Raw genomic sequence first — 72,089 nt, forward strand, 5'->3', positions numbered from 1 at the left:
GAATCTGGAATTTTACACGGGCTAAGTTTGGATTTTCGGTCCTTGGGCTGGGCTCGAGCCTAGCCCTTAGGTATTTCGAACCTGGCTTGAACCCGACCTAATTATATATATTTATACATTTGTATGTATATATACAAATGTTAGATACATATTTAGGTATATATACATACATCAATATTTGTATATATATATATATATAATTTTAGAGTAGGTTTATTTACCAATTCGAACCCGACCCGAATGCGTCAAATTACAGATGTACTGGACTCGAGTTGCAAAAATCGGACTTGGCCTCGGGAAAATTTAGGACTGGGCCTGGATTGCCCGACCCGCCCGACTTGCACCCTAAACTTAGGGTTGTGCAGTTGTGCTCCGGAGTCCGGACCAATAACTTGAAAATGGGAAACTAACGGGTTCGAATCGGCGACTCCGCTACCGCTACGAGGAAACAGTAGATGAAAACGAAATTAAAATTAGCCCTTGCAAAACCATAGCTCACTCGCTTCTCCCCTGCTCTCTCTCCGTCTCTTCCTTCTGAAGCGAGCGGCAAAAAAGTTCCCCCCAAAACCTGAAGATAGAAGCCCCTTGTTTTCCCGTTAACTTTGTGTTCGTGTTTATTTGTTTAGTTTGAAGTTTCAGCAGAAACCCCCCTGATTCTCCCTTCGTTCCTGCTTTTGATTCTGGTCGTTTTCGTTGTTAATTTATTAATTTTATTTATATATATATATATATATATATATATTTTTTTGTAGTTTTAGGTTTTAGGAAGAATGAGTAGCTGGCGGACTCTTTTGCTGAGGATCGGCGATAAATGCCCCGAATACGGCGGAAACTCTGATTTCAAAGAACACATTGTTAGTACATCTCTGCATTTTCTTCATTGTAGTTGTTAACGTTTATTCTCCAGTTGATTTTCAGTTTAGTTCTTTTTTGCTCCTGTAAACCCTTGTTCTTTGGAGTTGAACAATCAAAGTACTCTCTCTCTCTCTCTCTCTCTCTCTAATTCCTTCGGCACTGCAGGAAACATGCTACGGCGTACTGTGGCGCGAGTTGGAGAACTCTGGAGACGATATTTTGGACGTAAGTATACTTTTCACCTCTCTTTAGTACTCTAATATTGCACTGACATGCCTTAGAAATTAAGTCATCTGTGTTATGGTGTGAGTTAAAGATGAATGACATGAAATGAGCTCACCAATGAATTGTAATGCAAAGAAATTAACTTATTTCAAGTATATATTAATGCAAAGAAATTAACTTATTTCAAGTATATATTAGCTTTCATTATAGAACAGAAATAATGTCTCCCCAAGATTTCAAGGGACAAACCATTTTACTTATTATTTGTATGTGATTATTGGTCTACACATAGATGTTAAAACATTGTCATAATCTTATTTTTTTTGTTTGAATCCTACAATTTGATTCATAAATCTTATGATTTTTGTTTGAATCCTACAATTGGACTCACAAATCTTACAATTTATACGATTCCAACGATTCAAATAAATTCAATTAAGAATTAGTCCTCTACTTTGACTTTTTTGTTTATATTTATGTTAGGAATCATAATTTGGTTTGATTTAACTCTCTCTACAATTTAGATTGCAATTTTCAAAAAATTACTAAAGGCATCATTTAGGCAACAAAGTACCTTTTGTGGGGTACCTCACCTGAACACCATGACTTGTACCAAAAAGGCGCCCCCCTAGGTGGCAAAATAACAAGGTGGGTGCATCATTGTAATATCATTGATATGGTTGCATTTGATTAGTGTTTGTTCTAATATTTCCTAACTTCCTATGGTATATCCTATATATTACTTATACTTTGGTTTAGGGTTTTACAAATAAAACATGATAAGATTTGAGGGTATCACTACGAGAGAAAGCATATTACTTATACTTTGTTTTAGAAGAGTTTTTTTTTCCTCCAATTACCCTGTCTCTCTCTCATGGACACACACACATAAGTTAAGCAAAAGAGGGGCTTCACTCCCTGTTCTTTTCTTCCTTTCTGTTACTGTCATAAACCTTTTGGTTGCTAACAATATTTTTACTTGCAAGTCTTCTATTAAATACTAATTACATTATGATATTATATTTCGAAGATAATAGATTTAAAATTCTATATTCTATTTTAGATAATGATGATTACCATGTATTGAGATGAAATTCAATTTTGTCCCTCCGCAGACCCTGCATTGGTGGGAGCCTCGTCAAATGGTCTCCCTTTAGTTTTTTCTTTGTCAAACTCTATTGTCTTGGTACTTAATAAAGATTTGTTAAATTCATTAAGTAAATAAGTACCTAGGCACTAAATAAGTTATAATATTGTTTTTTTTTTCTCTGTCAAACTCGTTGCCTACATACTTAACCAAGAAAAAAGAAAAAAAATTCCATTGTATATGTGCTCACCTAGGTGATTAGGCAGTCTATTATTGCCTAGATGCCTTGACAACTGTGGATTGACAAACTTGGTTGTTCAGTTGTAATGAAAAAAATATCACCTCTTGTGATTTCCAAGTACCTTTTAAGTAGATTGTAAATGTAAACAAATAACAGTTGAAGAGCTTGTAGAACTTGATTCCATTTAGTATTATTATATACTAACTGTTGCTAGTAGTTTTTATTCATTGAACCAAAAGTCATAAATCATAATGCATTATACTAGATCCTGTTCCATTGGAACTTGTACATTGTGAAGCAACTTATTTTGTTCATTGCATTCTGCAGTTTCTTCTCCAGTGTGCTGAACAATTGCCTCATAAGATTCCTCTGTATGGGACACTGGTAAAGTAAATCTATATCCTTTATCCTTTTCCTTTTTGGCCCTTTAAACATGTATACATATATTGTCAGTGCTGGTTTCATGACTGTTTGTCTTGAGAAACTCCATACTGATCCTTTAAGGATGAATAGGGGGTGTGTTTAGAGATGTGGAAGGAAAAATCCTAGCTCTGTATTCTGGCCCAATAGGTGTGGAGAACTCGCTTAGAGCTGAAGTTTTGGCTCTCCTCCAGGGGCTCAGATGGGCCAAGCAATTGGGTTACTAACAGTTGGAAGTGGAGGGGGATTCAAAATTAGTAGGATGGCTGCAATCAAACAGTTTGGGAACGTGGTCCCTTAGACAACAGGTAAGGGAATCATTGAGCCTCACAAGGGAGCTGGATGCAAAAGTGTATTGGTCTAGGAGGTCAGCAAATGCTTTATCTGACTACCTAGCAAAGCAGGGGGTGAATTGGGAGTTTTTGTTTTGTGCAGTGTTGTAAGATTTTTGTTGTTCAGGGGTCACCTTTTACTTTGGAAGGTGATAGTTGTTTCTTTTGGTTTTATCTAATGAAAGTTACCGTTTTTTATAAAAAAAAAGTGTATGGGCTTGATTGAACAGTTATTGTAATAGGTGGTCCTTTACATTTTTCTGCTGCTAGTCCATCAATGTGGATTTTTCTCAATTGATTTGAGATTAATTAGAGTTATGACAGCTGTTATATATGTAAATTTATAGAATATATTGCATGCTTAAACATTAATGCTTATTTAATCAGTTATTTTATGCATTCGTATAGATGCAAGAATTTTACTTGGCTGTTGTCTGATTATTACTAAGTTACCTTTTGAAGTTGATCAGCAACTATTAGAAGTTGGTTGAATGGATGATAATGCAATCTATCTCATCCTTGCAGGTTGGTTTGTTGAATCTGGAAAATGAGGACTTTGCTAAAAGAGTAGTGGAGACTACTCATACTAATTTGCAGGTATAGAACTGTGAATGTACTAGTTCTTTCTTTTAACTTGTAAAGTTATCATACCGAAGCTTGGTAATTTGTGTTCCTGAGTTTTATGTTTGTTGAATTATGTTTAATTACTAAAAATCAGTTTGAAGCCTTGAACATTAATTTGAAGCTTATTGCTTCTTTTGAAGCATCTTACTTTATCAGTCCCAAAGAAATTCACTTAATCATGTGGTTTAAATGCTTTTTGGTGTTAGGCCACCATTTGAAATAGGTTTCCTTTCTGTTGAACTTATGGTTGCATGCATATTTTAAAATTTCAGGATGCATTAGATTCTGGAAATTGTGATAGGATTCGTATTTTGATGCGGTTCCTGACAGTACTGGTATGTATGAGCTCTGCTTTACAGCTTGGTTTTTTCAGTACTGGCAAATTCATAAAGGAGTTTTACTAGCTATTGGATCACATTGTAATTTACAATTATGGATACATTCATTGTTTAATCAATAACTGAATTTCATTAAATTAAGAAAAATGATAAAGGTGCACAAGCAAGGGAGAGATGAATTCTCTTAGCTCTCCCTTAAGCAATACAAATTACATCAAAGCCCAAAACAGTTGATTCCTTCCCATCCCTTGTTTAGCCAATGTGTCAGCAAAGTGAGTGGCCTCTCTTTTAACCCACTGAAAAGCGACCTCTATATCTTGTAACAACCACCTGATTCTCCTTCTCTCATGGATGTAATTCTACCAGGACCACCACCCATCATCCTCTTCCTTTTGCTTCCAATTAATATCTAATTTTGAATCCCCTTTCAATTACCAACTTGCATATTTGCATCTCCTTTGCTTTTTTCATCATTCTTGAGAACTCCTCCGATGCCTGAAGGACCCAGATTACCTTCAATGCTGCCATCAAAGTTCAGTTTTGCAGATCCTATCTCAGTAGGGGACCACATAGGCCTGATAACCTCCTTAATAGGAGCCGAGTCATTACTTCTTTCCACTTTCTTACCACATCACCCACTGAAATGTCCTCCAAGAGTTTCAAAGTCTTTACCCAATGACCCCATTCTAATAGATATGAGTCATATGACTTCAAATAAGGCTTCCCTGCTTCTTTCTTTATTTGAGAAGATTCTTTGATTTCTTTCTTTCCAAATTGTCCAGCATACAGCTGCCTTGGTACACCTCTACAGAGTCCTACGGTCCTACCCGTCTTCTTAGGCCAGCCAAAGAAGGTAGAGGTAAATAGGCCTTGTATACTAGGTGGGGGATTCCACCTGCACCCACACAATGAAGTAAACCATTCCCAAATTGAAGAGGAAAGGCAGGGGATTAATAAGTGATAGCAAGATTCACCATTGGCTTACAGAGGTGACACTAGTTGGGGGAAAGGTACCAATTAGGTCTTTTTCTTTGTACAATATCATGGGTGCTGGTTCTTTCTAGAAAAATCTCCTAGTAAAACCCCCAATCCTAGGTGGAATGGGTGAACTCCAAATCTCTTTTATAGGGAAAGGCAAACCAACACTATCTCTGACTGTACTAGAGACAAGGAGGTACATGTAAGGAGGCTAGAGGAGGAGAGGGTCCAGATTTGACTATCCTTTTGGATGGATCAAGAACCACCCTATCAAGACCTTGGAGTAAATGTGAGGTACATTCTATTTCAGATTCACTGAAGCCTCTTCTAAAACCCAAATCTCAATCAAAACCTGGTCTTGAGTTAGAGAAAACCACAAAAGAAGTAATGGCTCCATATGGCTGGAGATGGCATGCCCCAAAGGCAACCCCAGATAATTCATTGACCATTGTTGAAACCACACAACTCAAAATTTCTGCTCCCTCTAGTATTTCCTCCTTATTCAGCCCACAAAACAACTTTTGTCAAAATTAGGGTTGCTCGGTTTGTTACCGAACCATGGCCTATTTTTGAAGCTAGATCAGTATTACCAGTTTCTGGAAAACCAGTAACCGAAACTGAACCGAAGATGATAAGTTAATCGAGTGACCGGTTTGGTTCGGTTTTTATATTTATAGTATATATTATAAAAATATATAAATATATAATAAAAACTAGAAATATATATAAAATATTATATTTTAAATAATAAATAATATATTATATATTTATATATAATATATATTTATTAATTTATAATATAAATATAAAGTATATATAAAAAATATATTTAATATACATATACATATAATATATAGAAATATATGTATACCAGTCAGTTGGTTAACCTTTGGTTTTCTATATTAGTTAACCAAAACCGAATAACCTGGTTGGTTAACTGGAATTTTATGTCCGTTTTTTCGGTTTTTCTTGCTCACCCCTAGTCAAAATTGATTTCGAAATTAGAGATGTGCTCAAAAGTTTGCACCACCAACTTTAGATTGCTCACCCAGTTAGGATTACCTCCTTCACAAAAAAGAATTGTGTCATCAAAAAATTGTAGATGGAAAATTGGCACTTCATGTTTGCTCACTCTCCAATCCCTAATCAAATTCCTAGAGTCTGCTCTTGAAATTAATCTTCCGAGAACATCTGTGATTAAAGGGAAGAGAAAAGGGGAAGGGGGTCCCCTTGTCTAATGCCTCTCAATGCTGGAAAGTGGTCCACTTAGTTCCATTCACCAAATTGAATAATGGCATGCCCTAACACACCCCATAATCCATTTTCACCATTTATCTCCAAACCCAAAATTCTTCATGGCCTCCAGTGAGAAACCCCAATCAACCAAGTCATATGCTTTTACCAGATCCAGCTTGCAAACAAAACCCTTACAAACCGTTTCATCTCTTCAAACACTCTCATTTGCAAAAAATTTGGTCAATGACTTTATAAGACTCTTGATTAAACTGATTGGCTGAAACTCACTAAGGTGCAAAGCATCCTCTTTTTTTGGAATTATAGCAATGAAGGTAGAATTAATCCTTAGATTAACCACCCCCTCTCAAAAAATTCCAGAAACGCCTTTTGAATATCGTTTTTCAAAATCTCCCAATAGTCTTGGTAAAAGGCCATTGTGAAGCCATCATGGCCAGGAAACCTTAGATCTATCCATTGAGAAGATATAATCTTTTATACTTATCAAAAAAGATAACTTCTTTTATTTCTTCTAATAACCCTAGTAAAGGTCTGTAAACTTTTGGTTGTGAAGGGTAACAGTGTGACTATATTGATGATGGATTTGGGTGCTTAACATTTTCCTGTTAAGCCAATAATTATGGGGTGTGATTTAGGTTTCCCTTGGAATTGGAGAAGAGAAGTGAAGATTGAAGCCAAGAGTTTTTGCTTTGAAAAAGGTAGATACAAGGGTAAGGAAACTGTTAAAGATCAGAGATGGAAAAAGGAGCCATCATTTTCATGTTTGAGGAAGTGATTGTATGGCTGAAGGGTTTTTATGGATGGGACGATTCTCTCTGTTAAAAAATTGAGCTGGAAGAGTGAAGTAACTGCAGCTGGGAAGAGCTTTGAAGCTGAGATGAGAAGAAACACGTTACCACTTCATCCTTTCCTTTCCCAGTTAAGGAAGTTTGGTGCTTTCCCATTCCCCCAAAAACCAGTGCTTTCTGTTGGGAAGTGTTTCATGGCTGTATTAATACTTGTGACTTGCTTTAAAGAAAAAGACCAACTTGGTGCTTATCTCCCAGCTGGTGCGTTCTGTGCAAGTTAAGTGGTGAGACTGCCTTTCATCTCCTAATCTCTTGCCCTCTTGTTAGCTTTATTTGGAATTGGTTTTCTTCCCTCTTTAGATGCATTTGGTCTCCTCCTGATAAGGTTGGAAGGATTGATTAGCCCTTCTGTTTTTAGCTTGTACTAAAAGGAGTTGCAGGATCTTGGGTAGATGTACGAGAGTAGCGGTATTATGGACAGTTTGGGAGGAAAGAAATTCAAGAATGTTTGAAGAAAGAGAAAGGAGCAAGGAAGCCTTGGTAGAAATCATAACCTTAAGAGTGGCACAATGGGCAAAAAGTTTGAAACTGTTTTTAGACTTTTAAGGTTGAAGACTTCTTCAAGGCCTGGGCTGTTATTGTTGCTTCATCTTCTAGAAGACAAAAACCTGCTGAGATGTGGTCACCCCCATTATGTGGCTGGAAGAAACTGAATTTTGATGGGAGTTGTTTGGGTAACTTGGCCCCGTCAGGCATAGGGGGTAATTAGGGATGAGGAAGGGAACATTATAGCCTTAATACTGCAGCTGCTGAACAGGGTGATGTGGCAAGACCACAAGAGCAGAACTGTTAGCTGCAGTATATGGGATCAAGAACGCAAAGGAGTTGGGCATTGATAGTTTAGTCGTTGAGGGTGATTTGAGAACTGTTGTGAAATGGCTGCAGAAAGGGGAGGGGTGACATGGCACCTGAGGAATATTTCAGATGATTTAAATGGTGTTATCAAAGGACATGGCAATCAGAGTTAAGTGGGTGAGAAGAACTGCCAACAGCTTGGCAGATGGTCTAGCTAAGAAAGGGGTATGTAGAACTCAATTGTATTGGGCTCATTTGTAATATCTGAGTTGAGTTGGCTTACCTGTGTTTTTCATTTTTCACAATCTCTTGTTGTATTCATGCCTGTTTTCTATTAAGGAAATCAATTCTGTGTTGCTGATAAAAAAAGATGAGAAGTAATGCGAAGGGCTGGTTTGTGGTGATTATAGAAAGCTGTGGTGATAATAGAAAACACATGCTGTGTGTGCCAGAGGGTAGAGAGAGAGAGTAGGATGGAGAATGTTTGTAGAGGCCCTTCAGGACTCTCTGTTGAATATAAATAGAAGGCAAAGCTCATATTTTTGTGGTGGTGCAGAAATCTGTGATAACCAGAGCTACAGAGATAAATCGAAGGAAGAAGAACAAAAATTTAAAGGAGGATGGGAGAGAAATTTGATTCTGACTTCATCCAAAAGAGTCTCAAACTGGGAAAGTATCGCGGGGGCGGTTGTGAAGAGATTCAATATAAAAGGTACTGTAAACTTTAGACCTTTTGATGACTCAAAGGGCCTGCTATTTGGAGCTAGCAAAGAAGTTGTGATTCCAAGTGCTGAGATGATGGAATCTCCTGTTGGAAGGGTAAGGGTAGAGAGCTGGTTTGTGTCTTGTAATCGGAATCATATCTTAGGACGTCTTCTCGAGCTTCAGTTTGTAGGGCTCCCTTCCCTTTCAATTATTGGTATGCGAAAATTCTGGAAAAGTTGATCCAAGCCTGGGTGGAATGTTGACAGCTTTCAATATTCAAGATCTTCATGCCGCAAAAGTAAGAGTCGAGGGTTTGAAACCCGAAGAAGTCCCTAGATGCTTAGAGCTGTTCATTGATGGCCTCTGGCTTAAGGTTTTGGTGCTGCTGGAAGTTGAATTGTCCCCATGGAGGAAATGTTCTAAGGAAGAAGATTATGACATCCTTGAGGGTTGGGTTACACGTGGAGAAGAAAGTCTTAGCCAAAAGTCTTTGGCTAGTGGCTAGGTGGCAAAGGAAGACGAAGAGACTCCATGCGGGTTAGATGGAAAGGCTCTAGATAAAAATGTTATTAGCTTGAATCAATGGAAAAAGGAGAGCGGAGGTTAGGCGAAAAGTCTTATGCAGAGATTATGAGGGGCAGAGCTACTCCAATTAATCTTTTGGGACCACAAGAATTATTAAATCAGGGAAGTTTCAAATTGGGTCAACTTTTTGAGGGTGAACCAGATTCTTTTCTTCGACGAGTTAGTAACTCTAGGTCAGACGATTACCTTAGTAGTCACATGACTCAAAAGAAGAGGCCTTTGATGGGCTTGCTAAGGGGAGATATCTCCCCTTCTTCAACTCAAAGTAGGATCTCCAGTGACTCAAAGGTTGCAGTTGCATTGTTGCAAAAACTTCTCTATAAGGGCTCAAGGGTGGTGATAAGATTTGTGGCGCAAATTTTCCATCAGCTATTGCAGAAAAGGAATTTGGCCTAAAGTTCTTGTCTTGATCAAAAGGAAATGTGTTTAGTACTCAAGATGTTAATGACGATCTGCACAATGATAGGAAGGAATTTCAGTCCAGGAATAGAAAAGAAGACAAGAGGAAGTTTCTAAGGCCTAAAAATCTAGTTTGAAAAGAAATGAAGCGATAAGGAGTGTCTCGTTCAAGATTAGAAAAAGAGAGGAATTGGGTGATCGCTAGGATAATGATACGACAACTTCAGGATAATGATGTTGACAAAGTTTCAGGATAATGATACGACAAAATAGTTGATAGAGAGATCACAATTGGGAAAAACTTGGGCCTATTTTTCTGGGGTGGTGAGGAAATTGTTAGGAGGGCTTTTGAAGAATTTGAAAGAAAAAAAGAGGAAGAGAAAATGAAGAACAAAGCACATTTGAAAGGGAGCAAGGATTGGGACGATGAGTTTTCAAGCCAAGAGGATGTGCTCATAGATGAAGATTAATGTGGGCATTTGGAAGGCTTCTTTCTTTTGTTTAGAGATGGGTCGTGGTCGTTGTTTAAATGGGGGTTTGTATTGGGTCTGTCCTGGGATCTTTTTTTTTCGGAGTTGTTTGGGTATTTTTATGTTTACAAGGTGTGGTGGTCTACGGCCTTTTTGGGTTTCTTGAGGGTGTTTTTTGCTTTTGGTGATTTCTTATCACCTTTTGCTGTATTTTCTCTTTTATTTGATTGAACTTTTCCTTTTGTTCTTAAAAAAAAGCCCTTTCCATCCACCTAGATTCCTAAATAACCTAGACCATTTTGGGCCCTCAAGCCACAATCTATCATTTAAGGGCTTCCTAAAAATGGGTTTAAAATCATCCAAAAAATCTCGAGCGATATCACTTCGTTGATAGATTGTGGTCCCATTCACCTCTAATTTGGACACAAAAATTCTTCCTTCTTCCATTATCCATCACATGAAAGAATTTAATATTCCTATCCATGGTTTTCAAAACTAGACTGGACCGGGCAGCCAGACCGGAAAAACCGGGAACCGGTTAGGTGACCAGTTCTGTTTTTCACCAAAGCCAGATTTTTGCCAAAAAAATGTTGATTTGGTCAACAGATCGCTGACATGGACGGTTGAATTGTACGAACCGTTCAATGGTTTGATCGTTTTTTAATTTTTTAATTTTTTATCAGAGCGGGCTGATTGTTCTGTTCGAACGATTGGACCGTTTGACCTGGGAACCGGACCCCTGATCGGTTTTTAATCTGGGTCGGTTTTAAAAACCTTGTTCCTATCACCCTTCTTTAGCCAAGTGCTCCTAGATTTCTGTCTCCTGCTTATCTCTTCCTTGAGCAATAAATCCTCCAAATTCTTCTTGGGTTTCCATCTTTCTTCCTTCTCCTTCCTTAAAGGACGACACTTCTTTTGAGTCCAATTCCTCGATCTTACTTATTAACTCTTGCTTAATATCTTTCAATCTTCCAAAATTCTGGACATTCCATTCTTTAATCTTTAACTTTAATTCCTTCTACTTCCAATGGAATCTCATCCCCTCCCATTTCACCCTTGGATTGTTCCCTTCCCACCAATCCTTGGCGTTATCAGTAAAGCTATTGGCACAAAGCCATATATTCTCGAATCTGAATGGAGTTGGACCTCTGCCACCCAACTTATCCTTAAGAGAACAAAACCGGCCAATGGTCCAATGCTACTTGTGGAAGGGCTTTAGACACTAGGTTTCCCCAATGTTCTTCTCAGTCCACTGAAAACAAGAATCTGTTCAACCTGGAACAAATTGGGTTGGCTTTTTTTTTTTTTTTTATCATCAAAGGAAACTTTTATTTGAAATTAGATTTAAAAAGTTTTACAACTTTGTGTATGGGACTAGAAGTCCCACACTATTACATGTTTCTGTCCCTTTTACAATGCCAGCCCAAAACAATTGTTGCCTCAAAGACCCTTGTTTAGCAAGATAATCAGCTTGCCCATTTGCACTCCTAACCCTTTTGAATTCTGCCTCTACCTCCCTTGCAACCTTTTCCACTTCCCTTATCACTTGTTTGAAATTCCACGGAGTAGTTCTATTGTTGTTAGCCCAAGGGATGATCACCTTGGAATCCCCTTCAACCTCAATATGCCTCATTCCTAGTTGCTTGGCTATCTTCAATCCTTGTAGAAATGCCATTACCTCAGCTTTTAGAGAGTTGCCCATGCCAATAGGCCCAGAGAGTAATGCTAATATTCTCCTTTCAGAATTTCTGATTACTCCCCTGATACCTGACAATCCCGGATTTCCAAGTGAACTTCCATCAAAATTCAGTTTAATTCTGTTACCATCTGGAGGTTTCCATTCCGTCCTTTCTCTCTCTTTCGCTCTTGAAGATTGTGATACTTCTGTCCAGGATCTTGTAATGTCTGGCTGAGAACTCTTGGAAGATATGCAAAGAGCTTACCCAATGGGCTACATTAACTTTGATTGTGCCAATTACCTCCTCCGTGGTTCTACTCTTTTCTAACTTTGATTGGGTTGGCTTGCAAGTTAGACCAAGTGAAATTACTATATGAGAGAGGTACTCTTTGAGCTTGAAGGCATCAATAAATTGACTGAATCTTCTCATGCTTGTACTGATTCTTTGCGTAGAATTATTAGTCTCTTCCACAAACCTTATAACATTGAAGTCACCCCTTCATGATCTAGTGATTGGTATCACTAGTTTAATTGCTATGTAACAAGTCAGTGTTTGTCTGCAAAATATGTGGCATGAGGTGTCAGAGAACCTGAGTTGGATGTCAGAGTACAGGAGTATTTCTGTGCCTGCAACATTACGTGACAGAGTTTTAACCTGGAAACTCCAAAAAATTGAGATACTTGCTACTTAGTTTGCACTTTTCTTGATTAAAAGAAGGCCATTACTCAATATTGGTTCTAGTTATCTGGGGCCTTGGGAGGGTAGACTGGATACAGGCCTAACCATTGGCATGTTTTGTTTTTTCACAAGGTGGCTGCTGTCAGTTTGGACCTACATTCTCACACTTGTCAGACTGAGATTTTACCATTACACCAAGCAATGTTTCCTTTGTTTTTGATAACAAATAGATAATTTATTGAAACAAAGAAAAAAGAGAAAATACGAACTCTGGTGATAAACAATCACTGAGATCTAACTGAAGTAAAGAAGACCCTCATGCCACATCCCATCAGCACAATAACTTTGACAATAATGATCTAATAATTTTTTCTTTGATTGGTATTGATCTAATAAATTTCCAATAAAAAAAAATCTATGGCACTCCTGCTACACTAAAATTCATTGTACATATTGATCTGATATGACAACTTTATTATTTTTTGAAATGTCACCCCAACTCTGTTTTTTTTTTTTGTAAATTACTTTTACCCCTCTTGGGGTTTGAGTCAAATTATAAGACTTCCTCTTAGGTGCTACCTATTAATTTATATACCCTTTGACCATGAAACTGCAGGGAGTTTGTTAACTGAAGAGATGCACTTATGATAGAAATATGTATTTTATCAAAATGTAGGGCTGCAGCTGCAACCTGGGTAGGTTTAGGTTGAGCATTTGTTAAAATTTAAATAGGTCCAGCCTGATGGCTGGGGCCCAACGCCCAATGCACTGTAAAATCTAAGTTGGATACCCAATTTGCTCCTGTACCCAAATGTCCTTACTTTTAAAGTACATCTTTTTGATAAATGCAACCTTGTTTATAACCAATAAATACAGTTTAACCATCTCAGATTTTTATTTTTCTTGATCCTGCTTTCAGGTTTCAGCATTTAGTTCTCATGTTTATAGTATGGCAGAAAATGCCTCTTCAAGAAATAAATAAGGGTATTTTTGTTCAATGAATTTACAATAAGGTCATAGAAGGGCGAAATAGACTCTTGAAAGGTTTCAAATGTCGTATAAACATTTGAAAGGTTTCAAATGTCGTATGAAGTAATTGGTTTTGTAATTTCAGTTATAGTTCCTTATCTTTTAGGATTAGGTATCAAATGTTGTTTGATGAAGAATGTCTTATAATACTACAAACAATGAGAGAAAAACACAAGCAAAAAGAGGGCAGGCGGTTCTTGGAGCACCAACAAGTGAGTGAGGCATAACCACTTAGCTTAAAAAGGTTATGCAATTGTGCTGATGCACAAAGAGAACCGGGTGCATGGCTAGGCTCACCAGGCGCACACCTTTTTAAAGGGGCTGTGCCTGGGCACAGGCGAAACTCACACCTTGAAGTGCACCTTCGGCACACATTTTTAATCACTCAGTAAACTGAAGGGGAGGTTTTAGTATTTTACCAAAATCTCAGAAGAGGTACAAGTAATTTACCCTCTTTCTTTGCTTTCCATTCTTTTCCTTTTTATTTTACTTTTTTCCATTTTCTGATAGGTAAGGAGTACACAACTCAACTCAGCCTTAATCCCAACGGTTTGGGGTTTGCCAGGTTGGCAAATGACATAAAAACCTTATAATAAAAGCAATATGAATATGTTTCCTTTTTCTGTTAGGTAGAGAGTAATGTATTAATTTCAAAGAAAATGGAAGAATCACATATATAAAATGTACAGTTGCAGCCGTTCAGATGCATATGTCTGAAGCTGTAGAAAAGAGTGAAAGGATGCCGAATTTGATCTTTGAGTACCCTTTCTGTGAGAGCAGCTGGTTCAGTGATTCTGGTTGTTTAGTGTGGAACAAAATGCAAAATACTAAATGTATCTGTTAGCCTGTCTAAGAATTATCTGTTGAGTAACTGATGAAAAAAAGAGTTCTGTTTAGGAGCTTGATGGATGTAAAAGCCTGGATTATCAGGAAAATAAATTTATAAAATTTAGGCTGAACTTGCATAAAATGGTCCCAATAAAAAACTTGCATAAAATAATCGCCTTGTTATTTTTTACCATCTTTATTTTGACCAGTGAAGATTCAATCTGTTATTGCCACGTCCCTTTATTTATTTAGCAATGGTAGGGGTGGCACTGGGTGCCCAATTACTCAGATACCTGACATATCCTTGGATCCAAGCATATTGCCCCCCAACTTGGGTCCATAGATGATAGATTTATGACCCATAACGAATCAGGCCCAATCTTGGAATTGATTGGTGAAAGGCTGATAATCTTGAAATTTATTGGAAGGAAGAGAGCAAATCCAGTCTTTTCCTTTTATTGTTTAACTATAGGCATGTAGTAAAAAGTATATTTTAGTATTTTTATGAAAAGGAAGATTTTAGTATTATTCAATAGGATTTTGTCAATTTCCACATAGGCACATACCTGATTAGTTACTAAAATTTGGTTGGTTTAGGTGTGGAACTAGTTATGGCACACCCAGGCCTCAATCTGACCTGCAATGGAGGAATATAATAGGATCAAAGTCTGCATATACACGAACCAGGCCCAAACCTGACCTGTTGACACCCCTAGGCTTCAATGGTGAAAATTGGGCAGTAGTCTAGTGATTGTTACCTCATTTTTGGTTTTACTATCATGACGATGTGGTTGAAATGAAGTCTCTTAATAACACCCCTCTACCATCCTCCCCTTCCCCAATGAAAAATAGGAAATTGCAACAGTATATCCTTTTCCCAATAGCTAGCTATTTATTCACTTTTCCCTCTCCTTTTATTGATTCCAAAGTATATGTTGAGATGTAATGCTTGCTATATTCTATAGATGTGCAGCAAGGTCCTCCAACCAGGTTCAATAGTGGTGGTCTTTGAAACACTATTATCATCAGCTGCCACAACAATTGATGAAGAGAATGGAAATCCTTCTTGGCAAGCATGTGCTGATTTTTATATAACATGCATTTTATCATGTCTCCCTTGGGGAGGGGCGGAGTTGATTGAGGTACCACTGTTTTGATGCTTTCTTACTTCATTTTAAGCCATATGTTCTTGTTAGTCAATGTGTGATTCCATAAATGGTTGCTATTGTAACGACAATCTGTTTACTTATAAAAAATAAAGGAAGATCTCCTTTTATGTTTTAATATTTATTTTTCCATTGAAAGTTGCTTATATTTGAGGTATTGATCTTTCTTTCTTTTTTATATTGAAAGCAGCATGGCTCTTTTTTTTTAATGATTGAGACTGCATTCTGTCATACCATTTGACGTTAATTATAGTCAGAATGAGGGACATTGTCACAATAGACTTTAAATATTATTGATAACATGTAAGTTAGACTTGGTTTTCCTTAAAGTTTTCTTCTTTTTTATTTTAAATAATAATTAGCAATGTGAGTGCCTAATAGTGATCTCAAACAGTTATTTGAAGCCTCATTTTTCCCCTCCAAAAAAGAGATGATGGATCTTGTGAGGCTGTCTTGGAGCTGCTACTGATTGGTGTGTGTGGGAAGAAAGAAATGCATGCATCTTTAATGGTAAGGAAAATTAGTTAAAGTCAATCATTCATGATATCACCATGAAATTGGCAAATTGGGTCAAAGCTTTGGAGTTATTTGGCTTGTATACAGCTGTACAACTGTTGATGTTAAATTGGAAAGAGGTTGCTGAATTTGCCTCAAGTCAACATTACAAGTGGACTGGTGCACACCAAACACTTTATTTCAAACTGAATTTTGATGGCAGCTACTTGGGCAATCCAGGTGCATCAGGTATTGGAGAAGTGATTAGAAATGATTGTGAACATATTGCTTCTTTACTGTGGTCCTGTTTGTGTTGGGGCTTTGACTAATGTGGAATTGAAGGGGATTTGAAGGTCATAACAAGTTGTTTGCCATGCAATGAAGAGAGATCATGCCACCATGGAAACACAGTACAGAATCAAAGAAGCTAAAAGAGTTATAAATGATTTGGGAGCAACCAAACAGTGGATACCTAAGACTGTTAATGGTCTAGCAGATGGGTTGGCAAAACCGGTGGTTACAAGAAACACAATGCATTGGGGATTTATAGATCGGGGGGGGGGGGTTGTACTTGATGTCTGCTTACTATGGATGGTTAGTTGAGGCTGACCATTCTGACGTTTTTTTGTTTTGATGAATGAAGATAATTTTATTAAACCAGAGAATTAAGGCATTACAGGAAACCCATGGAGAGGCACGGGCTGTTACCTCTTCTCACAAAGTATTACATCAAGTTAAAACAGGAAAAAACAGAATGAAAATTACAGTGCAGTCCAAAATAAATGTTCCCTTGAAGCCCCTTGCGTAGCTAACCCATCTGCTAATGTATTTGCTGATCTTTCCACCCAAAGAGAGGTAATAGTCATGCTTCTTTTTTTTTGATCAATGATAGTCATGCTTCTTGTGAGCCAATTGACTTTCCTCAACAAGTCTTTGTATCGCCACATAGCTGAGCCTGGATCTGTCAGCCATTCCACAATAATTTTGGAGTCTCCTTCAATTGCCAAATTCTGAACTCCTAATTGTTCTGCAATCTGAATACCTTGTACAGCTGCTAAAATATCGGCTCTATTAGAGTCTCCTATCCCCACAGGGCCTGAAACCTAGGCTAAGATGTTGCTATCCTTATGTCTCAGCACCCCTCCTATCCTCGATAGACTTGGATGTCCTTGGCTGCTACCATCAAAATTCAGCTTTACCCAACCTTCAGGCGGAGGCACCCACTCTGCAGATTCCCTGTCCTTATGACTATTAGCCACCCTATCCGGTTTCTCCAAATATCATCAAAAGAAAATGTATGAAAGAAGTCCACAGTTCTCAACCAATGGGTGGCCCTAGTCAAGATACAATCCTCTATAGCCAGAATGCTTCTTTCCTTTTCTTTGAATAACCTTGCATTCCTTTCTTCCTATATTGTCCACAAGGCAAGTGCTCTAATACATCTTTTTTTTTTTTGATCAATAACACATTCATTAGCAACTTCATCAAATCAGGAAAAAGATGAATACAAAGAAGAAGACAAGCACTCTTGTCTTCCACATACAGCTTGAGCACTAAAGAAAAGATAAGGAACTGGAAACAGTAGTTTACAAATTGGCCCAAAGCATTGAGCCCCTTTCTACCCTTGTTTTGCTAATCCGTCAGCCAAGGAATGAGCCGATCTTTGAACCCACTTCATCTTCACTTCCATCTCCCTCACCAGCCACTTAAACTTTTTCCTCTCATTACTGTAATTCCATAGGCTACTGTTATCTTTATTCAGCCACCCTATTACCACCTCCGAATCCCCTTCAATTATGATTGTTTTGATATTCATCTCCTTGGCTTTCTGGATCCCTTCCATAACTGCATAAATCTCAGCTCTTAAGGGAGTCCTCCACTCCAATCAGGCCTGAGTATAATGCAGAAATGACCCCATTCTCATCCCTGAAAACACCTCCAATCCCTGACTGTCCAGGGTTCCCTCAACTACTGCCATCAAAATTCAGTTTTAAGAATCCAGCAGGTGGGGGGGGGGTCCAAGGCACACATTGCTGATTTGCTCTGTGAACAGTTTGCAATTTCTCCCCACTTCCTCAGCATATCATCCACTGTATAATCTGTAAATAGCACTATGGATTTCAGCCACTGTACAACCCTAATATGAATTGTGGCCCTCAGTTCATCAGCCCCCCTCTCGACTTCTAAAAAGATCCTGGAGTTTCTTTCTTCCCTTAGTGACCAACATACTGCAACCCTCAGTCCCCTTCACATAATCTTTCCTCTTTTCACTCTCCGCTTGAAAAAAGAAGGGGAGAATAGACTTTGCATGTTTGATGGGGGATTCCGGCTACGCCCAAAGAGAGAAAATGCCTACTCCCAAACAGACTTTGCAGAGAACACACCAATGAGGAGACAAGCAAGTATTGGGTCTCTTTTTTTGGAGCAAATCACCAGTGTTAATTCTTTCCAGATAGGCTTCCCAACAAAAACTACCAACCCTGGGAGGAATTGGTCTGCACCAAACCTCCTTAACCGGGAAAGGGGGGGGGGTAACAAGATCAGTGGACTGGCTTAAAACTTTAAATAATGAAGCACAAGAAAAGGAGCTAGTTGGGGTAGGGGTCCAAATTCTAGAGTCCTTGTTTGAGGGGTCTAAGAAGACATTATCAAGGAGATCAAGGAGGCTCGAGATATTGTCGAGGTCTAAATCCCTCACAACCCTTCTCAGACCCAGGTTCCACCCAGGCCCAAAATTGGAAGAGGAAGGGGTGATGAAAGAAGAAACTAGCTCATTCTTAAGGTCCGAAAGAGCATACAAAGAAGGAAACTGATCTTTTAAAGGTACATTCCCTACCCAAATCTGTTCCCAAAATTTTATGGAGTTACCTGAATTCAAGTCATACCGATATAAGGGGAGAAAATTGGTAGCAGATCATGAATTTGTAGGCCACACAAAAAAAGGAAGGTTCAAACAACTAATTTAAGTTTGTGGTCAGATTCCACCTACACCCAAACAAAGCAAAAATCCAACTTCAAATGGCAACAGAAAAGGAACAAGATACAAGTAAGTGGGAGCAATCCTCACGATTGGCCCTGCAAAGTACACACCAGTTAGGGGACAAACACATGAAAGGCCTTTTCTTCTGCAAGTAGTTCAAGGTATTGATCTTTCTATAAAACACCTCCCAACAGAAAATAATAATTTTAGGTGGAACAAGTCTAGACCATATCTCCTTGGTCAGAAAACCCAATTGTCTCGGGGAAGAGCAAAGGGCCTTAAAAAGGAAGCACATGTGAAGTAACCTTTTGGATGAGGGGACCATAATCTCACATCCAATCTAAGAGGGTCCAGAAAAACACTGCCAAGAAGAGACAACAGGTGTGAAACACTACTGAGTTCATCATCCCTCAAGCCTCTACGAGAACCAAAGCCCGAACTTAAGGATGAGGGTGAGGCAGGTGTTGGGAGAAAATGAGAGATAACCTTTTCCTTGTAAAGGGAAAGGGAATAGAAAGACGAGAACTGGTCCTTAAGGGCAAGGGTACCCACCCAAGTGTCTTTCCAAAATAAACAGAGTTACCAGAGTTGACATCATACTTGACAAAATTGAGAAATTGAGGGAGGACACTCTAGATTGTTTTCCACGGAGTTGATGTAGCTCGACGCGACACACCAGCATCCCATCCATTTTTCAATCTGCAATGTATACTAGCTATCACTTCATGCCACAACCTCTCCCTTTCAATGCTCACCTCCACAACCATTTTCCTAAGAGGGCTTTATTCTTGAGAACAATCCACCCTAATCTTTACCCTTACAAACTATATCCCAGTTAATTAAACGATCTTTCTTTTCCTGCCTGGCTCCCAAAGAAAATTTCTCATTAATCTCTCCAACTTCTTTGCCCCCCTAATAGGAATCCTAAAGATAGAGGAAAAAATAGACCGGTAGGTTTGATAGGGTGGCTCTCAATAAGGTCACTCTACCCCCTACCCCCTAGAGAGATGTAGTTCTTTTTCCAAGAAGCTAATCTTTTCTCAAACTTTTTCAAAATTGGGGTCCAAAAACTACTTTCCTTTGGGTTAGCCCCTAGAGGGAGACCTAGGTACTGCAAGGGCCTAGAAGAAATGGGACAATCTAAGCAATCCTCCACAGACTCAAGAACCCTCTCATTCATATTAACACCTACCACACAACTCTTATCCAGGTTTATCTTCTGATTGGAGACATTCTCAAAGTGTTGTAGCAGTGCTCTGAGATTCCTCACTTTTTGCCTATCACCCCCTTCACAAAAGAATATGATGTCATTGACAAACTGTAGGTGCGTCACCCGGACATTGTTCCTTCCTACCCTCCAACCTCTCATTGCCTCTTCCTTATCTACCTTGTCTAAGGCCTCTACAAGTTGGGATAAAAATCTTTGACCACCCCATTAACCAAGACTGAGTAATGGCAAGAGCTAATAAGCCCTTGACCCAATTGCACCATCTATCTCCAAATCCACAACACCCAAGGACCTCTAGTAAAAAGCTCCAATCCACAAGATCATATGCCTTTTCTAAATCCAGCTTACAAGCAAAACCTTGATTCCCCGACTTTCTCAGGTCTTCCACATGCTCACTTGCTATTAAGATCTGATCCATTATTTGGCTTCCTTGCATGAAAGCACCTTGTGCTTGACTAATGATGGAAGGTAGCACTACTCAAATTCTCACAGAAAGCACTTTAGCCAGGATTTTATAGATGCATGTCACCAGGCTAATCGACCTAAAATCCTTAGGATCCTTTGCATCTATCTTCTTTGGGATTAGGGCTAAGAAGGTATCATTAACTCCAGGGCTTACCTTATTCTTGTTTGCAAATTCCTGAAACACCCCAACAAGGTCTTCTCTAACCACATCTCAACAGTCCTAATAGAAAGCCATGGTGAAACCATCTGGACCAGGTACTTTGGATCCATCCATTGAAAACATCACCTGTCTGATCTCCTCTTCACTAAAATCTCTTTCTAACCAGTTTACTTGTTCTTCAGACAGCCTAGTCCAAACCAAACCTTCCATTCTGATGCTTTACTGTACTCTTTAATTTATACTAATCAATAGAATTATCACTGTTATTGATAAAAAAGTGGAAAGGAATTGTTAAGAGAATTATCCAAATAAAATTCACAATATATAATGGTTGGAGCCTATTTCATAATTTCACACCCAAGGATTGTGGTAGAAAATTATTGTCTACTAAATCAATCTATTGTATGATTTACTTATCAAAAAGGTCCATTGTGTGATCTTTGATGTTAGGGTTCTTCAATGAATTTTATGATGTTCTCTGAGTCAGAAAGTGAGAATATCCTCCTTTTGACCTCTCCTTTTGATTGCATTAGATTAGACATGTATAATTTATGGTAGGACACAGACTGCCTCCTTCAGTGTTGTATTGACTGAGGCACCGGAGTTGGAATTCAGCACATGTTGAAGGGTCTGACTCCGCAAGATGAGAAAAGATGGTAAAGTATTTTCTATTAAAATAGTTCATACTTTCTGAATTCTAACATATACCTACAGTAAATGGGCCTAAAATGTTGCCATTGTTACTAGGTAAAGTTTTATGGGGGAAATGACACCCATCTTGTAGACTAGCTGCTCATTAATGTCAAATAAGCTAGGAGAAAAGGAAATGTTACACAAAACTGTTGCTCAAGAATCCGTGGAGTTTTCTTGATAAAAACTAAAGAATCATAGAGTTTTGAATTCTAACTCATGTCTGAGATATATATGTGGTCTTCTCCTTTGAAGTTGGTTAAAATTGTTGATCTTATAATAATTCTATGTTTTTTATATTTGTTATATTACATGTGTTTGGATGTCTATTGGATGGTTAATGCAAATAGAAACATTTTGGTACTGCAATGGTGATTCACATGCATTCGTCATTCATAGATAATGGCAAATAACATAAGGCAACTGGATGCTGTTCTGATTAACCAACTTTCTTTTAAATTTTAATTTCAAGGTGAATTCTACTAATCAAATTAACTTACTCTGAGTATGTGGATTGGAATTTAAGGTTTACGACGAGTTTGGTCATATTCAGTATGTAGTGCTATTGCCCTGCTGATTTCTCTAAACTTGTGAATTGCATATCAAATGTCCTTGTGTAATTCTCCTGATTCCTGAAAAAGAGTACTTTGTATGCAGCAAGTTCCTGAGGAGATTGAGAGAGTCATGGTTGGCATAGAAGCTTATTTGAGCATCAGAAAACGCACATGTGATGTTGGGTTCTCAGTTTTTGAGCTTGACAATGAAAATCAGAATGTTCGTGATGAAAAGGTGTGGTTTGTTCCAAGTTTCTAATCTTCTTGTGGATGCCAATTTCAATTGCATGGTTTATCTTCTCAAAGTTTGGAACTTCAAATGGAATTTTACATTGGGACTTTCGGTGATATGGTTTATGCATTAAATTTCTAGTTGAATGATCTTATCAATGGGGTTATAGACATTATTTTTTGGAGATAGACATTTAAGTATATTAATTTTGATATTTCAAATATGCAATATATTAATAGGAATTCAATATTGCAACTAGATTACTTAATAAAAAAGTAACTTGGATAATAAACTAATAAGTTTATACCATTTCTACTTGAATCAGCACTTCTAGTGTAATTTTTATTTAACAATAAGCACCCAATGCTCATCAGCCACTGAATTCAAAGCTTTTTTTATGTGAAAATGTTAAGAAGGGGGAATCCCTATTATAAAAACAAAGGGGTGGAGTCCCTATCTTACTTAACAAGATTGAAGAACAAAGAAAAAAATTTGAAAATAAAATAAAGAGAGCAGAACATAAAACAATTTGTTTTACTTTAAAATATTTGAACAGAAAATAATGTACTGCAAAAAAAAAAAAAGAATGGAAAAGAAAGGTTTTAGTGCAAAAAATATTAGACTCAAAAAAGAAAACCATGGAGGCATGGCTTCCTTGTTTCATTGCAATTAGAAAAATACAGAGTAGAGAAGATGCTTACAGCTAAAATGAACTTTGGTGAAGCTCTGTAGGTAACCCAGGTCCTTCCGGAGTTGGGGTGTTTTTAGAGATGAGGAAGAGTGCTGGTCCTATTCTCGGGCCCAATTGGGGTAGGAGATTTTCTAAGGGCAGAAGTGATGGCTTACTCCAAGGCCTCAGATTAGCTAAACAATTGGTGCTGCAATAGATAGAAGTGAAAGGGGACTCCAAGTTGGTAATGGGATGGCTGCAAACGAGAAGCTTCGGTATTTGGTCATTCAGACAAATGGAATGGCCAATGCTTTAGCAAAACACAGAGTAAATAGGGAGGCTTTGTTTTGGGATTGTTTGTAAGAATGTCTATTGACAGCATAGTTGTCAAGGCGACGCCTAGGCGACAAGGCGCCCTTGGAGGCTTGCCTCGCCCAGTTGCCTAGCAGTTTTGTATACTGTCTTATAAAATACTTTTATATTGTTACTTTTTTGAGACTATAATTATAAAATAGACATTATTAAACAGAAATATTCATTTTTTGTGTTTATAAACTAATTTCTTTTTATTATTTTCTTATTTGTTAGAGTTTAATCAACACAAACATTGCTAACTGCTGTATTGAACCCTCAAGGACTTCAGAATTTGAACCAATAAGTAAGGGAAAAACTTAATGTTTTGTCTAATCAACACATTTCTTCCTCCACATCTTCTTCTTTTCCTTCCTCCACCTTTTCTTTTCTTCTTTTCCTAAAACAAAAATAGGGGTTCAGTCCCCTTATTTTTTGAATTTTCTTTTCTTTCTTCTTTTTCTTCTCATAAATATGTTGATTTTCTAGGCATAAACATGAAGTTTATAATTTTCTTGTGAAAATTATGGATAGCTATTAAGGAAAGATGGTTATGGAACCTAGGGAACTACCTAGGATATGTATTTTTCACTTAAGAAAATCCATCTCCTAGGCGACAAGGTGGCCCCCTGTCACCTAGCCTCGCCTTGGTGCCTTGAAAACTATGATTGACAGTTCACCATCTTTGTTTGGGTGGTAACTGTTGTAATTCTTTAATTAATCTAATCAGTGAATGTTACTGTTTCCTATAAAAAAATGCTTACAGCTAAAAATTAAAGAAAAAAGAAAGGGGCAGAGCTCCTGTTTTACTGCTCTAAAATAAAGAGAAAAGAAAGGGGATAGGCTGACAGGGTCCCTGTTTTAATGCCAAAGCAGCGGCAGCAGCAGCAGAAGAGAAGCAGGCGGAGAACATATGCAAACTCTTTTTTTAATCAGCAAATGGAATCCACCAGGTTAATGATAAAATCCAGTACAATTGTTGGATGATTCCAGCCCAGAGTTTTACAAGTTTGCCCAAAACAAAATTGGTCTGTCAACTCCCTGTTTAGCTAGAGCATCAGCAACCTCATTTGCAGATCTTCTCACCAGCTGAAATTTGAATTTAATTGCTTTGCAATGACATCAATTTCCATAAAATTATGCCTGTATTTCCAAGGTGCTGGTTTGATTTGTTTTGCCCAATGAATCACTAGTTTTGAGTCACCTTCAATTTCCAAGCCTCTGAGACTCAGCTGACATGCTAATCGCAATCCTTGTAACAATGCCAAGGTTTCTGCCTTGACAGCATCTCCTAATCCAATTGGACCTGAATACAGCAGTACCATCGAACCTTGGTGATCTCTAATCACTCCTCCAATGCCTACTCTTCCCGTGTTACCCATAGAGCTACCATCAAAGTTCAGCTTCAGCTTATTAGCAGGCTGGAGCTTCCAACGCACCTGCACTTCTTTTGTGTGTCTGTTTGCATTACTTCAGACCAAGATCTAATAATATCATTGACTGACAACACTCTAAAAATCTTCAATGCTTTTACCCAATGTGCAGCTCTCAATAGAGTAGCTTTCATTAGCTCCTCCTTTGTTCCACTTTTCTCACAGAAAGTTCTATTATTCCATTCTTTCCATATTGTCTAAACCAGTGCTGCTCTAAATGCCCTCTACATGATCGTCCCTCTCTTCTCCTTGAGTCTGAGGAAGTTGGTGTTGAATAAACTTACCACTTCTTGTGGGAGAACCCATCTGCAACTGAAGAGAGAACAGACGTATTCCCAAATTCCAAATACAAATGGACAGGAGATTAATAAGTGAATTATGGAAACTTGCTCAGTCTGTGCCTCTGTGGAGGTGTTTATCAAGGAGTTGTTGTTCTCTTGCTTTGAACCGCAAGCTGTTTTTCTCTTGTTCAATCCCTAATTTCCAATGAAACATAAATAAAAAAGTTGCCAAGAAATAGAAAAACATGTTACGATATTTTATATTGATAATGATATATTGTAGCAGGTGTAACTTAAAAATGCAGGATAAGTAGTAAATAGGGAGGTGTGAGGTGATGGTGTTTGTCAATGCGCGGAGAGGCCTGCTAATGGGGCATCTGGGAACATCATTGTGATGTGGTTGAAGCTCGGGAGGCATTTATTAGTCTGCTGGAGTTTTCTCTTTGTTTGTGAGGGGTTGGAATGGTTGAAGCTTGGGAGGTGTTTATAAGTCTGCTGGTGTAGATGGGCCAGTAGATGGCAGTCTTTGAGGGGCATACATGTAATATCAACAAAACAAGGTTCCCTTCTGGGGGATGTGAATTTTGGCAGAGATGTTATCTTAATGCCTTTTAGTGACTTCATGAACAGAATGAGCTTGATTGATTTGCCCTTGCAGGGTGCTGCTTTCACTTGGAGTAATTTCATCTCTATTCCAGCTGTGTCAAGTCTGGATTGTCTCCTTGTTAATGGTGATTGGGTATAGTCATTTCTAGAAATCGTACAAAGAACCTTGCCTCGTTCAACTTCCGATCACTTGCCGCTGCTTCTGCAATTTGGTGAGGTTACCTGAAAACTAGGCCTGTTCAGATTTGAGGTGATCAAAGCCACTGTATTCTATGAGAAGGTGAAAGATTGGTGTGTAGTTGTAGATGCCTCAGCTAACTTTTGTTCAGAAGTTAAAATTTGTCAAGAACAAAATAAGGAGTGGAGCACTAATGCTTTTGGGAGTCTGTAGTTGCGCAAGGAAAGGATATTCGATACAGTCTCAGAGCTAGATGGGAAGGGAGTTTAAAGTAGTTCAGAGGAGAATCTTTATAGGAGGCTAGTGGCTTGGAATGAGTTCTGCAGGCAATGTTGTATAGAAGTGCCCTTGTGTAAAAAATCTATGGTGTTATGGTTGATATGAGGGGATAAGAACACCATATTTTTCCATCTAAGGGCTAGTGCAAGGAGAAGGTAGAACTTACTTCAATGATCAATCAAGGCCAATGGCAGGTTGTTGGACTCTTGAGAAGAGGTAATAAATGGGATTATCTCTTATTACAAGGATCTATATGCAGAAGGGAAGGTAATCAGACCACAGTTAGGTGGTGTTATTTTTTATCAGCTTGGAGATGTGGGCAGCATTACATGAGCTCAATGGGGACAAAGCCCTAGGCCCTAATGGATTCCCAATAGGGTTCTACACCTAGTGTTGGGATTTTTTTGAAGGCCTATTTGCTATTCACAGTGAAAGATTTTTAGAGAAGTGATGATCTCTAAAAGTGTCTGGAATTGCTGACCTCAAGGAGCAAAATCTAATTTCATCTCCCTAATCCCTAAAATGGCTGGAGTTGCTGACCTCAAAGATTTCTGCCCAATCAGCCTCATAGGAAGTTTTTATAATTTCATCTCTAAGCTGTTGTAAACCCGTTTGAGAACAGTCTTAGGGACCGAGGAAAGCAGCTTGGCACCTTGGAACTATACACATGCTTTGAGGGAAATTGATCTCCTAGCAAAGAGGATTAATCCTAAGTTCAACTGGGTAAGAAGAACTGCAAATGGGATAGCGGCTGTATTAGCAAAACAGGGAGTTGAAAAACCTCTTTTAGTTTGGGCAAGATTTTAATCCGATGTAACTAGGGCTGGTGGGAATTTTCTGACAGTTGTACTAAGTTTGACTTAATTAATTAATGAAATTCTTTTGCTGTTAAAAAGGATTTATATTTTTTGTGTGGCGTAGAACAATTTCTGTTGCCTTTGTGGTGTAGATTCCAAATCTGTTCACTATCTGTTGCTCCATTTCTCATTTACTTTTCGGATTTGGTGCCCCACTTTTTTCAGCTGTTCTAGGTGCATTGGACTTTCTGTGTTACTTTGGCTGAGGTGTTTGCCAGAGAGGGATGTTTCTCTGGAATTGTTTTCCATTTGCAATCTGCTAGGCAGTGTGGAAGGAGTAGAACTGCAGAATTTTTAAATCTAAATGAACTCCAGTTGAAAATGTCATCAGTAAGGTGGAGCGGAACTTGAAGAGATGGGCTAGTGTTTCAAGGCTTTTGGATGGAACTCTAGCCAAGTTTTTTACTGAAAACTGGATTGCTATCATTTTTAGATTCTCTGTATTGTGAGCTGAATGTAAATGTTTCTATGCATATATAAGCACAATTTTTGTATATGTTAAGGGCTTATCACCCTTCTATAGTCATTTTAGTTGTCTAGACTCTAGACAAGTGCTTAAAATATTTTTTTTTGATGAATGGACAAGTGCTTAAAATATTACTACGGTTGATCCTTTTGGGTGCTTCAGCTATTTGTTAAGAGGTGTGCTTCCTAAAAGTTCTTCCTTCCTCTTGGTGATTTCTTATCTCTTTTGTTTGTGCCTCCTGGTTTTAATAAAATTTTCCTTTGCTTTAAAAAAATAATGTTACACTAAACTGTTATACAAGTACTAAACCCGATCTAGGCAATTTAGGACAATCCTGGATTGGAGGAGGTATCAGAAACATGCTGGAGGCACCATTCTGGTTTACTTGGTTTCTATTGGAGAAGGTGATTCTGTGAAGGCTGAGGTAATACTTTTAAATATGGGAGTGCTTACTGTATGTCTGGAATTTGGTCCATTGGGAGTGGAAGGTGATTTACAAGAGGCCATTGTGTCGATGAAAGCAGGAGATGATGGGCCTTGGGTCCTAAAACACCCCACTAGAGAGTCTAGATATTTGATCCAAATAAAAAAATCCATAAAATTATGAAACCAGCATTACAACTTTATGCATTAACTTAGCAGCCTCGGTTGGCTGCTCCATTTAGTACTTAGTAGTATGAAAAAGCAGATTCTTTGGTCTCTAGTTGCTTCCATCGGATCATAATTGTCAAGGCGACCATGGGGCGCCTAGGTGCCGCTATATAATCATATTCATATATATTAATGATAGGTTCGGCTGTTAAAAACTGAAGTGAGAAGTGAGAACAATGACTGAATCAGTGAAGGGAGGAGAGGAGTATAGGGCGGAGCCCGTTTTTTCAAAAAAAAAGCGAAGGACTGAGGAGTATAGGGGCGGGGCCCCTGTTTTTTTGAAAAAAAATGAAAAAATGTCTGAGCTGAGAAGAGAAAACTCTGGACTGATTCGACTGAAATCTGGAAAAGAGAAAGAAGAAAAAGAAGAAATAAGAAGAAGATGACTGAATCAGTGAAGGGAGGAGAGGAGTATAGGGCGGAGCCCCTGTTTTTTCAAAAAAAAAAGCGAAGGATTGAGGAGTATAGGGGCGGAGCCCCTGTTTTTTTATAAGAACAAAAAAGAAAAAATGTCTGAGCTGAGAAGAGAGAACTCTGGACTGATTCGACTGAAATCTGGAAAAGAGAAAGAAGAAGAAGATGAGTGCAGAAAGGGAGGAAAGGAGCCCCCGTTTTTTCGAAAAAAAAAGGAAAAAATGTCTGAGGTGCGATGGAGTTCGGCTGGGGCTTGAATCCTTCGGTTCTCCTCCTCTCCAATCGAACCAAAAAAAACCCTTATGACATAAAGAAAAAAAGGCTGTATACTTGGTCTTAATACTAAAATGATATCACGTAATCAGATTTATTTTAAAAGAATAAAACATCCAATAAAATATCAAAACAATAAATTTAAAAAAATATCAAAACAATAAATTAAAAAAATAGTTTTTTAGATGAATGTAGGCACCTAATATGCAAAACTTGTGGCGTTTGGGCAAGGCGACCATGAAAAACCGCCTAGGTGCCGCCTTGACAACTATGCATCAGATCCTGATGGAATTGTTGGCCTTCTCCACCCACAAAATGAAATGTATGTGATGTGTTTCAGTGTTTATACAAACTGGATAAAGTTAATAGACACCATCATATTTAATTTTGAACTTGCATATGCATATTTCAGTTATGCAAAAAATGAAAGGATAACTTTGGGAATAAGTTGAGTCTAGTGCCTTGTACACCTCTCACTTTTAGTAAGGTTTTTTTAAGCACTCTTGCTGCACGACGTTACTTGGACACTTTGTTGTGCACTTCAGACTTCTCAGAGGCCACACCATAGCTATTCAGACATATGGTTGTGTGAAGCATCAGTTTAATGAAATATTTACCATATTTAAATATGGATAAAACCTTTTCAAAAAGAAAGATTATCCATGGCTATCCAACTGTTGTTAGTAGGAAAGCAATGTCCACTCTTGTTCTGCTTTTGGATTCCTGTTTTAACGAACTTTTTTATCATAACTTGGTCTCTCCACCAACCATTATCCATAAAAAAAAACCTAGTTCTCCATTGCTGACCTGAAATCATTGATTTAAATACACTATATACTTTTATTGTTGCAAATGGTGCATGTATAATGGCTTATCATTATTGTGTCATTCATTAAGGTGAACTGAGAGTTTTTGTCAGACAAATAAGTACCCTTTAAGTTTTTATACAGTTATTTTCTGTCAGATATGTTTTGCAATTAAAATTTGATTTTTTTATTTCTTGCTTAACATTTCATCATTATCATCATCATCTAAGCCTTATCCCAACTATATGGGGTTGACTACATGAATCTTGTTTTGCTATTCCATTAGTGTCATATCCATTGTTAAATTTGAGCACCCAAATCGTTTCTTAATACCTCACCTACGTCTTTTTTGGTCTGCAGCTGGCTTTTCTAGCCCTTCAACTTGCAACAGATCGCTTTTTGTTTAACATATAATTTATTTATTTATTCTTTTTGTGATTGGTTTTTTTCTCTTACCAGGACTTTTTAGAAGATTTATGGGATCGAATACAAGCTTTATCCAGCAATGGATGGAAGCCTGATAGTGGTACGATTTTGTTGTTGTTTTGCCTTCTGTTTTGATCAATGTTGTTGTGTTACCTTTTTTATTATGTTTTGTTTTATCTTTAGCAATGATGGTTGCTTCTTTTTGGCTCTATGTTATCTGTTTGTTATATTTGTAGACCATGTGGGAAGTTTTACCATTTATATAGCTGAAAAAGTTTGCAAGGATATTTTCTTTTTTATTTTGGGAATTTCTGTTATCTTTGTGTCTATCTGTGCGTACTCTCTTTGTTTAAGTCCTTAGTCTTATAGTTCTTTACACCATAATTGTTGACATCTTTAATATTTGAGGTAGAAATTAGAGAAAAACTATGGTTGCTGTACTGTATTTTGCTGTGAGTAAATAACTTGCCAGTAGAAATTATGATACCATTCAGGATACGATTCAATTAAACCCTCTTGTGATTTACAATATGATTACGATTTTCAGAAATTGGTGAAAAGAGCATGGTTTTTTCTTGCCACCCTCAAGTTTTGGAAAGAATAAAAGAGTTGTATTGAATGTATGATAGAGAAATATTTTTCAAAAAAGGGTATGATAGGGAAATCACTATTAGAGAGTTGTGGTCTGGGCCTGGCCCAAGCTAGGTTTTGCACCATATATAATGGGCTGCTAAACACAGTCCCTGGCCTGCCGGGCTTTTTGGCCTACAATATATATTAATCCAGGCCTGACAAAGAAGAATCTGATAAGCTACACAGGAAAACTGAGCTACTTCGAGGGAGCTCTTCCTCCTAAGAAAGAAGATAAAAAGAAGGAAAAGAATTCTGGTAATGTTTTCTGCTCTTCCTCAGACTTTCACAGAGATATTTATACTACTCCTCATGCATATCAGCCTGATTTACCCACACATGGGGGTGGGTGGGTGGATTAGTTATGTTGACATGTCTTCCTGGAGTAGACAAATTTGATAGGGGGTGCCACACGAGATATCTTTGGTAGACTGCCTGGCTGAACCCTCAGAACCTGAGATGGCTGGATCGGGGTTCTATCAGAATCACTCTTGAAGGTCCACACTCAAGACAGGCATGAAAGCCTGTGAACTTGGGGTTATTCCAGTTGATTCGACTAGCTCATGTGTGACCTGTATGGGATTCTTTCAATAAAATGAATCAAAGGTTTGATTTGATATCGTGATATCAATGTTTTGAAGAGATTGAAAAAAATCTTTTAGGCTTATTTAAATCTGAATTTTTTTCTTCGGTAGCAATTATTTCTATGTTTAGCTGCATTTATTAGGAAGGCAATTGTGTTGTAGATTTGAAAGAGATTTGAAGTTCATCTATAGATGTCATCGTAAACAGACTTTTGAGAAATCTGTCTCTGCTGACTCCATTTAATTGAATATTATAACAGGTATATCATTTAATTGTATATTATTATTAAAAAATCTTTTAGTCTTATTTAAATTTCTTATTGAAGTGTTGTTCCATTGCTGAATCACCACCACCTATGACCTAGAGCAACCTGTTCAAACAATTTCATAAACCCATTACTTAACATACAGTACTTGTTTCCCTTGGATATTTCTTGGGAACCTCTTACTTTGTTTTCTAGTTAAGTTATCAGCCATTTGTCCACTAGTTCTACATTAAATCTGTGTGGAAGAAATCCAGCTACAACTAAACTGTGCACATTTAAAAATTGTAATGTCATTGCAGTATAGAATTCTTTGGCAGATTGCCAATGATGGAGATATGTATTCTTTGTCTAACATTGGGTTTGAATTCTTTAGAACTGTTTTTTTCCTAGAAAAAAGGAAAAACTGCTAAAGCTTACATTGAAGTTTCAATTTTGTTAGTCATTTTGCCTCTTCAAATTCAGAAATTGTGCAAAACAATGTAGAAAATCCAAGTAAAATTGGCAAATATTTAAATCTATTAGAAAACTATAAAGTATATTTATGAAACTTTAGTAAATCTTAAGTGACGTATATTATACACTAAAACATAAATGGACGAGGATAGTATATTGTATGATTGTTCTAAAGAGTTAATTGTTTTCAAGTTAAATACTGAACCAAAAAAATCTAGTTGAGGTTTGTTGATTTGAAGATCAGAATCAATAATTTTAAATACCACTTCTTAAATTTATGGAAACACGTGATTCCAGAATTTTCTGTGCTGCATGATTGTGCAATATTTTGACATATGTATGTTTGTGCATACATAGTTTGGAATTTTCTGATTCAGGAAGTTTTGTTTCACCTGTTGGGAAAATTGGGAAATTTCTAGAAAATTTGTATGCGTTGGTAAAACTGTGAACACTGTTTAGAACCCTTCATTTTTTTTAATGTTTCTATATTGATTTAAACCAAAACTCATATGAATATTTTTTCCATTTCTTATGGAAATTGCATTTATGATTTATGGTGTTACCTACATTTTGTCAATGTATATTGCTTGAGTGATATGATTTATGGTAAAACATGTATGTATATATGTTAACATACATGTAAAAAAGTGGAGTAGCGGTAAAATTGGTTCACGGGAGAGCTTTATAATGCAATGTTGTCAGACTTTGGATGAAGAAAAATTTTGGTCACTGGGTCACCAGTTGAGTGGTTAAACCATCCAATTGATTTTTTGGCTCTCGAATAAAATATTAGAAGCTATTTTAAATCAAAATGAGCATAAAACAATAAATATTACAGGTTACAACAGCAATTGACACATGTTTTGGCTGCTGGTTCCTTGTTTGAATGGTCTGACCATCATTCACGGAGATTCCAAAGTAGTGGTGGACTGGTTAATGAAAGGGGAAGGAGTCTCTTGGCATCTGAGGAATGGCCTTAGGAGGTTCAAATGGCTTTCTAGGGACATGTTCATTCAAGTCCTATGGGTCAGAAGATCTGCCAACTGTTTGGCAGAGTCTTGCTAAGCAAGGAGTACAAAGGCAGTCTATGTTTTGGGATCAGTTGTAATTCTTAGGGTTTAAACACACGGTGTCTATTTGTATCCTTTGCAACTTCTTGTTGTGCTTCATTATTTATTAATGAATTCATTTTCTAGTTCCATTATCTATTTGAGCTGTATTGATATAATTTAATATGAAACCTTTCCTTCTGTTTTCCTAGTTCCCAGACCTCACCTTTCGTTTGAAGCTCAGTTGGTTGGTGGGAAGTCTCATGATTTTGCTCCTATCAGCTGTCCTGACCATCCTCAGCCCCCTTCTACACTTTCTGGGATTACCTGTGGCAAACAAAGGCATGAAGCTGAATTGAAGTATCCCCGAAGACTTCGCAGGCTTAATATATTTCCTGCAAGCAAAACTGAGGTAATTGCCTGGGCAAAGATCTTGAGCATTTGTTGTTTGTTGTTGAAAGAAAGACTTGCATGATTCTACATTTTAACATTCGAATGCTTAGGTGGTTTATTATGTGCTTTATGATTTGATCTTTGGAGTCTCACACTGTTTTTGGAAAGTTAGCTAGAATCGTTCTAGCCCTCAAGTTCTCATATTTATGATGGCTTTCCACTTGAGCTGCTCTAGTCTTCTTTGAGCACATCATTATGGACATTTATAATGTGAATATAAGAATGAAGTTGTCTTAGTTTTGACATTACCCAAGCATTTTATCTTTTCTTTTTCAAAAATCTTGTGTCGGAATCCTTTTTCTTCCAAATCTTATGATTTTTTTTTTGAATCCTACAACTTGATTCGTGAATATTATGATTTGTGCAATGCATGTGATTTTAATCACTTCAATTAAGAATTAACTCTCTACCTTCGGGTAAAAGAGTCATATTTTTCACTTTGTAGTTTTGTCAAAGAAGATTTATTTTTAAATCCCTGCCCAGAACATGTTTATTTTCCTTCATATATTCATATGTAGGATAAAGAGCCTTTTTTTCTAATCGACTGTAGAATTTTGTATTAAATGCCTTAGAGGAAATTCCCTTACGTGTCCAGACTAGGCAGCAGGGATGATACATACGAACTGCATAAATTTGACCGTACAATAAAGAAGAAAATCAATCTTTCTGAATTACAAAAGAACCTCAGGCCCATGCATTCCCCAATTACATCCTTGTATGGTGTTAGCTATTCTAGGGATCCACCTGGTTTGAAAGGGTTTGGCCTCCTTAGCTAAATCTCTATACTTTTAGGGTGACTCCTGCTCTGAAATAAGCCAAGAAAGTACAGAGAAGTATGGAGACACACGATGCAGAATTCTGAATTCCAGCGCCCCCTCCAACTAGCCCTCTCCCCCCCTATAAACCACATCCTTTCTGTGAATTTTGTAATCTGAAGAGCTATACTTGAAGTAGCAAGGAGGAGAAGAGAACCACAAAACTGAAGAGAATGTCGAACTGTACTAGCCAGTCGACCAGTCTTTTATTTATAGGTGAATATAGTACAAGGTACAAGAAATTACTGGGATGCCCCTGATTAGTGATGGGACACCTAGATGACTTAAATCATTAAACAAGATTAGGCCCATTAACACAGGCCAAGTTACAAGATAAGTTAAACATAAAACTGGGCTAATAAGAACTCTTATCAACCGAACATCACTCTAACATTCTAACACTCTCCTTCAAGCTAAGCATGGATATCAATCATGTTTAGTTTGCCAAGTATGTCCCTGAACTTTGTTGATGCCAACCCTTTTGTTAATACATCTGCAATCTACATCTCTGATGGAGTATAAGGCACACAGAGTTCTCCTGAAATAATTCTCTCTGACAAAGTGTCGATCAATTTCAATATGTTTTGTCCTGTCATGTTGCACGGGATTGTTGGCAATGTTGATAGCAGTTTTATTATCACAATACAGCTTGAGAGGACCCTCAGTCTTGATACCAAGCTCATTAAGGAGAGTTCTGAGCCATAAGAGTTCAGCAACCCCGTGTGCCATAGCCTGGTATTCTGCTTCTGCACTTGATCTAGCCACAACATTCTGCTTCTTACTGCGCCATGTGACTAGGTTTCCTCCCAAGAATGTACAGTAACCTGAGGTTGATTTTCTATCTCCAACAGACCCAGCCCAATCAGCATCAGTGTAGGCTTCAATTTCAAGTCTATTGTTTTTTCTGAATAGAATTCCTTTCCCTGGGCAAGTCTTCAAGTATCTGAGGATTCTTTCCACTGCTTTCATATGAGGGGCCTTTGGTGAATGCATGAATTGACTGACAACATGCAGTGCATAGGCAATGTCTGGCCGAGTAAGGGATAAGTATATCGGTTTTTCTACCAATTTTTGGTACCTTTCCTTATCACAGTATTCCTCACCCATTGATTCTTGTAATCCATGACTTGGTTCTATTGGAGTGTCTGCTGGCCTGCACCCCATCATGCCTGTTTCCTCTAAGAGATCTAGCACATACTTTCTTTGACATATGTAGATTCATTCTCTTGATCTAGCAACTTCAATCCCAAGAAAGTGTCTCAGATTTCTCAGGTCTTTGATCTCAAATTCTGAAGCTAAGAACTTCTTCAGCCTCTTCATCTCATTCACATCATTTCCAGTAATCACCATATCATCCACATACACAATGAGTGCTATAAGTTTGTCATCCTGTCTCCTTGTAAACAATGTATGATCTGCACTGCTCTGAGTGTACCCTACTTTCTTCATGGCCAAACAAAGTCTCTCAAACCATGCCCGAGGAGATTGCTTCAAACCATATAATGCTTTCCTTAGTTTACATAGCTTCTTTCCAACATCATATCCAGGTGGGGGTTCCATGAATACCTCTTCATGAAGATCACCATTTAGGAAGGCATTTTTCACATCCAGCTGATGAAGTCCCCAAGAGAATTTTGCTGCTAGTGACAGTAGAACCCTGATTATGTTGAGCTTTGCTACTGGGTCCAAGGTTTCCTTGTAGTCAATTCCTTCCTTTTGTGTAAATCCCTTTGCCACAAGTCTGGCCTTGTACCTCTCAATTGACCCATCTTCCCTGTGCTTTACTGTGAATACCCACTTGCACCCAATGGTGCCATTCCCCTCTGGCAGGTCCACCATTTCCCACATCCTTGCTTTCATTAGGGCTTTCATCTCCTCATTCATGGCTTCTTTCCACCTTGAATCAGATGCCGCCTCTGAACACCTGGAAGGGATACATACAGAGGAAAGAGCAGACACAAAGGAATGATAGGCAGGGGATAAGTGTGAGTAAGAAACATAATCAGCTATGGGATGTCGAGTGGTTCAAGAACGAACATGCTTACGGAGAGCAATAGGAAGATCCAAATCGGAATTGAGTGAGTCAGAATTACCTTGGATTGCAGAGACAGATTGATCTGAGTTCAACTGGTTGCCATCATGAGGTTGAGGGGCCTTCTTCCTTCTACTGTATGTAAGTATTTCTTTCTCTTGTTTACTAGAACCTTCAAAAGCATTAGCCGAATCTGGAGAAGTGACTGGCACAGTGGGAGTCTCACTAGGTTGACCCGGAATGTTACAGCTAGTAGTAGTGGAAGGTGATGAAATGGGAACAAAAAAGAAGGGAGAATGAGAACCTTCTTCCAATCCACTACTCTCCCCCTGAAGAGGATTCTGAGAAGACTGGAAATAGGGTTGAGACTCAAAAAAGACTACATCTCTGGTGACATTTTTTCTTGGAGATAGGATCATAACACTTATACCCCTTTTGTGTAGGAGAGTACCCCAAAAATATTCCCTTTGTAGCCTTAGGATCCAGGTTGGTTTTCTTTGGATCCTTCACATGTAGGAAGCATGTACAACCAAAAACCCGTGGGGGAAGAGGAAATTCTGGAAGAGTGGGACACAAAACAGAGAAAGGGGTCTTCATACCCAATACCTTAGATGGCATCCGATTTATCAGGTATGATACAGTGAGAACAGCTTGAGACCAATATTGCTTGGGCACATTGTGCTGGAAAAGAAGGGCTCGAGTTGTCTCCAATAGGTGCCTGTTCTTGTGCTCAGCAACCCCATTTTGCTGAGGGGTGTAAGCACATGATGATTGATGTAACATGTCTGCATCTTCCATGAATGAGTTCAGGGATCTTTCAAAGTATTCAACTACATTGTCTGAACGGAATTGCTTGATCTTTTTATCAAATTGTGTTTCAACCATCTTGCAAAACATCATAGTTATCCGAGGAACTTCATCTCGTCCTTTCAACCGATAAATCCAAGTGCACCGAGAATAATGGTCAATAAAACTGATAAAGTAACGGAAGCCATCAATGGAAACAATGAGTGAAGGACCCCAAACATCAGAATGAACCAAATCAAAAGGGGCTTGAATTTCATTACTAGAAATTGGATACATTGATCTACATTGTTTTGACATTTGGCACACATCACAAATTAAACTCTGACTCGGAATGCCTTTACATAATTCGGGAAACAACATTGCTAAAGAAGAAAATGACAAATGACCTAGCCTAGCATGCCACAAGTGCAGCCTAGCTATTGACTCCACACTTTCCGGACTAGTAGTAGAAGCTTGCAAGGCTGAGCTGACATCTTCATCAAAATAGTAGAGGCCTCCATACTCATGACCACTCCCAATCGTTCTCCTCGTCAATCTGTCTTGGAAGACACAATGAGAAGGAAAGAAAGTTATACTGCAGTTCAAATTTTTTGTAAGCTTTGAAACAGACAACAGATTTGAGGTAAGACTAGGAATATGTAGGACTGATTTAAGAGAGAGATCCTTGCTTAGGTCATCCACCCCCTTTCCAGAGATGGTGGAGAGAGACCCATCAGCTACTCTCGTCTTATCCTGGCCAGACAACAAATGATATGTAGAGAACAAGGAGGACATATGTGTCATATGGTCAGTGGCTCTGGAATCAATCACCCAAGAAGTAGAATTAATGGAACTAGTTGCACTAAATGCAGAGGCTGTACCTGATTTGGCAAGAGAGGTGAAAGCTAAAGAGTTGTTCTTTAGACGGGCTAATGCCCGGCTGAGAACCTCTACCTCACTAGCTGTGAAGCCCAAAGTACTTGGTCCAGAGGAGTCGGCAGTCTGCCTTGCAGTGGAAGAGGACACTATTTGAGTACTCTGTGAGTTGTCACTACTGTTGTTGGTGGCAAGATTCCCACTTACTGTGTGGCCCTTATGTTGCCTTTTGTCCTTTCTTAGAGCAGTTGGCTTCAGATGAGGGTACAAGACCCAACATTTCTCCTTTGTGTGTTTCTCACCACCACAATGGGTACACTTGAGGGACTTCTTGTCTGAAAATCTATTCCCCTTGGTGGAGACCAAGGCTGAATGTTCTCCAGGTAGTTCTGTTGACTGTGTCTGGGAGTCAACTTGCATCTCCTTTCTCCTTACTTCTTCATTCTTCACCAGGCAGTAGACATGGTGAAGCTCAGGTAATTCATCTCTCCCTAGAATCTGTGACTTTATACCTTCATATACAGGGTCAAGACTCGCCAGAAACTTGAAGGCTCTGCCCTCCTCAATTTGCTTGTCATGCCTCACCTTATCATTGGCATTTTCCCAATCCAAAATCAAGTGGTGGTCAAGCTCTTCCTAGAGGCCTTCCAGTGTTGCAAAGTAGGTTGCCACGGACATGTCTCCTTGCCTTAGGGCTGCAATGTCTTGGTTCAGCCTATAGATTCTAGCATTGTTCTTTTTCTGGCCATATGTCTTAGATACTTTTTCCCAAATTTTAGCAGTTGTAGGGAAGTGATGAACAGTTTTGGCCACCTTAGGAGTCATAGAGGCCAGCAACCAAGACATGACTGTGGCATTTTCCTTGTGCCACACGGTGTATTCAGGACTGCCAATTTCTGGTTGTTTCTTGTCTCTATACAAATAGCCTGTGAGATCACGAGAGGTAATGAACAGCATTGCAGAGACGGACCACTCTCTGAAGTTATACTCATCCAGTAGTACACTTGTAATCTGCAAACTGTGCAGATTAGGGTTTTCCAGGTTTGAGGACCTTGTGACAGGTCTGTTATCTCTAGAGGAAACTTCACCGGATAGTGAGGACATCTTGACTTCAGTCCAAGAGTTGTTCACAGTACTGTAGGTGGTTCTGTTAAGGACTGGCCGAAGTGGTCACAATGCTGGTAGAAGTGTTCACAGTTCGGGTACAGTAGCAAGTAAAGGTCTGTAGCTGAACCAGTTCATAGTGCTGGTAAAAGTTTAAGGATGCAACTATGTAGTGCAGAAGTAGGGCTGACAACTGACTTGAAGAAAAATCTGTAACTGAAGTTGCCGCAGTTCTGTAAGAGTCTTGCTGATGCACCGAAACTGCAACTGTAGAAGAAGCTAAGTCTTTACCACTTGTTCTGCACAAGTCTTGCTGGAGCACGAAGCTGCAACTGTAGAGGAAGTTCTCCCCCTTTCGGCTAGTGCTAGGACTGCTGAATCAGTCCTCAACCAGGTCTGCCTTATACAGACCTCTCTTAGTAGCCCAATAGCTACTACTTGCTGAAAATAATCTAGTAGGACATCTACTTCTGGGTCTTACTTCCCTTGAATCCTACAACCAAGAGAAACTCTAGGTTTGAACTTGCTTTACTCTCTTACACTCCTAGGTCTTTACTGCAGCAACCCAGAAAAGGAAGAGAAGATGAAAAGACAGCAAGAGAAGAGAGTGCGCCTGCTGAAACCAGGAAGGAGCTAATGCTCTGATACCATGTAATCTGAAGAGCTATACTCGAAGTAGCAAGGACGAGAAGAGAACCACAGAACTGAAGAGAATGTCGAACTGTACTAGCCAGTCGACCAGTCTTTTATTTATAGATGAATTTAGTACAAGGTACAAGAAATTACTGGGATGCCCCTGATTAGTGATGGGACACCCATATGACTTAAATCATTAAACAGGATTAGACCCATTAACACAGGCCCAGTTACAAGATAAGTTAAACATAAGACTGGGCTAATAAGAACTCTTATCAGCCAAACATCACTCTAACATTCTAACAAATTTGGCATCAATTCACGGTCAGGATGCATTCCCCCTGAACTTTGGGCCTATAAAATTCTGATCTGGGCTGATTGGTACATCTCCCAAGAAAGTATGACTTGACAGTTTTTTTTTTCTTCATTTAGCACATTTCTCCAATTTCATTGTATCATCAGCCCGAGACCTTACTCCCTTAGATTAAAGCCAACATCTATACTCTCAAAGAGTTGTCAATGCCAACATTCCCTGAGAAGCTCAACATAATGCTGCCTTATTTGTCCCATACCACCCGTCCCATATCTGACTCACCATTGTTGCCTAAACAGCCCTTGGTTCAGTTTTGCATTGATAATTTTTTTTAGAAGGTAAGGTAAAATTGTATTGATATTATAAAAAATTTTACAAGTATGGAAGGAAAAAAAAACAAGGCAAAGTTTGCTTTTATTTTGGTGGGTACACACAAATTTCAGGACTGGAATCTGCCTATTTTACATTGAGTAACTTCGACCGCAAAGTTTGCTTCTATTTTTTGGATGCAAACTTCAAGTTTCATTTTGAATGCAAAAAGCCAAAGAAAAAACTAATTTTCTTTCTCATTTTCAATACAAAGACGTATTTTTACCAAAGACCTGCAAAACTTAATGAGAGTACAAATTCGCCTTGGTTCTGTGTTTCCATTCTTACCAAACACAACCTTAAGAACCATTTTATGTGTATTATTTAACTTTCAACTCCAACTCGATTAAATTATTGCTGTCTTTGGCTTCTAGTGTGCCAGTGGTAATCTCTATTTTTTAGTCAAGTATATAGTAGAAATGGATTAAAAGTAAAGTGAAATCAGTTTTCTATATATATTTAGGTTTTTTCTATTTATTAATTTTTTTGGCAAGTTTGTGAAAACTGAATTTTAGAAGATCACTATTAAGCATTTGACATGAATTTTACCTGTCTGGATATGCATGTGAGTTTCAAATGGGAAGGGGAATAGATGGGCTGTGTATATAAGTGCTTCCTAGTAATTAATTGAGGTTTTATTATTTTGTCATACTGTGACTTATATCATGTATCAGTATGTGGTAGCACTTTATATATATATATATATATATATATATATATATATATATATATATATATTTGTAGAGTTTGACTATGATACTGGAGAAACTCGTAACCAATGAATTGGTGCCATAAGAGTGGCAGCTAATTAGGTGGTATTTATCAAAATTCAAGAGGGGTTTTGATTGGTCAAAGCCCTTCCAGTATCATGTCTTTTTGGCAGCATAGAATATAGATTTTTCCATATTTGCAAGGTAGCATCTTTTAGCTTGATCACAACATTACTTTAATACAGAACAAGTATACCCTCATTTTTATAAATACGCTACACATTGGAGGTAGCCCTCCCCTATACCCAAGTGAAGGCTGAAATTAATGCTAAATCTCCACTACTTCCCCAGAAACCTTACCAGTAAATTGGTTAGCACTTTCTAGTATGTATTCAATTTTTATTCTTGGAAAATCTACTAATATTGTGTTACAATTTCCCTCAAAATATGCTGATAGGGCTTGTCATATGCCTTGAGTTCAACAAAGCGAAATTGAATTTGTCATATAATGAGCTCTATTGTAAATTAGGCACTAAAGAGGGATATCAAAGAGCCTTTGTATTAGATGAACAAATCAAAGAAATTTGGAAAATTATTTTGATAAATCATTAAATGAACATGTAGAGGGCACTTTGGATGAAATATTAGTAATATTGATAGTGTTAAAAATAACATGTGCCTTTGTAAAATCAGAAGTAATGAAGTAAGAGAGGCGCTAAATAAGATGAAGGGAAGAGTATTAGGACCCAATGGTAGGCTTGTTTTAGCTAAGCAATATAATAAGATAATGATTGAATTCTACCAAAAAAATATAATGAAAGAAAAAGGGATACCTGATGGGTGGAGAAAGAACAATATGGTCCCTATATTTAAGAACAAAGGTGATATAAAAGATTTATTAACCCTCAGGGGATTAAGTTCATGAGCTTCATTGTGAAACTTTGTGAGAAAATAATTGAGCATCAAGGAGAATTTCATTAAAAAAGAACCCACACTGCTGAACTGAAGCAGGTGGACTACTTACAACATATCCTTAGCACAAGCGAAAAACTTACAACATATCCTTAACACAATTTACAGCCCGGCCCTGGGCACCCCCACTCCAAACTATGTTTTCCTACCCTCAATCTCGCCTGGGAGTCAGCTAGCCTATTTGCACTCCTGGGTACCCAGATGATTGAGATGTTCAAGTTGGCACCTAAGGAATGAGCCAATCTCACCATCTATATTGCCAAGGTCTTAATTCCTGAGATTCCATCCAAAAATAACTGTTTGACAGTGTCTCTCAACTGCTATATTCAATAACCCATGCTCAAGTATGAGTTAAAGGCCTTGAAGTAAAGCCCAAAACTTTGCCCTTAGAGTTTCCAAACCCAGCTGGCCCTGAATAGCCGAAAAGCTACATTGCCAACAGAGTCTCTCTTAGTGGCATTCTATTACTAAAACCTGCAACAATGTTCCGCTCTCTTAATAAGTCATCAAGGCTTACTCCACTGAACTCTTTGTTAACTTGAGCCCAGTATCCAACCCTAACAGTTGTAAGATCCATCAGCTCCTCCACTTCTTTGTGATTTTCTTCAAAGATTCTGCTATCTCTTTCACTCCATGAACCCCACAACATTGCCCCTCTCACTCACTGCCACAAGATTTTCTGTCTTGGTGTAGAAATATCTCATAACCCGTGGTTTAAATGAGTCCACCACATCTGAGGTTGCTATCCACACTTTGCCCACCAAAGTGAAAAAATGTTGCCAAATCTGAGATGCATAAGAGCACGACACAAAAAGATGGTTGGCACTTTTGCCATCTTTCCAGCATAGAACACGGACATGGGGAGAAAGAGCCCAATTATTATACTTTCTTTGGAATCTATCACAGGTATATCACAGAACCAATTCTTTGTGTAGATATGTTAAAAAGATGTATGAGAATGGAAGATTTTCAGGTAGTGCTTTTTTTTTTCATTTGAATGTTATCATGGTCTTTGCATCTTTTCCTTCATGCACTATTTTATCTGTTTCTTGTTGATGGCAGGATCTACAGCCCATAGATCGCTTTGTTGTGGAAGAGTATTTACTAGATGTTCTTCTCTTTTTCAATGGCTGGTTAGTAAACATACTTGGCTTTTTAATTTTGTCACTAGCTTTCTAGTTCATCATGTGGCTATTTTTACCATGTTATCTTAGAGTCTTTTGATGTTTTTTTAGTTATGGATAGAAAATTATCTTAATGGAAAGATAACAAGAGATCAGTACAGGATCATCTGGGAAGAGAGGAATAACAATATTTTCTCCATTAGATCCAATCCCTAAAGGTCACGAAAACTTGTTTATTGTCCATTGGTGCATTGTATTCTGACGAGGGATATGTTTTTACTATTCTTGTTTGTCCATGTGATGAAAGGGTGTAAGATGGTAGGTACATCTTCCCCTTATTGTCATATTGAATATCACTAAAGCCCCACCCCTTTTCATTTCTGTGTATTGTGTCTTTTGACAGTGTTGATGAGCTTATTTTTGATGGATAATCTTTGCTTACCATTTATTTGAGTGGAAGACCAAAGGGGAGTGGTTTAGGTTTATCTTCTCCTGTCAGCTACTCAAAATTAATTGATGAGGGACTTTTCATGGTGGTGATGATGAGTTGATGACATTACTGCAGGGGCTCCTGTTGGTGCACTCAGTTTGATTGAAATGATTTAGTTGGGCCTTGGAGATTGAAAGTTTTCAATATGGATGATTAGGACCTGGCATCCAGGGTGGGCATATCTTTTACATGCCATCCTTAGTCTTTAGATGTCTAGGTAGTAGTACAGTTGGGAGTACAGCTGTATTGCCATGCTTCTATCCTGTGGAAGCTGCTATGTGCTGTACTTGCTTCATGTTTTAAGTGCTTTCTTTCTTCTTTCTTTCTTTCTTTCGTCCTTTTTGTTTTTGCTTCTCTGAGGCTGGACATTGATCCCTGCCTTTCTGGAGTCTATTTTATATCATGCTCTATATTGATCACTTGATCATTAATTTCAAATCTTTTTCTAGAGGGAGTAGGGGCCAAAATATGCACCACAGCTGGCAATGAGACCTTCTGTATGTTCCATTTTTTGTAAAGTTGAGTTTTTTATTTAAACATTAAAGTCCTGGATCCTACTTCTACTTGATTTAATTATTTAATACATGAATTCTGTGGTGGTCTGGACTCTGGGCCATTTACATGTTTCCTCAAGCCACACCGTCTTTAGATGGCAAATTCCATATTCCTGCTGTTTGCAGATTTTCTCGAGTCACTATCCCTCTTTTTGTTGTTCTTCCTTGTATATGACAATTTTTCTAGAATGAGTTTCTCACGAACTATATAGGATGAGAAGGTATTTGGTATTGTACATTTTATTGATGTCAGTCTCTTTTATTAGAAGTGTTCGGTCAGAATTCTTGTGCTTTATAGGCATGCATAGATGCTTTTGTATAACCTTGAATTAATTTAACTGCAGAGTCTGATTGGTTTCTCTTTCAAAGTTTAAATGTTTTTCAGAAGTATTTGTCTTTTCTATGCTTTATCTTATTAATTTGCTTAAACAGTAGCCCCTGCACCACCTATTATTGTCTTTCAGTCTTTATGTTTTATATGATGTTGGATGTCTTATTTCTATTTCTTGTTTCATGGAAAGCTAGTCGCAAAGAATGTGCATCATGTATGGTTAGCCTTCCTGTTCCATTCCGGTACGAGTATCTGATGGCAGAGACAATTTTCTCCCAGGTAAAATCTCATGGACATTAACATGTTCTGAGGCATGGTATTTAGTATTGCCCAGTAACATTTTTATGTTTTTTTTTTTTTTTTTTATGCTGCCCCAATCTAAAATGTTGGATAAATTGTAAATGCCCTGTAGTAGGTCTGACATGTATTTTACTTATATTCTTTATTGGATGCTTCTTGGTTTTGACTTAGTTGTCAAGGTGATGCCAAGGCAACAAGGTGCCCTTGGAAGGTTGCATCACCCAAGTGGCCAAGTGCCTTGTATAAAACAAGGCATTCCATGTCACCTAGCTTCACCTTGGCATCTTGAAAACTATGATTAATGGTTTGTAGAGAATCTTTTCAACTTAAACATTAACTGTATGCTCATAGGATAGTTATATTAGAGACATGTTTTGTATGATCTGAAATAACAGCTCTTGGTTTGATCCTTTCTGCAGCTACTTTTACTACCACAACCCCCATTCAAGCCCATATACTACACATTGGTTATTATTGACCTCTGTAAGGTAACGTGAATGATATCTTGTTGCAAAAAATTCGTTCCTTTTTAACCTTTCACAGACCAACAAGTTGTTAGCTGCACATTTCTAGAAATGTGCAAAGAAACTAGTGTTTTCATAAGAATGACTCTTGGATGTCTGTGTGTCAGTTCATCTCTTTGGCTATGATCCTTTAAAATGACATGTTTATTTTTTTATTCAATTGATTTACATTTTTAAGCTTCTGACTTCATTTAAACATTAGGCTCTTCCAGGGGCTTTTCCAGCAGTTGTAGCTGGTGCTGTTCGTGCTCTTTTCGAAAGAATTGCTGATTTAGATATGGAATGCCGAACACGTCTCATCCTATGGTTCTCGCACCACCTGTAAGTCCAGGTCTCAAGTAGCTTAGCTTTGTGATTGTAATCAGTCATGGAGAGTGGGAGACGAGAGAGAGAGAAAGAGAAGGAAAGGGAGATACGATTGAGAGAAAAAGAAAACTATCTCTGGCTGCCGCCAGTTCACTATTTATATTAACTAAATAAAAAAGAAATGAAATTACAAGTATGCCCCTGGCGGCACACCCTAAAAAGAAACTAATAAGAAAAAAGGAAAAATAACTAACTGACAGTATCTTAAGAGGACAACCTACTAACATCAACTATAAAGTAATAATTAAATAAGCCTTACAACACTCCCCCTCAAGTTGGGCTGAATATGTCTATCATGCCCAACTTGTCACATAATTCATTGTGCCGCGAGTATGGAAGCCCTTTTGTGAGGACATCAGCAAGTTGTTCCTTGGAGTTGACATAAGGGATGCAAATTTCTCTTTTTTCCAATTTTTCCCTTATAAAGTGTTTGTCCACCTCAATGTGCTTGGTCCTCTCATGTAGGACAAGGTTGTAGGTGATGTTTATTGCTGCCTTGTTGTCACAGTAAAGAGACATAGGATTATGAACAACTCCAAGCTCCCCTAGAAGTTTCTTTAGCCAAAGGACTTCAGCCACCCCATGTGCCATAGCTTTATATTCTACTTCAGCGCTTGACCTTGCTACCATACTTTGTTTCTTGCTTTTCCAGGTCACTAGGTTTCCTCCCACAAATGTGCAATACTCACTCGTGGATTTTTTGTCATCCACAACACTTGTCCAGTCAACATCTGTAAAGACTTCCACCTTTAGGTGATTATGTTTACTGAGTAGTAGACCTGTTCCGGGATATTTTTTCAAGTATCTAAGAACTCTCTCTACTGCCTCCATGTGTGGTTTCTTAGGAGAGTGCATGAATTGGCTTAGAACCCCAACTGAATAGGCAATGTCTGGATGGGTCATGGACAAATAAATCAGCTTTCCACTAACTTTTGGAATTCTTTCGCATCTTTCAGAGGTTCACCATCACAGTCACCCAACTTGTGGTCAACATCTATGGGAGTATTTGTTGGCCTTGCACCTAATTTGCTTGTGTCCTGTAATAGATCAAGGGTGTATTTCCTTTGAGAGAGAAAGAAACCCTTTTCTGAGCGGGCGAGTTCAATCCCAAGGAAATATTTCAGGGGACCTAGATCTTTCACTTGAAATTTAGATGCAAGGAATTGTTTCAATTTTTGTATTTATGAACTCCAACTTCTTGTAATTATGATATCATCCACATACATTATCAATACAACAACCTGTTCCTGACATTTCTTCACAAAGAGTGTATGATCAGATTGACATTGTTTGAAGCCCATCTGCTGAAATGCCATGTGAAACTTACTAAACCAAGCTCTGGGAGATTGTTTTAAGCCATAAAGAGACTTTCGCAGATTGCACACCTTATTTTCACTTCCCTTGGTACAGAATCTAGGGGCCTGAACCATGTATACTTCCTCCTTTAAGTCACCATTTAGAAAATCATTCTTTATGTCTAGTTGATGCAATTCCCAGTCAAGATTAGTAGCTAATGACAGGAGAACCCTAATTGAGTTCATCTTAGCTACTGGAGCAAAAGTCTCATCATAGTCAACCCCGTAAACTTGTGTGTACCCTTTGGCTACTAATCTTTCTTTATACCTTTCAACTGTTCCGTTTGCCTTGTGTTTAATCATAAACACCCATTTACACCCCATGGGGTCTTTTCCCTTTGGAAGATCCACCAATTCCCAAGTTTGATTTTTGTGAAGAGCATTAATCTCCTCCTTCATGGCATCTGTCCATTCAGGGCATTTTAAGGCTTCTGCAACGTTTCTGGGAACAAGGATGCAAGTGTTTTATAACTATAACAAAGTTTTTGTGTTGTTGATTCCTAGGTGTAGTGCTTCTTCCCCATATAGGAAGGCTCGGTATGAGGGGGAAATGTGATCATAGGAGACAAAATGGATAATGGGGTGTTTGGTAGTGTATGACCTGACTCCCTTTCGTTGAGCAATAGGAATGTCAAGGTCATCCAAAGAAGGAGTAGGGGTATCAGTAGGTGCAACAGGGATTGGACTTACCTCCTGGGAGTCTAACGGTGTCGGTTGCTCAATGTTTGGCTGCTCCACATCTCTATCACATTGCTGATCTCTACGACGTGTACGTTCTATCACATTGCTGATCTCTACGACGTGTACGTTGGAAGACACAGAAGGGAGCAAGGTCCGGAATAGAAGGAAGAGATACTTGGCGGACCTGAACCTGCTTCTCCTCTTCCACACTACTACTATCCCCCTTAGGAGAAGTAGGGGAGAATGGCTTAGACTCAAAGGACACATCCATAGACGCAAAAAACTTATGACTAACGAGATCAAAGCACCGATACCCTTTTTGAGAGGAAGGATACCCCAGAAAAATACAAGGAATGGACCGAGGGTCTAACTTACCTCGAGATGGAGACAAATCATGGACAAAGGCACGACAACCAAAGACTCATGGGAATGGAAAATAAAGGGGACTGAGGGTACAATAACTGATGCGGGGCCATGTAGTTCAGCACTTTGGAGGGCATGCGATTGATGACATAAGCAACTGCAAGTATAGCATCCACCCAAAACCTTTTTGGAACATTCATGTGTAACATCATCCCACGAGCTACCTCAAGGAGGTGTATGTTTTTTCTTTATGCAACACCATTTTGTTGTGGTGTTCTGGCGCATGAGCTCCTATGAATAGATCCATGGGAGACAAAGAACTCATTGAGCTCACCATGGAAGTATTCTTTTGCATTGTCGAATTGGAAGATCTGTATTTCAACATGGAACTGCGTAAATATCATCATCTGGAAGTCTTTCACAATCTTTGGAACTTTGTCTCTACTACGCATAGGAAATACCCATGTATAGCGAGAGTAACCATCGATCAATGTGATAAAGTACTTATATCCGCCCTCAGAGATTACATTAGTAGGCCCCCATACATCAGAATACACAACATGAAAAGGAACACTAGATCTTTTATTACTTGAGTGAAAAGTTGTTTTACATTGTTTGCTCAACTGGCACGTTTGTCATTGAACATGACTTAAATAAAACCGGAAACAAAGACTTCACTATTTCAAAAGAAACACGACCTAAACAACTATGCCACAAAAAAATTGACTCTTATTTGACTGACTATGTGACTCTGAGGATGACACCGAGAGACCAGCTTTGTTGTCGAGAATGTAGAGACCATCCACTAGGCTCCCTCTACCAATCGTCCTCCCAAAAGTTAGGTCCTGAAAAACACATGAGCCAGGAAAAAAGGTTACACTACAGTTTGAAGAACTTGTGATACTACTAATTGAAAGCAAATTTATAGGAAGTTGAGAGACATGCAATACACAATTCAGGTTAAGGCCATGAGGAAGAGATATTGAAAAAGAAGGGCATAAGTTCTTTTGGTTTAATATTTTGATTTATTGAAAGTGGTTATTTTATTCTTTTGGTGATGATGCATGGTATCATTCATTTTGAGCATTGGTTTACTTCTCTTTATTTTTGTTTTTTATTTCGTTTTTCCTTTTGGAGTCACCAATTCAGCCTTTTTTTGATGCATGGTGTCATACTGTCATTCATTCTGATTCATGGCTTTAGCATGAGGTGGTAAATACTCTGGAATCAAATTCCATTTGCTATTTGCTAGATTTTGTAGAAAGAATGCAACAGGTGTATACTCAAGAATGAATGACACTGATTTGACTAGGATTAGATCCTAGATTCCCAGTGTCCTTTCTGTATCTGTTGTAAAGCACAACGAAGAATAAGATAACCTATTTGCATACATAAGTATAAATTATTAAAAGAGTCCATTTTTTCCCAATTCTGACATTATATACCAATAGAAAATGGTCCTGAACTTTATCTTTGTTACTTAGTAATGATTTCTAGCTATTCATTTCTGTGAAATAAGCAAATAGATTCAGGAAAAAATTATGTTGAAGTGTCCATCAAGATTCTGCGGAGTGTCAGAATCTGGCACATGCCAACACTGACACTTCATCCACTTAGGGTAGTCCATGTAAAACTGCTTATTTAATCAGGATATCTACTGGAGCTCCATATATTTATTAGGAGGGATAACACAAAAGTGAAAAGTAAAAGATTTTTTTTTTCTGATTAAGCTGGGGAACAGCTTAGGTAAAAGACAGGCCACTACCCAATGTTGGTCCCAGCCATCTGGGGTCTTGGGAGAGGTAGACTGGGTATTCTCCTAATATTTGGCTTAGGTAAAAGAACTTTCAAAAGTAGTCTTCCTTTGTCAGATGGCTTTATATGTTTTCTTACTTTGTTTTGCTTTGAATATCATATTTACCTGTATTTTTGTTTTTTGTTTTTTTTGAGAAGCATATTTACGTATATTGAATCTCCTATTCTTGTGCTTTCACTTCTAGGCACATTATAATTCCTATTCTGGTATTAGCATGGCAAATGGCAAATATTTTGATATGTTGAAGTTTAGAATGGATTATATATCGAACCTTAGTATTTGTTGTTGTCTTTTTTTCCTGTTTTCTTTTTTTAGTAATTTACCGAGTCTGTTTACCATCAATAGATTCTTCCTTTTGCAGATCAAACTTTCAGTTTATTTGGCCATGGGAAGAATGGGCATATGTGTTAGACCTCCCAAAATGGACTCCCCAAAGGGTGTTTGTTCAGGAAGTACTGGAAAGAGAAGTCCGTTTATCATACTGGGAGAAAATCAGGCAGGTATGTAACTGTGTAAAAATTTGTTGGCCTTTCCAAGGTATGGTGCCCTCTAATTGTTGTTTTGTAAAATTGATGAATGATACTGAGGTAAAAAGTACATTCTGAAATTTAGCCATGAACCACATGTGGTCAGTAATTCTACTGCCAATCTAGGGTTGACACATTTGACCCAAAGGGTTGAATTGTTGACTCATTACACTTATTTTTTCTTTTCTATGGTTAATTAGTATAGAATTCAATGAAACAATGAAAGTTAATACCCTAAATATAAGACTTAATGGAAGGGAATTGAATGAGGAGAAATGTAGTAGTTCAAATTACATTTTGTGCCCTCAAGGGACCAAATTCAAAAATGGGGGTATTCTAGTCAAGAATAGGATTCAATGAATGTTAATGGGAATTAATACCTCAAATATAAGTTTGACGAGAACGATTTGAATGAGTAGAAAAGTGGTTGCTTAAAGTATATTTTTGTCCTTACAATTATAGAGGAACCAAATTTAAAAATTGGGGTATTTTAGTCAAACAAAAGTTCCACACTATCATTCACACCTTTAATAGTAGTATAGATATGAATCAATTTATTCATAACAGAAAGTGAGCACTTTGTGCAAGTCTGTATCCAGTCCACCCCTCCCAAGAACCCACATAGCTGGGACCAACTTAGGGTACTAAAAGTATAGTACCAAAGGCAATTTTATTTTCTTTTTACCATTTGGGTTAGTTAATCTCACTTGGTAAAGGTCACAATTTCTTGTATTCTGCAAGTTCGTGGCAGTCAGCTTGTGGATTTTGTTCATTGTATAAAGAGTAGAGCAGGACTGCTACTCGTATCTTATTTGTTTTACTTTTTGTTAATGAATGCCCTTTGCTAGGTATTTGCATATTTTATGCACATTTGTTACTACAATAATAACATTATTTGAATTTTTATATTAATTATGATGGCATATTGCTGTATATTCTAATGGTGATGGTGATTCCCTTGATACATGGCTATATGGTGAGCAGTTTACAAATTGATCTATGAAAGATCTGACAACTCTGCTATGGAGTATTCTCCTAATTCTCAAATTATTTGGATTTGAGAAGTTTTTCCCGCCATGAACTGTAAAATTGTCTTGTTTATGAGTTTTTTGAAATTGGTGCCAACAACAGAATCCCTGGGTTTTTATACAGGGGCCTTTTGTATGCTGCCCTTTTGTTATTAATGAATTACTTTACCTTACAGTTTTCAAAAAAAAAAAAATCTTCCTGATATTTCTATTATTTACATGGGGGACAACTTTTGCCAACCTGCTAAAAACCTTTAAGTTCCATGTTCTCTACCCTTCATTTCTTGGTTCTTAGCTCTGATAAACTGAAATTCTCTGGTCATTTTATTAATTTTTATAAAATGGAATCTTTACTGGGGGCTGAGATCTTCTAATTCCTTGTAGTTAATGTTATCCCTTTTTTTGTTGATTGTATTTCTAAACTACATAATCAATCAATCTTCATTTTACTACTGTTGCTTGTGGTAATGATAATTATTTCTTGTTCTTTTTATGTTCTTCATAGACCATCGAGAATGCCTCTGCATTGGAAAAGCTACTTCCTCCCAAGGGTGGATCAAACTTCAAATACAGTGAGGATGGGGGAGAAGGAACAAAAGAACATGAACTTTCAGTTGAGTTGAATAGTATGGTGAAAGGAAAATCAGTAGCCCGTCAAATTATTTCATGGGTAGAAGAGACTATAATCCCAGTTCATGGCTTCAAAGTTGCACTTGAAGTCATCATTCAAACCCTTCTGGACATTGGGTCAAAAAGTTTTACTCATCTAATCACTGTATTGGAGAGGTATGGCCAAGTCATTGCAAAGCTATGTCCTGATCAAGATAAGCAAATGATGTTAATAGATGAAGTTAGTTTTTTCTGGAAAAACAATGCCCAAATGACAGCTATTACCATTGACCGTATGATGGGTTACCGGCTTATATCTAATTTGGCCATTGTAGAATGGGTTTTCTCTCCAGCTAACATTGAGCAATTTCATTCATCAGATCGTCCATGGGAGGTGCGTTTGTACAATCGTAAAAACTGCAGAAATCTTATTCTGATTTGGAGAACAGAGGAAAAAAAATTTACATGTATAAATATGTGGTCATTTGTCTCCCTTGTTGAATGTGATGATATCTTTATGCTAATAATGATCATAGTAGCAAAAGTAAGGGGAAACTTACATTGAATCTTGAACACTAATATTTGATGCCCTATTTTCTCATATTTGTGTAGTGCATCATGCGGTAAGGAATATGATTTAGTATTCAAATTGTCTTTGTGATCATTTGTCTCCCTTGTTGAATGTGATGATATCATTATGCTAATAATGATCATAGTAGCAAATGTAAGGGGAAACTTACATTGAATCTTGAACACTAATATTTGATGCCTTATTTTCTCATATTTGTGTAGTGCATCATGTGGGAAGGAATATGATTTAGTATTCAAATTGTCTTTGTGATCCATTTGTTTACTGCATGCAAGCACCATCTAATGGCTTTCTATTTCCTAAGCAGTGGAGCTATATATATTTGATGATACTTTATCCTTCTTGACTACTCAAATTCACTTTCTTTTTTCATATATTAGGCACTTAAGTTATGCCTTTTTCACAAAACTAGTTCCCACTTTTTTTGCCTAGACATGAAATATTTCATATTCTTCTTTTTATTGTTTTTTTCCTTTCTTTCAGCTATTAATTAAATTCAACATCTACTTGTTTCTATTTAAATCTCTTGGTAATAAACATCAGGAGTGCACCACAATATGACCTTTAATGTTTGCTGTTTTGATTTTGTATGTATTTCAGTAAATCATCTTCACTTGAAGGAACAGTTAATGGTTTTAGTTATTTCTTAGCTAGTTGGTGCCTGTAACAGTCAGTAGGCTTACAGAATATCTAATTTGTCAAAATCTCGAATGGTTTCTTCAAATACTATATTGTCCACCTTATTTTTTATTTACCATTTCATACAGTTGGTCCACTCCTCTCTACATCCCATGTTATTTAACGAGATGTTTTCTTTTCTTTATTTATGAACTCTCAAGTGCATACTTGTTTTTTTTTTTTTCTGACAGATTCTTAGAAATGCAATCAACAAAACATATAATCGCATCTCTGATCTAAGGGAAGAGATTTCATCCCTTAAGAAGAGTGTTGTATCATCTGAGGAAGCTGCAGCAAAGGCTCAAGAGGAATTAGAGGCTGCTGAGTCGAAGCTTACAGTTGTGAATGGTGAACCTGTACTAGGTGAAAATCCTGCAAGGTTAAAGCGCTTGAAATCATTTGCTGAGAAAGCAAAAGAGCAAGAAGTATCTGTTCGGGACTCTTTAGAGGCTAAGGAAGCTCTCCTTGCTAGAGCCCTTGATGAAAATCAGGTATTATTTCAATTATCAAAAAAAAATCAGGTATTATTTCAACTTCGGTTCAGTAGTTTGTGTTTACATAACTAGGCCATTGATGGTGAACATCTACTAAAACAAAGACAAGCGCTAGAATTCCCCTTGTAGATTAACCTTAGTTGAACAATGTTTCACTATTTCTGTCCATGCAAAGCACACATAGACAATCCAAGAACAGACAATAGCCTCAGAATAGGCTATTGATAGTGCTAGAGTTCAACCACCTAACTGTTGGACTTTTGGGGAAATCTCCAATACCAATCGTCAGATTAATGGAAACACCATAGACACAATACATAGAGATGAGTTTACACCCCTCTGTGTCAACTTTCAAGTTGACTCCATTTTCAAGTATGGGGATCTGAGTCGTGATGATGTATATTTTGCCCAAGTGATGGACCCCAATGACTTCTTTGGTTCCTGGACAAGTAATTTTGACTCCTAGATGAGTCGATTTTAGTTGATTCCTACCTGTTGCCTATGTCACTTTTTTGAAGTGCACTATTTTAAAATGTGTAGATTAAGTGTTTAAAAGCTAAATAATAGGTCCATTTCATATTACATTCTTCTGTAAAAATAATTGAATAAATTAATAAGAAAGGTTTCCTAAATGAAAGATTTATAGATGTCTCCACCTGTTTATGAAACCTTTCTTATTAATTTATTCGATTTTTTTTACAGAAACATGCAATAAGAAATGGGCCTCTTTTTTAGATTTTGAACACAGTCTACACATTTTAAAACAGTGCAATTCAAAAAAGTGGCATAGGCAACAGGTAGGAAACCTGAATGAAAGATTTATATAAATGTCTCCACCTATTTTTACAACACAGAGGAATTATGTAAGAACTATTATGAATAATAAAAGCATGATTTTGAAAATTATAAATTGTAACTTACTCCTAAGTCAACTGCATCGCTCCTGAATTGACTTCCTTTCTTTCCTGCTGAACCAAGTGTCAAACATTCAGTGGGCAAGGTATGTCTGTCATGGGTATGCTCTAGCTCCTTATCTCCCACGTGGATTTTTCATGGCCATAGAAATTCAGACTTTTAAAAGCACATCAGCATATTCCCTTTTATATAAGCATGTGTACTTTTTTCTTTATATAGATACATTGTGGTGACTTCACTCCTGATGTCATGAAAATTCCTACTAGAGTGGTTAAAGAACTCATCCTAGGTATACAATTTGACCAAGTTGAGGCTGTATATGTTGGTATATAGACCTTGGGATAAAGTTGGTTATGAACATGGTAGTTAAGGCGTCTGGGCGATTCTGGGTGACATTGGGGTTCCCGGTTTTATATAATAAAGCACTAAGGATTGTCTAGTTCCTAGTTTACCATTCAGCATGCATATTAATTGAAAAAACAGCAATTTTCTTTATTAAAAACATTACATTTCCTCTCAAAACGTGACAAATCATCATATCTAAAGGATAAAAAATCTTTTAAATATATTAATTTGGTTATTTAAAAAAATACTAATATAATAAGTATTTAATAGAACAAATTTTATATCAATTAGCAACTAAAGAATACTATAACGTTGTATGGTAAAAATTCAAGATGGAAAGTAAAAAGGAAAACGAACAAGGATGGAGTTGCTGCTTTATTTAGTGAGAGAGAGAGAGTGTCATTTTTGTTGACTAGGCAGGCGCCCCTTGTTGGTACAAGTCAAGATGTTTACTAGTCAGCTAAATGCCTTGAATATGTGGTGTATCTAAGTAACTTAAGAGATAATTAGTCAAATGATATTGATCTTTCCATTCCATGTGAAATCTGCCTTCATATAACAGTTTACTTTCCTCCTTTTTTTTGGAGAGGGTGTTACATTCTATGATTTGTGCTACTAATATTAGTTGATCATCGAATGAGACTAATTTGGTTGATAACTTGGAGTGTCATATCAATCGAGAAATCTTGCTTGACACACATTTGGCTTGTCAGCTCTAGATTGAGGAAATGGGAACACTGGTTTTTAAGGTTGTATACCATTTTGTGTGGGTCCACAGCCATGCACAAAGGCCTATTTGTATTTTTCTGACTTCACATTCAAGACCAGAAAATTTACCTTCAGTTGTCATGTATGTTGATTATGATAATGCTGCACAGGTGTTATTCGTCTCTCTGTATAAGAACTTTTTAAATGTGCTCATGGAACGTCTGCCTAATGCATTTGATGAAGAAATGAAGGGGGGTCTACGGCCTACTCAGACAGATGCAATGGCTGTTGACCCAGATGAAACATCCACAATGGATGTGGACAAAGAAAATGGAAATCCTAAAAGGTTGAGTCTTCTTCTGCTTGCTTAGTCCATCAAATGTTTATTTACTAAGTTTTCATGCATTAACTTTCTTCCGTCGTCTCCTTCATTTGAGCAGTCAAGCAAATGGGGAAAGAGCAGGCAGTGGCTACAATATTGGGGAGAAAGAACAATGGTGTTTATCAACCTTGGGTTATATGAGGGCCTTTTCAAGACAATATGCTACTGAGGTCAGACATCATGAACTTCAATACTCTTGCATTGATAAACATTATTTAATGAATGAACTTCAATACTCTTGCATTGATAAACATTATTTAATGAATGAACTTTCATTTTTTGGTCAGAAGTTTATGAATGTAATTGAACTTGACTCTCTATTAGCTCGCCCCTTACTGTATGGAAAGTGAAACTCATGAGCCGTAGTACTCACCGTTAAGTTCGAAAATTTTTAACATAGAATCGTTGGTTGTCTTTGGCTCTGCCTACAAAATAATTTAATATTATGGTTGGCAGATATGGCCTCACATTGAGAAGCTGGACACCGAGGTATTTACGGAAGACTGTCACCCACTTATCCGAAAAGCGGTTTACTCGGGTTTGCGTCGATCAATTCATGAAGGATGATCGGGTCCATTTCTTGTAATTTTGTTGTATTCAATATTTATTTAGTTGTATCTCAAGGATTATTTCTAGGCATTTCTTGGGGATTAGTGTTTGTAACAAAAGCAGATCAAAGTCTAGCAGCATAGTTTAACTAGTCCTGTTGCCGAAAAAGTGTCTTGTTACAATTTTGTTCTTAGAGGATAAAAAACCAAGCTAACTTTCGGACCATGATCCATCCAAGGGTGGTCCACCGATTAGACAGACGTTTCAATGATACCTATCTACCGGAAGTCTGAAGTCAAGAGGCCCGTAAAAAGAAATATGATAAAAACTACTGGATCTGACGCGGAACAAAATGGGATGATTTGGTGAGTTCACAAATCACAACATTTAACTATTGAAAACCCAAAACTTACGTTTTGCTAATATTGTATCAATCATCACGTAGTCTCTCTAGTTATAAATCAACATCGGAAATATGCGCGACATGGACTCACTAATCAGGAATTCTGTATTTTTCTTACCCAACATTTCTATATGGTGGAATGATCAGGATATGCAAAAATAATGTAGGGAAGTTCATATAAATCCCACGAGTCCATAGCTATTAATGACACTAAGGCTTATCTTATGTTTCAAATGACACTAAATACTGATAAATCTTACATTTTATTTATTTATTAAGAGACATTAATATATGGTTTTTGAACCATTGTTGACCGGGTGGTTGGACCGTTTGGCCCAGAAACTGTCCAGTCAACTGGTCCTGTTTAACCCTGAACTCTTCTTTTGCCAAAAAAAAAAAAAAAACTGGTGATTTTTCAGAATCCTGCTTATCTGAGCAGTGAGCAGTGATGCTATTGATCAGTTTGACCCAATCAGTGATTTTCGTTTTTTTTATTTTAATTATTTTTTAGTTTTTATTTTTTAAATTGCAATGGGTCATTCGTTCAGACCAGATGGTCAAACCGCTGACCCAGAATCAGTGGCCAAAAGTGATTCCGGTTATGGGTTGATTTTTAAAACATTGAATGTCGACATACAAAATCAATAGTTAGAAGATAGAACCTTGGGTCAAGATAAATAAATCTGGCTTCAGAAAAAATAAGGAAAAAAGATCTTAAAAGTATATGAACTACAATAAGGTACAAGTACATAGAAACATATTTAATGGCTTATGTAAGTGTGAGCTCCGAAATACCAAACATAAATTGTAGTATTTATTTATCATTTTTTTTTGCGTAGTAAAAAGAGAAAGATGTTGGTAGTTGGATTCATGCAAAATAAATGAATTGAGATGTAATGTTGAGGTTTATTTCCTTTCACGTAAGAAGCTTGGGTACAAATATTGTTATATGCAATATATAATTTTCACATGCCTGAATTGGTGAAATAAAACAAGTAATTTGAATATAAAAATCTATAAGATTGGATAGTGATTTGAAATGGTTTGACTATGATGCCAGAAAGACATGATATCGAAAAATCTTACAAGTTACAACCAATCAACTGGTATCACAAAAATAGTAACCAATCAGGTGGGCTTTCACCAATTTACGGGGGCTTGTGATTGGTCAAAGCCTTTCCCATATGATGTCCGACATCATAGATTTTCCCTTTGAATGCCTTGGGTGGACAAAGGTTTAGAGCGATTGTGATTAGGGGAGCAAATGGACCGGATCATGATTTGATCCAATCTGAAGTCCAATCCTATTTTGTTGGATTCAAATATCCCCTTGGATGTGTGTTATTTATTTATTTATAAATATGTTATTTGTATTATTTATCTTTTATAAAACACACACACACACACACACACATATATATATATATATATATATATATATATATATATATATATATATATTAAAAAATATTTGCCTCTTTTATTTTTCTTTATTTATGTTGTCATATTTTCCTTTTTTAATAATTATTAATACTTTTAAAAATTAAATTGGATCAGATCAGATTCAAATATCTTACCAAATTCGAATTTGAGTCAATATTTATGAGATCTAATTGAATCTACAATTTATCAAACGAATCTGATCAGATCCATTTGCATCCCTAGTTGTGATAAGCATTACATTTATCTCCCATCCTCCCAACAAATATCCCAGAATCAACACTGAAGCCCAATGCTTAATTGCCAAAGCATCATTTATTAGAAACTGATATCCCAAATGTCCTTGAATCAACCTATAGGTATACATCCTATAAACTTGGAACAACCACAGTTAGGGTTTGTGCTTGATATTTGATAATAGTGTTTTCGAATTGTTGTTGACTTGGACGATCAGACCATTCGACCCAGGAACCATCCAAGCAACTAGTTCCTTGGCCAAAAATCAAACTGTTCCCATTTGATTCAGATAATGGTTTTGACTTTTTATTTTAATTATTTATTTTATTATTTTATTTTTTAAATTGAAACATACTGCCCATTTGAACCAAACTGTCGAACCATTGACTCATAAACCGGTGGCCAAAGCTGTTCCAATTCCAAATTGCTTTTTAAAACAGTATTTGATAATCAAACTAAAATTCCTGCAGTGGTACCTTGCTCTACGCCTCCACCTCCACCTTTGATCATCTTGTGATGTTCAAAGGGACTTGTAAATTAGATAGGGCTTCTTGGAGGGCCTTGTCAAACATCTTGTGATGTTGAGATATTGAGCTTTTGAGTTAGGTTTCAACCATCTTTATACAATGACTCGATGTCATATAGTTCAAGTACTCTCCAATTCTTTTTTCATGGAGACGCATGCCCCTACTTTGTTGTAAGTTCTCTCTAACCCCCCTGCTACTTCTCTTTTTCTTTTCTTCTTTCGGGGTTGTATACTGCCGTATTTATTATTTTAATTGTTTTGATTAATTTTTATATTGTCCCCTTTTTTGTTCGATCGAGACTTTTTGGGTTCTCTCAATAACTAATTTGATGGTTAAAGTATTGGAAGTGGGCTGATGATTAGGGGGCTGTTTAGTTTTATTGCCATTTATTTAATAATACAACATTTATGCTGAAAAATGGAAAAAGAACGGCTGAAGAAGTTTTTTTTTTTTTTTTATGTTTTTGACAGTTTGACACCACATAAGTTGAATAGTGAAAAACACCTTGGTGTTGGGGAAAACATGATGGTAGAGTGGCCATAGGCCCTCGTTTAATCCTCAACATGTTGGAATATCCAATGGCCATGTGACAAGCCACGTGTTGATGGTTGATGGTCATCTCCATGCAACACTCTCACACACAATCATTCATTTTAAATAATTACCTATTTATTTATTTTATATAAAAAAATAAATTTATTTGATTGTTTATTTGAAAACATTTTCATGCATGGAGATACCAATGTTGTTGGATTATTTGGGTCCATATTCCAGCTCTTATTGGGTTAATGGATATCCATTTGACCCAATGTAGACTGGATGACCAAGTGGTTAGATCCTTGGTCAACTTGAGACACTTGTCTCAAATCTGATGGAACATAAATTTTAATGTTAAGGAATACTTATCTCAATTGGTTATTCTAGTAACTTTTGTTGCTAATGTCAAGGAACTTAACGTTGGAGAAGCAACTATATAAGGGATCTCTCCCAAGTGCTTCAACACATTGAGATAGGCTCTTTACTGAGAAAGGAAAATTATCCTCTCAGCTTTAGCTCTAATCAGATTAGACTATTCTCTCTTGCACATTGTTTGCAAGGTTGGTGTCCCGGATCCTATATTGTGAAGCTGCTACTATTCTCTTTGCATGTAGGTAAGAGAGACAGAGATCCTAGCCATTCGATTCTATGTCCACTTGGATCAACACTAGTATCAGAGCGCAGCAACGACTGGCATAGTGCTCAAAGCATAGTCGCACCTCACCAAATTGTGTCTCGTCTTTTAAGATTCAAAGTAAGAGAAGAGAGAGAAAACAAACCCACTTCGAGGGTTTCCTCTCTACATCTCTGCCTCTTTGCTTGTCTCTCCCATCTACACACCCTCCATTGCAAGAAGGACCCTATGACATTCAAAAGCTGCTCGAAATTGATGCCAGCCTCAGCTTCAACACTACTACAACCTCCGAAGCACCTATTTGAATTTTTTCTTGAACAAACACGGGCTCCAGTGACATCTTTTTGTGGTGGCAGACTCTTATTCCAAGTTTTCTCAAGCGAATCTGCTGCTTGAAGAACTACTGAAGCTTCATCATCTCTTTTCTTTTTTTTTGGAACCATCTGCAAGATCTGGATCAAACTCGCGAACTTCATAGAGCAATGACAACCTCTCTCTCTCTCTCTCTCTCATCAGTAGAAGGGTTACGAGTAAGAGCTCCCCTCATTCATCATTGTCCGCCGATTGAGTGCCCAGATCTGAAGTTTGAGGCAAGAAACCCTAAACAAATTTAGGGCTTTTTACTATTTTCGACCAGTGAGCCAAAAACCAAGCATTTCAAACCGGGTATTAGAATTTCATTTATTTATTCCTTTTTTGTTGTTCGTTTTGCATTCATTGATTCTTACAGTTTACTGTCATTCTTGAGGATATTTCAAATCGGATTGAAGCATCATTGTCGAATACCAATGCTGCTACTGAATTAACCTTTATGGAGCCTGACATAGAAGTTGTGTTTGAAGAGCACAATAATGCTAACGACATGTTTGAAGCCATTAAAGAAACATATGGAAAAATAACTGAAACCTATGTTCAATTGTTAATTGAAAAATATTATGGCTATGAAATGAGAGAAGAAGATTTTGTAGTAGATCATGTTAGTAAAATGAATGTGATTGCCAAAGAATTGGCAGCCATTGGGAACCCTATTCCTGAGAAAATTCAGGTCTCCTCCATTCTTAATAGCCTCCCATCTTCTTGGAATTTTGTAGTGACAACTTTAAACCTATCTGGAAGAGAATTTAGCATAAAAAACTTACCTATCTTGTTAGGATTAGAGGCTAAGAGGAAGAGGAAGAAATCGCAATCTTCATCCTTATTGGTTATTCCTAAACCAATTAAAACTTCCCAAATGGCTGAAAAACCTAAGGGCAAGTTTTTCAAAAATACTAATGGGAAGAAATTTAATAAGAAATTTAAATTCTCAAAAGGATTCAAGAAGACTAAGGGTAAGCATTGCTTTAATGTGGAAAACAAGGCTATACAAAATATAATTGCCCAGAATGCAAGAAGAATGAATCAAACAATGAAAAAGGAAAAATTGAAAAGAAAGACAGTGTGTGTAGTCTCTGAATCCTACTTTACTGATTCTGTTTTTTTGATTGGTGCATAGATTCTGGCTCCTCAAAGCATATTTGCAAAACTAAAGAGATGTTCCTGGAATTGAAGGAAATGAAGACAGGAGAACACAAAATTTTTATTGGAAACAACACCTACATTGATGTACTTGGAACCGGAAAAGTGAAGATCCCCATAAATGAGAACACAAATTTAATCCTTAATGATGTATTGTATGCACCTAATTTTAGGAGAAACTTGTTGTCTGTACCTCTATTAGATGAGAAGGGTTTAGATGTACGTTTCAGGGGAGGAAAAGTGACCATAGGGAAGCATGGTAGAGTTTTAATGTTTGGGAATAAGTCTGATGCATTGTGTCGTTTAACTATCAATAAAGTTAATGCTCTTTCTAGTTATGGTTGTGCTTATCATGTGAATGAAAATGCATACATATGGCACATGAGACTTTGTCACATAAACAAAGGTAAAATGATGAGAATGAGCACCAATGGCTTAATTCCCAAAATAGAAATGAATTTTAATTATTGTGAACCATGCCTTAGTGGAAAAATGACTAGGATCCCTTTTAAGAAGGGAAAGAAATCAGAGAAATTATTGGCTATAATACACTCTGATGTTTGTGGCCATTTGAATGTAAAAACACATAGGGGTATGGAATATTTTATAACTTTTATAGATGATTTCTCCAGATTTGTTTTTGTGTATCTGATTAAAAGAAAATCAGAAGTCTTAGAAAAATTTAAAGAGTATAAAACACTTGTAGAAAACCAATTGGGTAGAAAAATAAAAACTCTTAGGAGTGATAGAGGTGGAGAATATGTCTCTAACCTATTTGGTGACTTTTGTACACAAAATGGAATCATACACCAATTAACCATGTCCTTCACGCCACAACAGAATGGAGTGGCTGAAAGGAGAAATAAGATTTTGTTGGATATGGTGAGATCAATGTTATCTCACTCAAGTCTAGGAACACACTTTTGGGGAGAAGCCTTAGGTACTGTTGTGTAAATCCTAAATAAGGTTCTAACTAAAGTTAATAGCTTAACACCCCATGAAATGTGGACTGGTAAAAAACCGGACCTGACTGACATCAAAATTTGGGGGGCTAGTGCCTATGTAAGAGTGTCAAATCAGCAAAGAAGTAATTTAGATAACAAGAGTCTAAGGTGTACCTTTATAGGGTACAGTGATAATAGCATAGGGTATAGGTTTGTTAATCATAAATCTGATGGAACAGTTGAATTAATAGAGAGCAGGGATGCTATTTTTCTAGAAGATCAAATTGAGGATAATAAACATTTACCTAGCTTATTTGAATTAAAGAGAGAAATTATAGAAGTTGAGACTACACCTAATAGACAAGCTTCACCTAATAATGACACCTTAGGTAGAATTCAAAGGGAAATATTCCCTTCATCAAGATTAAAAGACTATTATACCTACTTGAATGAAGAGTCTCTTGATGATCCGATTGACTTTGAAGATGCTATAGAAGCACCTGATAAAGAAAAGTAGTGTGAAGCTATACAAGATGAGTTAGACTCAATAAACAAAAATCAGGTTTGGGAATTAGTTGATTTACCCAAGAATAGGAAACCTATAGGGTGTAAATGGATATTAAAGAGAAACTCAATGCTGATGGGTCCATAGAAAAATATAAGGCAAGATTAGTAGCAAAAGGGTACACCCAAGTAGAAGGGATTGATTATGAGGAGACTTACTCTCCAGTTGCCAAATTTACCTCTATTAGAATCCTAATGTCCTTAGTTGCCTTTTTGGACTTAGAGTTATGACAATTAGATGTCAAAACAACTTTTCTCAATGGAAAACTGAATGAAGAAATATACATGACTCAACCCAAAGGTTATGTAATAAAGGGACAAGAAAATAAGGTGTATAAATTAAAGAAATCATTATATGGTTTAAAACAGTCTTCTAGGATGTGGTACCATATCTTCCATGAAGCAATCTCTAAACTTGGATTTATACCTAATCCATTTGATCATTGTGTTTACTCTTTGAATAGTGGAAGCAGTTCTGTTGTTCTTTCATTATATGTAGATGATATTCTTATTACTGAAAATAATGTATCCATGATTAATGACATTAAAGATTGGTTAAAAACCAATTTTGAAATGAAAGACATGGGTGATGCAAGTTATGTAATTGGAATTAAAATAAAAAGAGATAGGAGCACTAAAACCTTAACTTTTTCACAAGAGCATTACTTAGAGAAAATCCTAAAGAAATTTAATATGAAAGAGTGTAATGGAATTGAAACTCCAATTTGTAAAGGAACCAAATTAAGTAGAGATATGACACCCACTAATGATGAAGAAATAGAGAAAATGAAGTATAAACCCTATGCTCAAGCTATTGGTAGGTTGATGTATGTCATGCTTTGCACAAGACCAGATATCTCATATGCAGTAGGTCTTGTTAGTAGATACCAAAGTAACCCAGGTAAAATACATTGGAATACTGTTAAAAGAATATTTAGATATTTGAAGTTAACAAAACACTTTAAATTAACCTATCATGCAAATGATCTAGAGTTACTAGGTTATTGTGATGCTGATTTTGTAGGTGACCCGGATGATAAAAAATCCACAACTAGGTACTTATTCCTCTTAGGAGGAGGTGCTATCTCATGGACAAGAAAGAAACAAAGTTGTAATTCACCATGGAAGCTGAGTTCATCTCTTGTAACTTCGCGGTATCTGAAGTAGTTTGGATTAGGAGATTCTTGGAAGAACTCCGAATTCCTGATGTGCCAATAGGAGCTGTGAAGATCTTCAATGACAACCAAACTGCCATTAAGACAATTAAAAATGGTGAGGTCGGTCCTAAAGGGAAACACATAGATCTCCATTACCGGTATTTGTGTGATGTCTACCAACGGAGTGAGATCCTGGTAGAATATGTGCCTACAAAAGATATGATTGCTGACCCTTTGACTAAACCCATTGCAATTACAGATTATATAAGGCACGTTGAAGCAATGGGGTTGATTGGCACCCATTTATCTCAGGCCTAACTGGCCAAGTGGGAGATGATGGTAGAGTGGCCATAGGCCCTCGTTTAATCCTCAACATGTTGGAATATCCAATGGCCATGTGACAAGCCACGTGTTGATGGTTGATGGTTGATGGTTGATAGTTGATGGTCATCTCCATGCAACACTTTCACACACAATCATTCATTTTAAATAATTACCTATTTATTTATTTTCTATAAAAAAACAAATTTATTTGATTGTTTATTTGAAAACATTTTCATGCATGGAGATACCAATGTTGTTGGATTATTTGGGTCCATATTCCAACTCTTATTGGGTTAATGGATATCCATTTGACCCAATGAAGTCTGGATGACCAAGTGGTTAGATCCTTGGTCAACTTGAGACACTTGTCTCAAATCTGATGGAGCATAAATTTTAATGTTAAGGAATACTTATCTCAATTGGTTATTCTGGTAACTTTTGTTCCTAATGTCAAGGAACTTAACGTTGGAGAAGCAACTATATAAGGGATCTCTCCCAAGTGCTTCAACACATTGAGATAGGCTCTTTACTGAGAAAGGAAAATTATCCTCTCAGCTTTAGCTCTAATCAGATTAGACTATTCTCTCTTGCACATTGTTTGCAAGGTTGGTGTCCCGGATCCTATATTGTGAAACTACTACTATTCTCTTTGCATGCAAGTAAGACAGGCAGAGATCCCAACCGTTCGATTTTATATGCACTTGGATCAACAAAACATTAAGGTGATGTTTGGCTTCGATGATGATTTCTTGAAAATCACTGCAATGTCAGAGTCATGTCAGCATTAGAGGAATCACGTTGAAATTTATGTTTGGTTGAGCGATTTTGGTGATTTTTAGGAAACGATCAATTTTTTATTCTTTTTGGTGATTTTCTGATTTTTAAATGATTCAAATTTTTTGAAGAGGACATGGCATCCAACATGACACTGAATAATAATTCTAATACAAAAATAATTGGCCCTTAAGAATCTATACCAAATAGACTCAAAGCCTATTTCTCAAAAATGAGCTTAGAAAAGATGCCAAGTAGCAAAATTTATTGAGTATTGAAATGTTGGTAAAGAAAATCATCATCCATGCCATACATCACCTAAAAACAAGTTTATCCTACATATGACTCTCACACAAATGGAGATAAATGTTTATTTGATAGATGATTTAACCAAACAGTATTTCAACTCTACTGGCATCAGGGGCCGGTCTACCCCTAAACAACTCACTGACCCGAAACAACCTCTGTAGAGGCATATTGAGAAGGCCCCGAAATGATACGTATTGGCCGATACACATCGAAATTTCGAACCTTGATCAGCCTATGGGATCCGATTTGTTTTTTATAACGTCCAACTGCTATGCATGATACTTAGTTCCTGAAGTCGCCATTTCATCTTTGTGCACTTCAAACTCCACAGGATATGATTCGTGGGTTTAATCCTTAAATCTGATTGTAAACCCCCCCTCTCTCTATTTAATGCTCTTTGAAAGTCTGCATAATTAATGGAAAGCATGCTGCATGCAGTCCTCATCCTCGACTGATCTCTCACAGATAGCTAAATGGTTCCTTCTCTCTCATGTTTTAATCTGATCCAACTAAAACGCTAAATGTTCCTGAATTGACGTCAATCGCCTAATCACGTATTAATACTCATGTTAGTTGTTGTAAGTACTTAGATAGACTTATATCATGTTGTCAAGGACAGATCGATGAATCAATGGTGACGTTTTGATTTCTTGATAAATATGAGGAAGATCAGAGGATCTGTAGCTATTCCTAATTAAATTAGCAAGAAGAGCTAGCACAAAGTTGAATCTCCAAAACCTACTGACTTACCAAAATTGTGGAAAGTGGCCGGAAACCATACCAGTTCTCCCGAGTTTGATATCTTGAAAGCTAACGACCAAAACTGGGGAACTGGCATGTAAAATGAACTTCTGTAACTCCGCCGGTTGTTTAACCTTCTTCTCAAATTTTCAGAATTTAATATCTGATTTAAGCAAACCAATAACTTACCTTAGATCCAATCTGGCAAAAGCGTTTGCATGAACCCTAATAGCGGAACTCGGACTTGCTTCAACTGTTATTTCTGTACTCTCGTAGCTGTGAAGACAGTAAACCACAAGCTTTACAAGATCGATCGGCCGAAAGTCCTTGCTTCACCAAAAAGGAGATTGGTAGAAGCCCTGAGAGTCTGTACTCTCGTAGCTGTGAAGACAAAGAGTAAACCACAAGCTTTACAAGATCGATAGGCCGAAAGTCCTTGCTTCACTAAAAAGGAGATTGGTAGAAGCCTTGAGAGCTCGGATCTCGTCAATTGCAAAAGCTGAAATCTCGAAGCCTAATTAACAACATTAAACGATATTTTAATATGCATGCAATACGAAGAAAAGAGCTAGGTTTAACTTTTCCATGAGTCAGATAGATCAGCTCAGATTCCACACATATTATTCAAATATGTCGTCTACTTTCGAAGAGGACAATGTTTTCAAGATTGAAAATCAATCGTAGGATTCTGCTAGGCGCATGAAAGACGCTCGTCGCCATTAATGAGTTCATCTCTTTCTTCTTTCTTTGACAGTAAGTAAAACGAGAGAGAGAGAGAGAGAGAGAGAGAGAGAGAGAGAGAGAGAGAGGCCTTATGAATGGTCGCATCCAGCAGTTTGCAGAGCGAGAGGTAAACCGGAGAAGCAAATGTAGATCTACCGCCGAGCCGATTTTTCGGGTAATGCAAGATGGGAAAAGACACGACACCTGAAAAAACAACGGGGATGGAAGGGGTAATATTACTTTAGGTCTAATACCATTTTGGTCCCTAAACTTTAAAATCTGACAATTTAGTACCCACACTTTTAAAGCGTTACAATCCAATACCTGTTATTAATTAGTTGTTAAGTGGTATAAAGAGAATTAGATGACACTCGAAGGGCATTTGTATATTTTTCAAATTCCACTTAAACGTTGATTAATAGCGAATGCTGGATTGTCATGTTTTGAAATTTTGGGTATTGAATTGTTACATTTTAAAGTTCGGAAACCAAAATGGCACTAGGCCCAAAGTACAAGGTACTAATGAGAAACTTTTCCTAATATTTAAGTGTTTTTTTTTAGATTTTGAGAGGGAGAAATTCCCATGTTTTTTTTACATTTATGTAGGGTTTTAAGGAAAAAGGTAAGTAAGTTTCTTTTATGGGAAAACTTGTCAACATTTGGACGGGATAAAATTTTCCCTTTTAATAATATTTTTTTATGAATAAAACGGTCATTGTATTATTTACTTAGAACATAAAAGAACATAACTAAATGCAATTACGTAATAAGTATTTTCCAAGAAACAATTACCTTGGCAAGTAAATCCAAGGGCCATTACTCTTTTCAAGTGAATAGTACAACATCACATCAATATCTCTTTTTGATGATAGGATTCGAAATGTGGCTCCTAACTGCGACAATTTCGAACTAGACTATTCAACATCGCACCACCACTGCGACAATTCTTCCAAGGCACCAACTGGGCTATTCATCATTTAGTGCCATTTGGGCTGTGTTTGGTTTGAAAGAAAGCATCTTTACATTTTCTAGTAAAACAAATGCAACATTAATCGACGCTAATACAATAGCGTATAGGTGTTTCCCCAATAAAGTTTGAAATTTTGTTTGGTTAAGCTGATTAAAAATACAGAATGTTTTGTTGAGTTGTATGAGAGTCACCCGTTGGATAAAACATTAACCCCTAATGGTAAGGCATTATTTCACTGTTTGACACATGTGGCTCCTAACTGTCAACAAAACTCTATTAAGTAACAACTCTGTTAAGAAAAGAACCTTATAAAACATGTCTCAGCAGTGAACCTACTAGTGTTTTGAGTTCTAATACTAAGTACACGAAAACATATCGCTCTTCTGGTCCCTATGAATGGGCCAGCGATGGTTGATCCGGACCATTTATCTTATTGCGTGTGAATGTGATCATGTAATTTTATTTTAGTACTCTGAACTTTGGGGTAGTGTTAGTTAGTACCCGAACTTTTAAACTTGTCATTGTAGTACCTAAACTTTCAAAAAGTGTCAAGTTGGTTCTTACTATTAATTAACTGTTGGTTATCTATTAAAAATATCAAAACTACCCTTCAAAAGAAGACATTGTTCATTATCTTCTACCACGAGACTGAATTAATTATCTTCAAAGAAAAAGAGAAAAAAAATGAAATATGATAGAGGGAAAAATAACTAAAAGTAAAGAAATAACTAGACAAGAATGTGTTTGAGATCTAAAGGTCAAAGACAATGACTTCATTAGTCTAAAATCTCAAACACCTCAATCGGTTCAGTCTCAAGATAGAAGACAATGAATAGTGGCTTCTTTTGAAGGATAGTTTTGACATTTTCAATAGATAATTGACAGTCAGTTAATGGCAAGGACCAACTTGAAACTTTTTGAAAGTTTAGATACTGTAGTGTTGACACGTTTGAAAGTTTGGTACTAACTTGACACTACCCCCAAAGTTCAGGGTAAAGTAGAATTTTCCCTGATAATAATAATAAGAATAAGAATAACAATAATATCAACTCCTATACTAAAATCTTTTTAGGATCAATTTGCTACAACATTTATAACTAATGCTCTTTATTGTCTATTAAGTATTAATTTTAGGGAGAATCAAGGTTCAGCCCAGGGTTAGAATTTTTAGGCCCAAAGTACAGTTGGGGTGGGTGTCCGTATAGTTGGAGTGGGGTTTTTTAACATTTTGAATGTTTATAACTCTCAGTGGAAATCAAAAATCTTCATTGGGCTGCCCGTACTTCTCCATTAATTTTAGAGTTCAAATCATAAATCAGAAATCTGTATACATGTAAGTTGACACAGATTCGGTCTAGTCCGTTTAGAGTTCAAATCGAATTGACATGGGGTCACTATTTTAAAAACCGGGAACCGATTCCATTTTCCTCCAAAACCGCTTTTTCCCTCAAAACCTTTGATTTTGGTCAGCAAACTGTTGAACTGGACGGTTAACCATTCGAACGGTTTTGATCGTTTTCCAATTTTTTTTATTTTTTATTTTTTATTTTTTGTCAAAACGGGCTGGCCGTTCGGGTCGAACGGTCGGATACCTTCGATGTTCCTAATATGTGTTGTTAATTGACCCTCCTAATATGTGTTGTTAATTGAAAGAAAATACAAATAACAAAATGTTGATTTAATGATTTTGCCCCCATGTTTTTATTTCTGAAAGGTTGATAAGAGAGTTGTTAGATAATATTCCACTTCCCTACCGAAGCCGATGGGTTCGGGCTTTGGTCAAATAAACTCGGTAGATAATATTATATATAATGTTATATTAATTTATTAAATTACACTTTAGCTAGGACTTCTATGAATTCAAGTGAGCCCCCACAACGTCCCACAGTTTATCATTCGGAGATGTTCCTAATACACGATGGGATGTGTTGTGGAATAGTATAGGAAGCAATCTTGAGGGGTTGATTTGATCTTGACTTTTATATCCAAATTGACCTTCAAAAGTTCAAATTTTATAGAAAGGCCAGGGTTGAGTTCGAGATGTAGGCCCAATGATTAAGTTAGGTTTGGGGTTGGACATTAATAAAAAGGTAAAGCCCGGCCTGGCTCATGAATTGGTCTAATCTGCTTCCAACAAAAAGTTGTTCCAATACTGTGTTCACACATTTCACCACAAGACTAGGATCCACCACTTTTGAAATGTGCAAATTGTGGATGCGATTATTAAGGGGATGTTTGGAACTATGGCCGTTTTTCAAAAAAATGGTGCCACATTATATCCATATAGGCGTTTCAACAAGTGCCCAAGTATATCATTGTTTGGTTCACCCAATTATTAAAAAATCGGGCATGTCTCAAAAATCGGGACCCTACTAGTGGTGAACCGTTTTCCCCAATGGTTGACTGATGTGTATCCTATGTGGTGTTTACCTGTCAGCACATACATAAAAAACGGTGATAAAAATCACCTTACCAAACAATATAGTTGTTCATTGCTAGACCTATTCATGGGTCGGGTAGCCCGATGGCCCAGCCCGGCCTGGCTTGCACCCCGGTCGGGCTTGGTCATGTAATTAGGCCTGTGGGCCTGACCTCCGGACTAATACAATAAGCCCGACTGTGTTTCGGGCTAGGCTTAGGCCCAAGTTGTAGGTCTGATGGTCGGGCTCGGGCCTTAGAAAAATCTGTTAATACAGAGAGAAAGTCCGGCTCAGCCCGACCCATGAACAGGTCTACTCATTGCCTATGTGGTAGAAGCTTTTTTTTTTTTGTGTAAAAAACAGGTCTTGGAAACATGGGTGTTTTCTCTTGAAAATCGGTCACAAAAAATGCCCATGCTTCCAAACACTATGTAAACCTCTAGATATGCATCAGCATAAAATTATCACATCAAATTATGGATGGGATTCAGATTTAATTCATAACTTTTTTATTGTGTTTAAAATTAAAAAAAAAAACTAACAACTTAATTATCAAATCAAGTTTTTCCGGCATCGTAAATTTTTGGGATAAGTAAATTTAGTCATTTACTACTTGCTAGAGAAACGTCGAGTTATATTTACCGCGGAAGATAGGAGTGCAGTGTTGCAGATATGTTACAGCACACGCATATATATATATATATATATATATATATATATATATATATAGATAGATAGATAGATAGATAGATAGATAGATAAACAGATATACATATATATGTGTGTGAGACAGCACAGAGTGGCATACAACACCGTGTGTAGCATTTAACAAACAAGAAAATAACATACCACAGAGTGGCATACTACAGTTGAATTTCAATCAACAGTTTGTGAATCCGTCATCCATCAGCCCGGTATAATTGAATGCATGTTGTGTCGGGTGCGGCATGATCGTATGGCCGTATGGGCCGTGTTGGACCTAGATTTTCAGGTACTATCGCTCAGTATAGTCCAATACAGCCATATATGTTTATATTAGTGGGGTATTAAGCGAAAGTTAAAT

The 72,089-nt window shown here is 37.3% G+C and overlaps 1 protein-coding gene across 2 annotated transcripts; it reads left to right on the plus strand.

Annotated features, from left to right (window-relative positions):
* Nucleotides 1-422: 422 nt before the first annotated feature.
* Nucleotides 423-56,975, plus strand: ABH1 (ARM repeat superfamily protein). Of its 2 annotated transcripts, XM_088977111.1 has the most exons (20): nt 426-606; nt 753-854; nt 1,021-1,080; nt 2,736-2,792; nt 3,686-3,757; nt 4,057-4,119; nt 15,336-15,512; nt 22,212-22,343; nt 30,065-30,131; nt 33,226-33,425; nt 43,142-43,212; nt 44,773-44,857; nt 45,298-45,366; nt 45,605-45,723; nt 50,345-50,483; nt 52,044-52,541; nt 53,606-53,905; nt 56,047-56,222; nt 56,317-56,428; nt 56,715-56,975. In XM_088977111.1, the coding sequence occupies exons 2-20, from the start codon at nt 771-773 to the stop codon at nt 56,823-56,825; spliced, it is 2,592 nt and encodes an 863-aa protein (XP_088833237.1). In that variant the 5' UTR covers nt 426-606; nt 753-770; the 3' UTR covers nt 56,826-56,975. The 2 variants fall into 2 exon arrangements, with proteins under 2 accessions (XP_088833236.1, XP_088833237.1); XM_088977110.1 differs by having other exon boundaries at nt 423-854.
* Nucleotides 56,976-72,089: the final 15,114 nt, after the last annotated feature.

This window comes from Nelumbo lutea, chromosome 3, assembly GCF_056320005.1.
Source record: "Nelumbo lutea isolate HS-2025 chromosome 3, American lotus-T2T, whole genome shotgun sequence".
Taxonomy (NCBI): domain Eukaryota; kingdom Viridiplantae; phylum Streptophyta; class Magnoliopsida; order Proteales; family Nelumbonaceae; genus Nelumbo; species Nelumbo lutea.

Bases quoted from the DNA above. Each gene is read 5' to 3' on its own strand.
- ABH1 (XM_088977110.1), top strand. From the start codon at position 771: ATGAGTAGCTGGCGGACTCTTTTGCTGAGGATCGGCGATAAATGCCCC. The intron at 45,724-50,344 runs GTAAGTCCAGGT...TTCCTTTTGCAG, and splicing joins CTATGGTTCTCGCACCACCT to ATCAAACTTTCAGTTTATTT. The intron at 50,484-52,043 runs GTATGTAACTGT...TGTTCTTCATAG, and splicing joins ACTGGGAGAAAATCAGGCAG to ACCATCGAGAATGCCTCTGC.